The sequence below is a fragment of the Mixophyes fleayi genome, chromosome 1 (assembly GCF_038048845.1).
Source record: "Mixophyes fleayi isolate aMixFle1 chromosome 1, aMixFle1.hap1, whole genome shotgun sequence".
NCBI classification, from domain to species: Eukaryota; Metazoa; Chordata; class Amphibia; order Anura; family Limnodynastidae; genus Mixophyes; species Mixophyes fleayi.
In genome coordinates, this window is record NC_134402.1 from 327,745,553 (window position 1) to 327,803,302 (window position 57,750).

General features: G+C 40.0%; 1 protein-coding gene across 5 annotated transcripts; it reads left to right on the forward strand.

Annotated features, from left to right (window-relative positions):
- The first annotated feature begins 5,744 nt into the window (after positions 1-5,744).
- Positions 5,745-51,065, forward strand: ASPHD2 (aspartate beta-hydroxylase domain containing 2). Of its 5 annotated transcripts, none has more exons than XM_075214456.1 (5): positions 5,745-6,025; positions 7,092-7,157; positions 26,242-27,377; positions 45,481-45,594; positions 49,350-51,065. In XM_075214456.1, exons 3-5 carry the CDS (start codon positions 26,426-26,428, stop codon positions 49,457-49,459), a joined length of 1,176 nt encoding a protein of 391 aa, XP_075070557.1. In that variant the 5' UTR covers positions 5,745-6,025; positions 7,092-7,157; positions 26,242-26,425; the 3' UTR covers positions 49,460-51,065. The 5 variants fall into 5 exon arrangements, with proteins under 5 accessions (XP_075070557.1, XP_075070558.1, XP_075070560.1 ...); XM_075214457.1 differs by having other exon boundaries at positions 7,092-7,141; XM_075214459.1 differs by lacking the exon at positions 7,092-7,157 and having other exon boundaries at positions 26,242-26,644; positions 26,885-27,377.
- The last annotated feature ends 6,685 nt before the right edge of the window (positions 51,066-57,750 follow it).

Below are 57,750 nucleotides of genomic sequence, written 5' to 3' on the forward strand. Positions count from 1 at the left end.
CGACCTCTGTAGCTGCCTGTGTTTATCCAGCTGCATCTATCCATCACCGTCTCACATCAGGGGACTACCCTGAGGGCTGCGACCTGCACACTCCAGGCAGCAAAATCCATCCTGCCTTGCGGCGGTTCTTGGTGAAGACCGGGGGTCTGTTATGAAGTCTTGCACCAATCCTGATTGATACTTGATAACATCCTGCTCTACAGCTAAGCTATGGTACCCATGGCTCTATCCATCTCATCAGCGCTTGCACTCTCTCATGGGTCTATTGTGACCTTCCATAACTTTCACTTTAAGCTGCATTTCAATGTTACATAATTCTCTGAGCCTGTCAGTTTTGTGAAGCTCATAATGGCTCCTGTACTCTGCATTTTTACTATGTACTAAAATAAAGGACTTTTTCTGAAAAACAGCTTCCTTTTATTTTTGTGTATTTCTGTTACTGCTGTTTATACCTAAGTGCTTTCTTCAACGTGCACTCCTGGGCCCATAACCTATTGGCTGAAAGTTATTATCAGGGCACTTGTGCTGTTATATGTAATAGGTGTCAGCGGCGGTGATGGTAGATGTTGAACAACAAGAAGCTTTTAGACTTTGTTGGTTTCAATTTAGAACTTGTTGTAATAGATGATATATACAGTTGCTCACAGTTGATACTGACTGCAACAAACAGGCAGTATGACAAATTGATGCAGTTAATGTTCTTAGCGGTATTATAGTATATTTATACAGGTGGTAAGTTTATATTGTGGGCAATGTCAAAGAACAGGTTGCTCATATATATTTCGTGCCACCGTTCACACAGAAAGGGATGCAGCTCAAGTTATCATTTCAACTGGAATCACTAGAAGAACAGTTGAGTGCTGAACTTCATGTCTATGCATGCTCAGTAGAGCGATGCGGACGGCTGAAGGCTACCCTAATTTCTGTCTTCACTAGACTACTGGGGACACCACTACCAAGATGGGAGACGGAGCAAAGTGCTCCATACTAACAGAAAGGACATCAACATTCCATATCAGCTTACCAATTTACTAGTTTACAAATCTTGTACTGCCAACCTCGCCACCCATCGTTGCTCCAAAGCTCCTAGATTTGAGATTCCCAGGTAGGCCAGCGGATTGTTGTCAGTGACTTTTGTAAATTTCTCTGTCACAGCACAGACTATCGTCAACATCTCCAATTTGAAGGAATTGTATACATAGCTATGATGATGATGATGAACTATAGTTATCTAGGTTCCATTTGGACCATTCACTTTCTCCTTCTTGTCTTGTACTTGGGCGAGGACAGAGACTAATCAGTGGAGGCTTCTGTCGGTGTAGTGAACAAACAGTTTCTCAAAGTCCACTTAAGCCAACACTGGGGCCTTCACCGATTCCTCACTGAGTTGGTTGAGTGCTATCTCCTGTGCGGCAGCTTATGGGACAGTTCTTTGCTCCCGCCGTGGCTCCTCTGAGTATTATGTGTAGTGATCCAGCTATGATGGCAAAATTCTTGATGAAACGCTAATAGTAGCCCACTAGTACAAGGAAGCCCAGTAACTCTTTGATTGCAATAGGCGTCTTCCAGTCTTGGACTGCGGTTACCTTGCCTGCTGTAGGCCACACTCCTTCCCTTGGGATGAGGTTGCCCAAGTACTCTAAGCTGGACTTCAGGAAATGACATTTCCTCTGCTTCAGTTTCAGGACAAACAACTCTAGTCACTGTAAAATGAGATCCAGCTGCGCCAGGTGCTCTTTTAGGATGAAGGCAAACACAATGATGTTGCCAACATAAATCAAGATGGCATCAAAGTTAAGGTCACTAAAGAATCATTCCATTAGCCATTGAAATATGGCTGGTGCATTGGTGAGTCCACAGGGCATTCAAAGGAATTCAAATAGACCCATGGGTGTCATGAATGCCATCTTCTCCTGATCCTTTTTTGCAATCAGGAATTGCCAATACCAACTCGCCAAATCCAAATTGGAGAAGAGGTCAGCCCAGGTGTACCAGCAAGAGGGTACATTAGCAGTGAGAGTTACCTCGAAGGCAGCAGTTTTAGGTGCCGAAGTGGGAGCCTAGTGGTGGCAGCAGGCTCCTCCTACTGCGACAGGAGGGGTGTATTTGGGTTAAAGAAAGGTGACGGTGGTAGGGCAAGCCCAGCCGGTACCGAGAACAACAACACAGTGACATAGGTGGTCCATACTATCACAAACGCTATTAGGTATAAGGCCGTAAGCACTATGGCCAGGCCTGGATTAAGGTTTTTGCCTCCAGACAAGTGATGGGCAACCAGATGTACTTCAAGTGCAGCATGTGTGGTCCTCCAACCTTCAAAACAGATACATATTACTTTTAATTTAAAAGCAACTTTAGCAACATACATCACTCGTCCCAAAATGTACCCACATGCTCCAGAATTCCCCATCATGCCACGCTGATCAACCACTTGCTTCAAAATATCACATGTACCCCACATGTATTCCAAACCCCCCTTCCCACATGCCACTCAGATGTCTTCAAAGACCTCTGCATAGCTCCCCAGAGACCTTTGCACATCTCCCTTCTCACCTCTATAAGTTTCCCACAGATCCCTCCTCATACCTCCTCACACTTCTGCACATCTCCCCTCCTCACACTTCTGCACATCTCCCATCATCCACTTCTGCACATCATCCCTCACACCACTGCACTAACTCCTCCCCCTCATCTGATTGGCTGTGCTCAGTGACCTCCCTGCAGTGTGCAGAGGAGTTGACATGACAAGAAAGGCAGCAGCTCCCATTCACTCTTATTCTATGCAGTCAGTAAGTGATATTGGGAGCAGCAGGTGAATGCTCAGCAGGCCACCTGTTTCCCACAACTGCTGCAAACAGCCCTGAGATGTGCTAGCTAGTGGCTGAGAAAGGAGAGACAGGGAAAATGAAAGAGGGGGAGATTTGCAGAGCCAGATAAAGGGCAGACAGTACTTTTTATATTTTTCCCTAAACCCAATGCTATTTAGCGAGTGTACCCACAACATACCTCCTGTGACCTGCCTGTATTAGTCTCCATGTCTATTCTTAGCAGTCATATAGTTAAGACCCCTCCAGACAGTTCTCAGACTCAGATGTGCTGGCTCTAATGGCTGCTTGCTTGCTGGACCCTGACCCTGCAATCTGTGTGGTGGGGTAGGTAGTAACTACTTTTTATTTATTAATACTTACTATATTTGTAATAATACCAGCGCTGGAAGAACTGGATTAACATTTGCTTATTATAACACCAGGACACTAAGGCAATTAGCTGCAGTCAGATCAGGGCCTGACACATTCGCACTCTGCCGTTCCTCACACGATGACACACATTATGAGCCGCCACCTCTTCTTTACCCACTGAACTGTGCAGCAAGAGAAAGTCACTGCTATGTGCTGCACAGGTGCGCATCTGATGCAGCAGGACCAGCTGTTTACCCGCCAGAAGACCACCAGTATAACAGGTGTTCCGAGTCCGACCCCGGGTCCATGGCACCCTTGAGAGCAGAGGGCTTGGGGGCACATGCCCTATGTGCCCGCCCTTTATCTGGCTCTGGGGACAGGATTGTTGGGGAATACTGGTATAATATCCCTGGAGACAATGGTGGCATAATAGGCCACTGCCTGCCTTCCAACATTTCCACTTTGTGAATGAAAACACTACTTGTAAAGGAGGTGTGGTCGCATCCACTTGTAGGCATGGTCAACTTTGGAATGTGCCGCATTCCCTGGGAGAATGTCTAGCACTTCTGAAGTGCTAGACCGCCTTAAACACGTCTACATAGCTGTGCGGTACCTGTTCACTGCTGCTCTGCTGAGTTGTAGTGAGTGGGACACACCTCATCATCATCATCATCATCATTATTTATTTATATAGCGCCAACATATTCCGTAGCGCTTTACTATTGGGGACAAACGTAATAAACTAATAAACAAACTGGGTAAAACAGACAAAGAGGTGAGAAGGCCCTGCTCGCAAGCTTACAATCTATGGGACAATGGGAGATTGACACATGAGGTTAAGTATACATTTTGCATCTTGGCCCAGCCAGACTGCAAAGGTAAGATGACTCATAAGCTAAATGATCCTGTCACACAACAATGTTGGTCCGGGGGTAGTTGTCTTCTGTGAAATTGTGTAACAGGCTAAAGGTAGTGAGGTTATGAGGGTGGTTGAGGAATATTATAAGCTTGTCTGAATAGGTAGGTTTTCAGAGAACGCTTGAAAGTTTGTAGACCAGAGGAGAGTCTTATTGTGCGAGGGAGAGAGTTCCATAAAGTGGGTGCAACCCGAAAAAAGTCCTGTAACCGGGAATGGGAGGATGTAATGAGGGTGGATGAGAGACGCAGATCTTTTGCAGAACGGAGTTGCCGAGTTGGGAGATATTTTGAGACAATAGAGGAGATGTATGTTGGTGCAGCTTTGTTGATGGCCTTGTAGGTTAGTAAAAGTATTTTATATTGGATTCGGTAGAAGACAGGCAGCCAGTGTAGAGATATACAGAGTGATTCAACAGAGGAATAGCTATTTGCAAGGAAAATCAGTCTTGCCGAAGCATGCAAAATAGATTTTAGGGGTTTGAGTCTGTTTTTGGGAAGACCAGTAAGGAGGGAATTGCAATAGTCAATGCGGGAGATGATAAGTGCATGAATTAAGGTTTTAGCAGTGTCTTGTGTGAGATATGTGCGGATTCTGGAAATGTTCTTTAGATGTATGTAACATGATTTAGATATAGAGTCAATGTGGGGAACAAAGGATAGGCGTGAATCAAGGATTACACCTAGGCAGCGAGCTTGTGGGGTGGGATTTATGGTCATGTTATCAACAGAGATAGAAATGTCAGGTATGCTCTTGTTGGTGGGTGGGAATATTATTAACTCTGTTTTAGAAAGATTAAGTTTGAGTTGACGAGAGGACATCCAAGATGATATGGCAGTAAGACAGTCAGTTACATGGGACAACACAGATGTCGTGATATCAGGAGAGGATAGATAGATTTGGGTATCATCCGCATAGAGATGATACTGAAAGCCAAAGGAACTTATTAGATCTCAACATTCTGGCAATCAGGACAAAAGTACTGGCTTTCGGGGTGGCAGTACAGACCCCTAAAATTGTATTTGTGATGCCTTAATCAGAACTTCCTAGAAAGGGAAGAGGTTTCACTGCTTGTATATTTAATGAGTGGGATCATTGCTGGTGTAATGTATATAATATCATTGCATGCATAATGGATGAGGATTACTGTTTATGTTAGTGAATAAAGCAATAGCTGGAGTGCCTATTTGTAATTTCTACACTGTGGCCCTTTTACTGACAGTCTGCAAGTGATCCCTTAGTTATCCAAAATAGAGAGAAATTAAAATGGCTCTTCATAATTTCAGCTACAAGGTACTAGTTAGATGATCTCTGCCCAATGAAATATATTAGGATGATGGAATTTTTATTGACTCACTTAATGCTTGCATCTCATGTCATCTTCCTTACTCACAAAGATCAATAGCTATCGATCTAAAATTTAGGTTAAGGGTTATGTCTTAAAAAGTCTTGCCAAATGTACCAGCAGGTGGCGCTCTATATGGAGGTCTTGAAGAACAACCGGCTGCCAGCTCACAGCACATTCCTAATCTCTTCGTCAAGAATCATGGGTATTGTAGTTCGTATTTAGACTTCTTCAGCTAATGTTATCATTGGGGTTCAATTTTTTGATTGTCCTGTGGTTATTTAAAAATCGCTGCTTGTGTTAAGTTTGAAAAATATGACGCAGAGTATACAAAATTATTGTGCAGAACGCCGCTGCAGAGAGACCATGAGGTTAAACTACAACTCCCATGGTTCTTTGCGAGCCGAAGCCAAGGCTGGATTTAAAGGCTCTGTATGAGCCGGAGATAATGCAGCAGGTTGGTTAGGGGATTTTTACTGCAATATACGTACGTATTTAAATGAGTATGTTGAAAAAGGAATGACAGGGTGAGACATGACAAGAGTAAGAAGATCAACCCATCATCCCAAAGCAAACAGATAGAAGGTATAGTAATTGCAAGCCTTCTAGAAATAAAATGCATGATATTTGAATGCTGTCACCATGAAATCCTAATTTACTGCTTATGTGGATTTTACATGAGAATTACCCCCATCTTATTGGCTCTTTATGGATTGCATGGTGGGCCTTTTACTGACAATATAAAGGATTAGGTGACTTCTAATTCTTATTTGAGACATTTTATAATGTACCATTGTTTCCTGTTTATGGTGTTTTAGCATAGCTATCATTACTGCTGCATAGGGCTAGTTAAACTGCAACATATGTGAATGTTGTGAAATAATCTCAACAAATAATATGACCAGAATCAAATCTGAATATGTTATGTATACACACTGCAGATAATGTCACAGACATGCTAGCATAGTACATCATAAAACAATGAATGCATTATATTTTAATCTGTTTAAGGTGTAGTGCAGTGCCCATGGCTTTCTAGTCTCTTGATTGGTTTTATTAGACATGTAATTTACCATGCAATGGTAATTTCAGTGGGTGGGTGATTAAGTGTAATATGTATGCTAAACAGGTAGAGATATCTGCAGCAGTCCTTTAGCCGTAAGCTGTTTGCAGAGGTTTCGGCCAGGCTGTCCTGCTGAACAGTCCTTGTCTATTAGTGATCAGATGTATTTGGGGCCCCATGGGTGCCACATACGCCTCTTTTTGCCAGTGCTGTGACATGTTCCTATGAAGAATAGCAGAAGGCAGCTTTCATAGATGGCTATACAATGTACATTGACTCTCAAGTACACAGCCTTGATGTGACTCTTCAGACTTGCTTATTTTCATCATGAACTTATATTCTATATTGTAATGGTATTGCACCAGAGGCCTTTTACTCTGAGAATGAGGATAGAAGAATGTGTTTTTTATTAACTGTAGTGTGGTCTTGCTAAATAAATATGTAAATATATATATGTAACATTTAGAAAGCATATGCTTTCTTGGGGGCAGGGGGTCCTCCTAAGTAGTTTTTTATTTATTTTATAGTGGTTTTGTTATATTTTTATGTAATCTGCTTTTAACCTGTAACAAAAACCTTTTGCCACAGGCAGAACTTGAAGAAAACTCTGATTGGTTTTGGTTGTTGTCATGGAAACAGTAAGCCATTCACATTGTATGTCTTTAAAATTCGGCGTATCTGCATTTCAACTGTAAAATTTGCGCTAAATTCAGGCTTTTTAGGAACTAACGCAATGCATAGCTTTGCTTAATAGTACTGCTTGTTCATTGCATAATTCTTTTTCTGTTTTTTACATGAGTTACAATAAGATAGAACTTATTTGGAATGGTCGAACATTCTTTTTAATATTAAAATGAAAATTACAATTCATATCTTCAGGCTTACATATATAATGGGCCTTGTAAAGTGTCCTTGAACATTTCCAAAGTCATTCTTCATCAGTGTCCTTTATGTCTAGGTATAGCCTTGATTTTGCTGATCTGAATCTTCCGCTGTTGAGAATTGACACGTGGACTGTTTTCAAGGAATATTATACAGATAGAGTATACCCTAAGGGAATATTCTTTCTCTATCCTTCATTTATGCAGTGCCAAAACTTTCCATGGATGTAGTTAACTAAATATCATTGACATACACTAAAATTCAATGCATTTTTTTCATATTGCACCTGCCTCTTGTTTCCAATGTCATCATTTTAAGATGGATTTGGACAACTATGAAAAAATTTAATTTTTAAAAGTTTATGCAATTGTGGGTGGGTGTGTGGAGGGGGGGGGGGGGGGCATTTTAATAATGTGAAACTTGGACAGTAATTTTCTACTGTAGACCATTTTAGGCTATGGCTTAATATTACCTTTTTAGAAAGATTTCTCATGACTATTAGTGCCATTAAGAGCACAGTATGTATTGTGCCAAATTAAGTTAGGAGACTTCTGTTTGTCTTCCCTTTACAAAGTTTGCATAACATTTGCTCTAGAACACACATCTTGTACTATAGTTTATGCTACTGTTAGAGGAAACTTTAATGTTAAACAAATTCTTCTGGACAACAATATTTTTCTAATAATATTTAACATTAGTGTGTTCTAAAACTTACATTGATGGCCTTTTATTTTACATCCAGGCAAAGAATAAGATTTTGTAGTTAGATTTCACTTGGCACCAGTGACACATTATCAGTTGGCCTTCCCTAGCCAATATGAATGATATTCTAGAATTATATTGGTTGGCCTACATCATTATAAGGTAGTATCAGAAACCAGCTACAAGTTAGCTAATTGTAGTTCCTCCACACCTTCTACCAACAGCTTCATATTACGTTTGTAGACATTGCTCAATGACTGAGAGCTCAGAAGTAATTTTGTGACTTACTGGGAGGAACTGCAAGACATTACTCTATTACTCTTCAGAACTATTTTAGCATGCACGGTGGCCTAGTGGTTAGCACTTCTGCCTCACAGCACTGGGGTCATGAGTTTGATTCCCGACCATGGCCTTATCTTTGTCGAGTTTGTATGTTCTCCCTGTGTTTGCGTGGGTTTCCTCCAGGTGCTCCGGTTTCCTCCCACACTCCAAAAACATACTAGTAGGTTAATTGGCTGCTATCAAAATTGACCCTAGTCTCTGTCTGTCTCCCTGTCTGTCTGTCTATGTCTGTGTGTGTCTATATTAGGGAATTTACAAAATTGTTTATAAACCTTCATCTCTTAAAGCAAAGTTTCTGGGCAGACATTTTCTATTTGATTGCCTCTGCATTCCCTCCGAACTACTTATGTGTTCTCTGTTCCTTTTACTAAAATCCACTGGACTTAAGATTGGAAGGAAGGAAGACTATACAAGCTAGGTAACCATAGGTACTGCAGTGGGACCCACTAGGCCAGTGGACAAATGTAATTAACTTCTATTTTTTTACATGGTACCATAGTGTGCCAGTATTATTGTGTGAAGGGGATGGGGAGACCCCACCACGCTGTTATATTTCATTTGCAACCCATAGTATAGGCAAACTTCAGGTCACAGAGGTAAATCCGTTTTTAAAGTGTGTTTCATTAGGATCAGTCTTCATCCCCTTCATCGACATCATCCGTGCATATTTATGGTTATCAGTCTTCATCTCCTGCATAGCTATATGTACTAGTTTTTAAAGCATATTAAAATAGAATAAACTGTGACCAGTGAGATCATTGGAATGTTTGCAGTCACAGATTATTTCAGGATATGAATTTGTAGTGTTAGTGGGGTGCAGTGACCTTTAAACTAGTATGATTCTGCAAGGGAGTCACTCTTACACTTTCATCACATCCCTCCATTCCTGATTACAGGACTTTTTTTCAGGCTGCACCCCCTTTGTGTAATTCCCTCCCTCGCACAGTAAGACTTTCCTCTAGTCTTCAAACCTTCAAGCGTTTTCTGAAAACCCACCTCTTCAGACAAGGTTATGATATTCCTCAACCACCATCTTAATCTCCCCTATTACCACCCTCTACACAGCTAACACAAGACAGCAACCCTCGGACCAACATTGCTGTGTGACTGATCACACAGCCCACTCAATACTTTTACCTTTGCATTCTAGCTGGTCCAGTGTGCAATATGATGTAGCACATGCCCTTTTGTTTCAAACTCCCATTCTCCCATAGATTGTAAGCTTGCGAGCAGGGTTCTATTACCTCTCTGTCTGTATGTATTACCCAGTATTATTTTATTAATGTTTGTTCCCAACTGTAAAGCGCTAAGGAATTTGCTGGCGCTCTATAAATAAATGGAGAACAGGGCTGCATGTGACTGAGCAGTTGTATGAAGTGAGAAGGGGATTGGAGAAAAGTAGGAAACCACCGTCTGAGAGTTGAATACTGGAAGGAGTACGGTCCCCCAACTGCTTAGAGTAGTGATGAGAGGCTTATGTCGAAGTTTATACATCCAGCTTGCTCATTTCACAATTATGGGCCTATCTCTATAAGGACTACCTACTAAACAAGGCACTGGTCATCTATATATTACCCTGTATTTTGTGAGCTACATTAGTTAGATTGCTTTCTTATGACAATGCAGTGCATATTCACAACTAGAATAACTAATATGATGGTGATGAAGCTCTGCGGAGAGGTAAATGTTGTAACAAGTGTTTGAGCAGAGCAAGCTTGTTTTGAACATCAGGATGTCATAACTGTTTGAAAGCATTTTGTTTTATTAATCACGCAGCTTTTTAATTTACTTCCTAGGTTTTTGAGTAAACCAGCACCACTGTTTAACAGTACAGAATTCTATTTACGATCACATGATTATTAAGGCTAGCTCAAATCTTATCATTTAGGGTGAGAAGAACCAGGATCTGTACTAATATAATGATGACGTAATGTAAGCTCACTTCCCCTCATTAGTGTGGAAGGACTGATGAACAAACCTTTCACGTGGGGGAAGGGACAGCAAGAAAAGTTAATTATTTTCTTAACTATTTATGCTGCAGGGGGAAAACAAATATAAACTCTTGTTTATATGTTTGCTCAACTTTTTATGTTCTCACATGTAAGAAAGAAGGCAAGGTCACAATCTTTTGCAAAAAGTAATTATAGATAAATACTTCATGAATAAACCGTAAGGCAATGCTTCATTGCATTGCTGACTCTTTCAGATTGTGACCTCTGTGAAACCGTACATTGATGTAAGCTGTTAAGTGTATTGGAACATCTGGTTGCTAAATTCTAATTCCTGTATTATTCCTCAAACATACTCAAGTGAGCCTGCCTGCAAAGCCAGGACCTTTTATACCCGTAGATAACTGTCCTTTTTTCAGTGGTCAAAAGAAGAAGAATATCAATTCAGATAAGTATGCTGTGGTCTGGGTGTGGTTTGTCCCATCAGGGATGTGATTATTTTATTTTTTTAATTTTGTATTTTTTTTTTTTGTCCTATTTTCAATTGCTCTCTGCTGTTTAGTCTCTGTGCTATTTGAGCCCTTTAAGTGGTTCGCATTTCTTTCTATCCCATTGCCTGACATGAGCTTCTGCCCATTTATAGATCACTAAATGCTAATTAAAAATACAACTGAAAAAACCCCAAATTTTTGTTATATTAATACACTATTAATATATATTTTTTTCTATTTTTCAAAAATGCCCACACAGCCACCCTCTTGAGCCCCTGTGCAGGACTTTACCAAGGCACTCTTCTAGGGAAACATTGTTTGTTCTTGCTAACAGAGAAGTCTTCTTGGGTTGGTTAGCCATGCAAGTATGTGCTTGCTGAAAATATGAATCCTAGCCCCTGTAATGATCTCTAAAGCAGAATGGTGGGTTCTCTGGACCCCAAAGCTTCTTGTAACTCGGTCTTGTGCTGGTACAATATCAGTCTGATACTTGAAAGTCTAAGGGAACATCAGGATGAACTTTTTTAGGAGAGTATTTGAAGCTTTTAACTCTTAGATACAGTCCATCCTCCACTCTAAATCAAATTAAAACTGCTGTGGATGTTACTGGATGCAGGGCATTTTGTTAAAACGAGAAAAAACATTCTGGGCATACCATTAGCTTGTTATTGCACTGCTACATTACTGCGTTAGGCTCCTACAGTATTGTGGTCCCATGTTCCGATGGATTATAAGCTTGCGAGAAGGGCCCTCTTACGTCTCTGTATTTCTGTATTACCCAGTATAGTTTTATTACTGTCTGTTCCCAATTGTAAAGCGCTATGGAATCTGCTGGCGCTATATAAATAAATGTTGATTATGTTCCTCACTGATGTAAAACTTGAAAGGTGGTGGGTATTACACACAGAGGAGGTGGAGGGTTGGGTATTTTGGACAGGGTTTTGATCATTTCATGAGGCCAGTTGTAGCATGTTTCCCAGTTCCTTCTGGAATCCTGTACAACATACTTACTGAAATGCTCAACAGAATACAGCAGAGCAGTGTAACTTTAGTGAACAAATCGCAAGTAGAAAGTAGACTAGACCAATGCAAATGCTACAGACTGTACCAATACGTAGACTAGACCAATGCAAATGCTACAGACTGTACCAATACGTAGTGGAGTATTGAGAAAATTTCAGGCCAGACCAAAAAGGCTTAGCTAGTCCATAGAGGTACAGCGTTAGCAGGGCCAATGCTAGCATATTTGGCACCCCTTGCCATCTACAAACTAGCTCGCTCCTCTTTTATAAATTAATATTTATTCACACCTACAACCTGGGGGACATTGTGCATTCAAAGCATTTCGACGGCAGGGACTGGTCCATCTTCTCTGGGAGCATAGAGATCTGTATTACAACTAGTAGGCACCCCTACTCACACTCCTCTTGCCCATATCAGAACATTTGCAATTCTTGCTTTGAGATAAGATACGTTCATCAGTCTGGTGACAATAAGAGGCAATGGTCACTGTACATGGAGCATGGCCATATTACATAGGGCATTGATACATCTGTTACATTATCTGGAATTTGTTAGGACCCGATTGCATATTTCCACATCAGTACTATGCTGTAACATCTTTGCTCTTTTAGGTGTTTACAGTATTTTGAGTTGTTATTATTACTAGTTATTTATAAAAGGTCAGAAATCTTTTGTAACATTGCAAAACTGACCAGGACTTTTGTACCTGCATATGTTGTATATATAAATGTTACAGGGACACTGCTAATACGCACTTAAATCGGAGAGAAAGAAACAAACTGATGGCTTTTTGCTTTGTGACCTTGGTGAGAAAATGTCCTGTAATATCATTGTTCTTGATAACAAACCATTTACGTGGTTTAAATTGAGTTATATGTCTAAATTACTGTGTGCATAGATCTGCCCATTTAACTGCTGCAATTTATAAGCTTGTTCTTTTCTCTGTATTTTGCTACTTGTTCTTCTTGTGCTTTGTGGAAAGGAAAAAAACATTAATATGGTGCCAGGAACAGAGGAGGTCTGCTGCATGTTCAAGCATTAAATATTGGTAGTGCCAGCAGCTGGTCCTGAGTGGGTGTATCACAGAAACAGCCTTCTCACTGACTAGCGTATTTTGTCAATACAACAGTATTTAGCTAAAGCAAACCTTCAGACGACAACAAAACGATATTCTTTGAGTTTGGATTATATGCCCACTGTTTGCAGATAATACACTTTCTAATTGAATGTCTGTCTTATTAGAGCTGAATAAAAAGTCATGGTTATTATATATCTGGTATAGAGCAATAATTGCCAAAGGATAATACTCCTAAATAGTGCACATTTTTTGAAAAGAGAGCATGGGTCCTACAAATGCTTTGATGCAGTCTCCAACTTGCTATTTAAATTCCCAGGAGATCCTGTTTATCTTTCCCACAAAGGAAAGGGACTATTTTATTTTCATGTAACAGGAGATCAATTCCTGTCTGTCTTTTTTATTTTATTGCTAATCTGAATGTACAATCATGTGCGCTGTATAGTAAACAGTTTTTCAGTATTGTTTTCCTATAAAAAGCTTTCTTGGGAAGCCATTCATATCCCCACACGGATTGATCTGCTAAATTCATAAACTGAATGGTATCGGCCAATTGTGGCCCCATAATAAGCATAATAAAATGTCAGATTGGCAAACCAGATAATTTTTCGGCTTACCCGTAAATCCATTTGGCAGATTACCATTGTTAGCCTGTGTGTAAGGTCATATGCTAACCACACTAAAAAACTTTTGTTATCTGGGTGTACCAACAGGCCAGATTTCTTCAGTTTGGAAACCTTTGTGTATTGACAAAATTGTGAAGCGATCCAATAGGTTGATACCAGGATTAAACTGTCCCTACACACAAGAATGACTACATTTGATGAGTCCAGTTGGTCAGTGAAAAAAGAGCTTTATATGGTCCAGTTAGTGTTCAATGACCTGACCTAATAGGAGAGTGGGGTAACCGTTATGGAAATAGTTTTAAATTAGACATGTCATGGTATAAGGATCTGCCTGTAAGACATGTTTGTGAATAGGTTAGGGGTCATATATTTTGCATTAATAAAATTGTCCCCTATCATTTGTACCCAGGTGCCATTAGTATCGTGAAGAGCTGCCACGTGTGCCTTTGAATTTTTTGAATTTTTTAAATCTGCTCCTTTATGAGAAAATTCCTGCTCCTGTTACACGCTGGAAATAACCTTTCAACATATCTTCCTCCAAAGACACAGCTCCACATTAACATAATCCCCTCTGGCAGCAGATAGGTTATTTAAACATAACATCTATCCTTCTGTGGATGAATTTGATCTTCCCAATGAAATTTGCCCAGAGCTAAATCATTTTTTATCTCTCTGCTGCATTGGAATGTTGGACTGCACACAGCAGGGTTTATCTACTGAACATTTTATTTTTTTTTTCTTTCTTGTCTCTACCCCTCTTTCTCGCAGTCACTCTTTAGCAGAAAGTGTTACTTAATCCAAAGTTTCATATCTGACTGAATCCTTTGTCATTGTTAAACTCAGATAGGCTTATCCAGAGTGGGTAGTACACCGGTTAGTGTACCTTGCCTGAAATCGCTCTGGGCATGCCCGGAAATGTCACCTATTCTGATTTGTTTGATTCTGGCACTTAAGCCTGTCTGCGTCTGGAGAGGCGGTCTGAGGAAGGAAGGGGCATTCCAATATAGGCAAAGTACAAAAAGGTTGTGTTCTCGCAATTGCAAACCGTGTCTGTGTCCCGGTCTGTGTCCAGAACAGGTCACAGACACACATAAGACTGTCACGTTATCGGTGGGTGGTCAAGGGTTGATGCAAAGAGCAGATGATGATGGATAGCAGCAACAGCGAACTGCTTGTTATTGACACTGATAGATGCTTTCAGCTGCGTATATTTTGCTTTTGTGTACGTGTTCATGCCCCCCACCTATATGTGAGACTGGAAGTCAACTCACCTATGTTAGGTTATTGCACTTTTATTGACCCCCCCCCCCCCAATAGCAAATATGTATTTTGCAAACAATAAACTTGAGCATATGTGTATGTGGCACATGCCTGATGTAACCTGGGAGCCTATGCTACTGGTGCAGACCTGCGAGCTCAGGCACAAATTGATCCAAATCTGCCTTATTATTATTATTATTATTATTATTATTATTATTATTATTATTATTAATATTATTATTATTATTATTATCATTATCATTTATTTGTTAGGCGCCACAAGATTTCCGCAGCGCCGTACACAGTACAAACAGTAGACTATACAGAGTGAAACAGTACAGAACAATAAACAAAAATACCAATACTTCAGAAACTCCAGGCAGGCTGCTGCAATAAGCACGGAGCAGAAGAACAGGTGAGGAGACAGGAGGGAAGAGGGCCCTGCTCATGTGAGCTTACATCCTAAAGGAGGGTAGACAGAATCAGGCACAAGGGGAGCCAGAAGAGAGAAGGGAGAGCGAGTAGCGGAGGTGAGGGGTTAAGTAGATGGTTGGTAGGCTATGCGGAAGAGGTGAGTTTTTAGTGCACGTTTGAAGCAGCACAAAGTAGGAGAGAGACGGATGGAACGAGGGAGGTCATTCCAGTGAAGGGGGGCTGCACGGGAAAAATCTTGGATTCTGGAGTGGGAAGAAGTGATAAGAGAGGAAGAGAGGCGGCGGTCATTGGCTGAGCGCAGGGAGCGGGCCGGAGTGTGTATGGAGAGGAGGTTAGAGATGTAGGGGGAGAGAGAGCCTTGTAAGTGGTGGTGAGGAGCTTGAAGAGGATTCTGTAGGGGAAGGGTAGCAAGTGTAGGGCGAGGCAGAGAGGGGAGGCAGAGGAGGAGCGGCGTGAGAGGAAGATGAGTCTTGCAGCCGCGTTGAGTATAGAGCGGAGGGGAGAGAGGTGGGAGTGGGGGAGGCCAGTGAGGAGAAGGTTGCAATAATCCAGGCGGGAGATGATGAGTGCGTGGATGATAGTTTTGGTGGCATCCTGAGAGAGGACGGGACGGATGAGGCCTTAGCCTCACAATGCATAGTGACCCCCTTTATACCCCACTACTCAACTCCTGGAGCCGAAAGGTCACTCCACAGGCACTGTCCGTCTCCCTCTCTCTCCACGGCCCTCTTGAACTATTGGGACTTCTTACTTGTACCAAAAACTTATTTTAATCTAACATTATTTTAATCTGATGCAGACCAGCACAGATGCCCATATATTCCTCATATTTAATGTATCTTTGGTGGCGGATTGTGGAATCCATGGGCTGGGAGGACAGGGCATGTTGCCCCTGAGCTGGTTCCCATAGTGGACTGCCTTGGGCCGGGTCACTGGTCTACCTTCATTTCATTTCCTTTAAAATGTTCCTAATAGGTTGCTGAGCCGAGTCTCTGCGTGCAAATATGGATTAATAAAAGCTGAACTGCTATGTCTATAAAGAAAAAGCATGATTTACCATAACCACTTCAGTGGTGGTGAATGCTGGATTTGTCACCAAGGTATGGAGGCATCAACCTAGCAAGTATAGAAAACGTGTCCCCAATGAATAATAGATTCAGATAAGAAACTAGTCTGTGCGCCATATTATAAATATAATGTATAGTAAATGCAGCGTCTCATATTCCGCTAATGAGACAGTGCTTAATGTTTAAATTAAACTGCATGAATAGCTTCTATAATCAAGACAAAGTAACATGGCTAATTTGATAAAGTAAGTGTAGGTAGCGAGCTGCATTATCCCTTTCAGTACCAGTGAGCCTCCGATAGCTGTAACCAATCTTTACATACATTCTAAGAACGGTGCCATAAGTAATTACTGAACCCGACAGAAGGAATGTTACAGCAATGAAAACATTATTTAAAATAAACCAGTCGCCAGACATAACAATATGGTTAGTCTACATAAAAATATTCTGTAATGCTATATAAGGTGTCTATCACATTAATATGGAGTATAGTCATTCAGCATATAGTTCTAAAGTATGAAGTGTGGCACATAGTGACTTAGCATTCCTCCACATAATACCCACATATGATACTAATTAACATATATTTATAATGAACCAGTTGACTAACAGAATATATTGGGGAAAATTACAAAGATAGTTGTAAAATATAGCTCATCTGTGGTCCAAATATGTATGTGTCGCTAGAAAAGACAAATGCAATTGTAAAGTGATTACTATATCAAATGATGAAGCTACCTGCACTTAAGGATAGCGATATAGATGTATATTTATAAACCATAATCATTGGGCATGGCAGTTACTACTCCTAAAAAGTTAATTTATATGCAAGTATAGTCACCGTAGTCTATAGAGTCACATATGCATAGGTGACATAGTTGGTACAGTACATCTACAGCAGACAATTTTAGAGATCTGCGGAATCTTGGATAAGAACATGTCATCAATCCTTTATTAGGGTTTAACAATATATGTTTGAGTCTCTGGCCACCTCATCTGGCCCACTCATCATGGCAGAGTATCTTGAAGTGGTCCATAGAAAGGAAATTCTGTTTACATTTAATTGTTTTAGCAAACCCAATGGATTTATATGTATAAATTGCTTCAAAAGTGATCCATTTACTCTTCGGTGATAATAGCTTTGATCTCTCAGTTTCCAGTACGTTGTTCAACAAAGGCTACCTCCTTTGTGGCACCATAAATCAGTGACCCTGCTTGCCATCCTAAATAATTCCATTCTCGCCAGATATCGCTACTAATCCTCCTGGCTCTTAAAAATAGTTGCAGAGAAATCTGCGCTACTTCATAATGGTCCTTGTTGCTTCAAAGGAAGTGTTGGCTTAAAAATATAGATTGAAGGTGCACAAGACATTGTTGGGATGTTATTAGGCTCTAAAAATTTAATGATGGTGTCAAAATTGTCATAAACCCCTGCCATGGGGTCTCACTCCTCACAGGAACCTAGGTCAGCCAGTGCTTAAGGGACAGAATGACTGCTATCCTCATCCTGCAGAGACCTAACACAGAGAAAACCTCAGACAGGGCAGAGGCGTCCTACAGATTCCAGGGCTGCTTCTGATCCGTTGGCTAAAAAGTTGTTACACCCTAAACCTAGGGCTGCACTGTATGTTTTATGGTGATGTCTGAGGATAGTGGTCATTCTGTCTCTTAAGAATTGACTTATGTAGGTTAGGTGCCTGTGGGGGGGCAGAACCCATGGCAGGAGTTTATGACAATTTTGACACCGTCATTTAGTTTTTATAGCTTATTAACATCCAAAAGGTGTCCCGTGTTCTTTCATACTATTCTCCTGGCTCTTAAGTTGTCACCATGGTAGGCGCCTCATTTGACGAAGGGGGGGTGAAGCTTGACTGAAAATACACTGTTAACATCAGTAGGTTTAGTATACACAGGTCTTATGTTAGGTGGTCCCCTTCTTGGTAACTGTCATGTCAAGAAATTTAACATGATTATAGTAGTATACAGTGAAATTGATGGGGCAATCAAACAACACTAGAGGAGAATATAGTCTTTCATTGGACCTTTCAGTAAGAAATATTGTTCTTCAAATATAAACTTATATGGATTTGCAGGTACAACAGATGAACCCACAACTGTCCCAATGCTCTGTATTTTATTTCTCTGTCTTTAATCCTATACTGACACCATAGGATCAGCTATGTATATACCAATTAGCCACAACATTTAAACCACCTGCCTAATATTGTGTATGTCCCCCTCGTGCTGCCAAAAAAGCTCTGACCTATCAAAGAATGGACTCCATAAGACCTCTGCAGGTGTCCTGTGTTTTCTGGCACCAAGACCTTTCTATCATAGCCAGCATGAACTGTTTCAGCAATTTGTGCTACAGTAACTCTTGTGTTGGGTTAGACCAGATGACTCTTTTGATCCCCACATGCATAAATAAGCAGCAGATCCTTTAAGTACTGTAAATTGGGAGGTGGGGCCCCCTTGGCTCAGACTTGGTTTTCCAGCACATCCCAGAGATGCTCAATTGGATTGAGATCTGGGGATTTGGAAGCCAAGTCAACATACTGAACTCTTTGCCATGTTCCTCAACCTATTCCTGAACAATTTTTGCAGTGTGACAGGGTGCATTATACTGCTGAAAGAGATCATTGTCATCATGGAATACCGTATCCATGAAGGAGTGTACTTGATGTGCAGCAGTGTTTAGGTAGGTGGTACGTGTCAAAGTAACATCCACATGAATGCCAAGGTTTCCCAGCAAAACATTGCCCAGAGCATCACACTGCCTCCGCCAGCTTACCTTCTTCCCATAGTACATCCTAGGTAAACAACGCACATGCACCCGGCCATCTACATGATGTAAAAGAAAACGTGATTCAACAGACCATGCCACCTTTTTCATTGTTCCATGGTCCAGTTCTTGCACTCACGTGGGCATTGTAAGCGCTTTCGGCAGTAGACAGCAGCCAGAATGGGCGCGCTGACCGGTCTGCGGCTACACAGCCACATATGTAGCAAACTGCAATGCACTGACACCTTTCTAACGTGGTCAACATTAATTTTTCAGCAATTTGTGTTCTGTAACTCTTCTGTGGGATTGGTCCAGAGGAGCTAGCCTTTGCTCCCAACACGCATTAATGAGCCTTAGGCGCCCATGGTTATCCTTCCATGGGACCACTTTTGTTAGGCACTAATCACTGCATACCGGGTACACCCCACACAACCTGCATTTTGGAGATGCTTTGACCCAGATGTCTAGCCATCACAATTTAGCCCTTGTCAAAGTCGTTTAGATCCTTATGCTTTCCCAATTTTTCCGGCTTCTAACACATCAAATTCAAGAACTGACTATTCACTTGCCATTTTAAGGAGATAATCAATGTTATACACTTCATGTTAGTGGTTTTAATGTTGTGGTATGATCGGTGTATTTCATGCGATAGATTTGTTACAGATCGTTTATTGTTTTAATATCTACCCTTTCTACCAACTTTACTGCTAGCTTCCATCCCCATTACCAGTGCAAATGAGAGAGGAGACTAAGTGGGCATTTTAGTACTTTGAAAATAAAACTGCCCAATCCCATTTCATAGATTTTGTTACTAGAAAGCTTGGAATGTTAATTTCTTAAAATTCAGACTCCTGATGCATCTGAAATAACAGGGCTGCTGAAATATGTCAGTACCAATATCTACTTTAAAATATTTGACAAATAACGCATTGTAGAATCGCGTAGTCTAAACCATACTTAGACAACCTGTGGCTGTTGTGAAACTAAATGTCCCAGCATGCTTTTCAGTCTGCAGACCAAGGGGTAAATTTATCAAGCTGCGAGTTTCCGGCGGGTTTGAAAAGTGGAGATGTTGCCTATAGCAACCATTTATATTCTAGCTATCATTTTGTAGAGTGTACTGAATTAAATGATAACTAGAATCCGGTTGCTATAGCAACATATCCGCTTTTCAAATACGCCGGAAACTCGCAGCTTGATACATTTACCCCCAAAAGGTCAGTAAACTTTCTCACCAAAACATTGTTGGTCCATTCTAATTTCCCAGTGCACCGTTGCTGTCAGATATTGCTATTAGAGCTCCTTTAATGTCTGAACATAATATACTTTAATTAAAATGAAACCTATTAAAGCTGTAGTGCCTATAATTTTTATTCTCTGTAAACCATTATTATGCAACTTACTTTTCCTTGTGGATTACTTTAATGCTTTTGTTGTCTATCCATTTGCTCACAGCGCCTCCCACTGTATTGCTATTGTGAGGTTCTTCGTTATATTCACCATCACCACTAGCACAGTTTTATCATCCATGTAGCTGATCTGGCATTAATCGCCATAACCACTAAAACAGCAAACCTATATGCTTTCATTTATTACCTATCAACTTTTGTTAATGGGTAGAACAGACATGGAACACTTCATCTACCCAACATGACATGACCAGTGGGGATCATCACAAACCTGTTCTATTGCGCTATAGTGTAGTGCTCTATGGCTATATATTCAATGGTTGTATATACATATACAACCATTTATTTATTTTTATAACAGAATTATTTTTATTGGGGTATTAAGGGAGAGGGGTACAGAAAAGAGAGGGAGTAGGGAGGGGTACATAGTGGGGAGCAGACATAACACAAGATACGTACAATCAAAATACAGAGTGACATGACTGTTCATATATAAGGCCTATTTCAGACATATAATCAGGTTATGACCAATCTCTTACATATCTCAATTGGGAACTTAGGGATGTTATTCTGGAAGGTCAAGAGTAGCAATGGTCAACAAATCTGATGGGTGTAACAACCCTCAGTGGTGAACTAGGACATCCACTTGACTAAGGGTGAGGATGGTGCCATAGAATAGGGAACCTCGTATGTCTCCATCTCGTAACTAAAGTGAATTTTAGCAACAATTTTATGGATGGAGGCTGGGGAGAAATGCTTCCACTGTTGTGCAATGGCAGCTCTAGCTGCAATAAGGATATGGCCCCACACATACCTATGGTATTATGGTATTTTGGTATTTGTTTGGGGAATAGTTGGAGGAGAGCGACAAGTGGAGATGGAGATAGTTGCACATTGGTAACTTCTCCTACTAGTCGAAAAACTTCTGCCCAAATTGGCTGAATTACCGGACAGGACCAGTATATATGGAAGATATCTCCGACAGCCCCACAGTGGCGCCAACAAAGCTGGGAGTGGAAGTGCTGTATCTGGTGTAAGCGGGACGGGGTTACATAGGTCCTATATAGAAGCTTTATAAACATTTCTAGTACATTTAGACATTTTAGATAAATTGCCATAGATGTGATCCCATTGGGTTAAAGAGAGAGATATATCTAGATCGGATTCCCACTTAGTTTGAGAGATAAGCTTAGCCGTGACAGGCAGAGTGGTGAGATAAGTATACCATAATGTAATACCTCCTTTATTGTTACCTCTAGTCAATTTAGAGGAGCGGCGGAGGGGGGCTGAATGGGCAGGACCGACGCAGAAGGTCCGTGATCCAATGCCGCAGATATTTGTAAAAATCTGTAGAGGGAAGACCAAAGCTATTCTGCAGCTGCGCAAAGGAGCAAAGACCCTCAACGCCAAATAAATGTGCCAAAGAGCAAAAGCTCTCGGAGAGACAACCAGAGAGATCAAGGTCAGGGATAAGTGTGGAAACGCTAGAGATAAACATTACTGGTTGGGGGTACGAAATCTAAGGAAGTTCCTACTGTTCTATCCCAAACTCTGAGTGTGTTTCAGATTGAGGAGGGGGGAGGGGGTGCGGTCTCAGGAAATCTGGGAGCCAAGTCAGTTCAGCTATGGGGAAGGAAGGGTGTAGGGCAACACAATTATATTTTAAATAGAAGCATCCAACATCTTTGAAGTATTGCTGCATGGTTGTTTGATCAAAAATGCCAAAGACATCACCAGGGATAACAATTCGTTTTGGATTGGCCATCAAAACCTGGGTGATGGGTACCATTTTGTTGCCCTCGTTTTGTGGCTGTTTATCTCCTTTCTGAAGCAGGAAAGAAACCTGGCTTTGCCTTCCCTCTTCTCAAGAGAAATAACAGAATCCGAACAGTGTTTATGTTTTTTTGTTTGTTTGTTTTAACGGCCTACTGAATAATTTACAGGCAAATTATTTGCTGCCTTAGAGAAATATTGATCGCAGGTTTGGTCTGAATAAAGGGATGAGTGGATTTGTATGGAAAGGTACATAATTGTTTGTGCTTTTTAGTTTCTACTCAAAAATATATGTATTAGCAAGATAATTGAACCCGTGAGATTATACCTACATGTTAAAAGCTCAAGAAAATCTCCTAGTTGGGTAACTGCACAGGAAAACTTGCTGAAAAATCCCTATAGACTTTGTATCCAGTTACATGCTTATTATATAACATCGCTACCTGAGTCTTGCAAAGTCCAGAATAAAGATTATGGTAAACTACAAGATAACTAAAAGCAATATACTGCACATAATACAGAAATAATCTGGTTTGTACAAACCTTCATATCTAGGGGTAAATGTATCAAGGTGAGAGTTTTCTGGCGGGTTTGAGAAACCAATTAGATTCTACCTATCATTTATTTAGTACATTCTACAAAATGACAGCTAGAAACTGATTGGTTGCTATAGGTAACATCTCCACTTTTCAAACTCACCGGAAAACTCTCCGCTTGATACATTTACCCCCTAATGTTTATTTCTGTATTCCATGCGGTGGAATGCTTTTGGACATATTTTGTTCCACATTATGTAAATGCGCACAGTCTACCCATAAATATACTATACATGTTTGCTTCCATAGATATATAATTGTATTTATTGTTACTACTACTATGATGTCTGGTAGTATGAGGAGTTTCGAAGGTGATTTGCGAAGACTTTGATGCTCTAACTCTAATGCTAGTTACATGTAAAGAGATAGATAATAGGAGAGCACACAGATGTCTCTAGTCTTAATTGCCATTGCATCTGCAAACTGAGATAAATACAAAGGAGGAAATAGATCTGAGAGAGATGGACAGTTACTTTGTATCCCACTCTGTTTAGGACACTTCTGGCTTTGGCCTGGTGTAGCATTTACAGCCTGCAGATTTGCCTCCCTTGTTGGGGTGTCTGCATGTCGGCAATGCTCTCAGTCCTCTGGTGCAGTCCAGATAATGTTTTGTGGGCACACAGCATTTCTAGTTATAGTCTGGGGCTGCACAAGCAAATAATTTATTTCTAGGAATCCTCTAACATTTCTGTGATCCTACAACTTGTTGCAAGCCAGGAACATCACACGCCTGGGCTCTGACTGAGATTATGGATTGTGTGCTGTTGAGTGCCAACAGTCTACCCCAGACTTTGCTACATGCACAAATAGGAAACGCACACTTGTATACAACCAAGTGAAGTCACAGTAGAGATTTATAATTTTTAATATAAAGAGTTTTAACTCTTAATATTGACTTTACACCATGCAGCAACCCAGTCACTGCTAGATGGGCTGCATATGGATGCTCAACTTCACAATAATGCCAATATAGACCAAGTTAGTCTTTTGGCCAAGCAGGGAATTGCATGCATCACAAAATAGGATTACAGTAAATAGTCTACATTATGTGTGAAAACGTGGCAGTAAATGTACTGTTCGGTTTGACAGTGTGTTTTCACTGCAGATCTGTTTAAAAGTAAAGTGTTTTTGAGTATTTCTTCCACATTCCATCAAAAACTGATTAAGTCACACGCAAAAGTACTTGTGTATTGGTGTACTGATATAAAGAAGTAGATGTTGGTTATACCGCCTGTGACATTGCTAATCACGCCCCTTGGGTTTAAATCCACCAATCACTCCTGGTTAGAGGCTTCTGTACTGTGCTACACTCCACCATATTCAGAATCATGTAAAGTAGAAAAGCACCAGCCTGCACTTGTGCAAGGGTTGGATTGTTTACTGTCGTTTACCCACCTGATAAATGTAGAAGGTGGTCATTGTTTTGGCCCTGCTGATATTGACCCTATGGAAAAGTGACATACATAATCACATTTGGGCGTCTCACCTTGAATGCTCAGTGCAGCCATAGTGTGATCTGCTTTCAGTAGATTAAGTTGTGTTTATTACTGCAATGAAGGTCATGAAATCCTTGCATAGGTCCGTAACGAGATTAGCTTTCCTCTACCCAGGAGCAATGCTTTATCATCTAGTTTTGGTGCTTGCTGTATTACATTTTGCTCAGCCTTGTTTTTCGGATACATACAATATTCATTTAATTGCTGGTACATTTTAGAGGCAGTTAATATGTGTTGTTTGAGATATAGATGTCTGTAATGCTATAAAGGAATTGGTTGTTAATAATGCAGTGTGCAGCAATTATCAGGCATACAAATGCCTGGGAGGGTTGTAATGCATAGTTATGTGGCTTTCTTTCTTTTGTTCCTTTAGAGATATAAATCTCTAATGTAAAATTAAGCAAGCGAGCTCAGTGCATCCAACAGCTTCTTTATTGGATGTGTGACACCCCCTCAGTCTTATTATAATGGTTCTGATCAAGTTCTAAACAAAATAAACAGTTTTACTTGCTTATATAGCTTTATATTTGTATATTCTTGCACTTCCCTTCCACGTGTGACACTTTTATATATATGTATATATATATATATGTGTGTGTGTGTGTGTGTGTGTGTATATATATAAATATATGTGTGTATATATATATATATATATATATATATATATATATATATGTGTGTATATGTATATATATATATATATATATATATATATATATATATATATATATATGTGTATATATATATATATATATATATATGTGTGTATATATATATATATGTGTATGTATATTATTTATTTATTTTTATTTTTTTTACACATATAATCTCTATCTTTAAGTTTCTCACACTCGCATGCTAATTCCCTCTCTGAATGCTGTTGGCAGTGTTTGTGTCTGGAAATTAGCACTTCTGCTGGATAACACAGCATAAAATTACAGTTCCTAGGCTAATATACAAGAGCGCACAAAACTATATATCTGTTTGTACGCCTTTGTTTCCAAATCATCCATGCTTATCGTTTTTACAGAACAAAAGATTAATATATACAGATGGTTACATTCTGTTGAACATTTATGCTTATATCTAACCCAAAAATCCTAAAGTGGAAGTACTGCATGTTGTGTATTATGTGCTAATCTAGAGAAAGATGACACTTCATCTCTTTATCTACTTATTTATTATTTGAATGTGTTATTACTCTTAATGTTGAAAGCGCTTTCTTGATGGGATTGAACTGATAGAGGTGATCTTTGGAACATAAGACTTCCAACTGCCCTTGAAATACCCCGGTGAATTACATTTAATGCAAACCTAGAAATAAAATATATAAATATATAATCTCAAACTCGCCACCATGTTCAAAATTGATCAGACCAGCAAATGTTTCAAAGTCTTTACAGACAGAAACGATCGTGGGGCACATTTACAGCAACTACATTCAATGTATTTGAATAAAGTACTTTAAGCCAGTGCTTGTCTGTTCTAACTGGAACGTGGTGGTGAGTTTGCCCATATATATTATATGCACCTTTGCACGGTGACTTTATGGCTACATCCTCCCTCTGGATTGAATATCCACAAATACTGAAGAGTCTTTGTTTTTATTTATATTTTTTGTATTCCTATATATTTGTGAACTTGTTTAGTCCTTAAATCTGACATGTGATTTCGTTTTATTTAACATGAAGAGCCTATAACCACAGTTAAATGGAACAAGATGGATTCATTTAGCATGTTGACATTTCTATGTTTAGCGGGTATAGAACTTGAGGGTAACTGAAATAAAATGTCAGTTTTTTGTTTTTTTGTTTGTTTTATTCCCAACAGATCTAGACAACCTGCGGTCTTCTTCAGAATGACTTCTCCTCTGTGTATAGCAGTGAAGCCAGTAATGACACATTGCTACGTCCTGTACAAAACCAGGCCCCGGAAATCCGTATGGTCACATATGTTTCTATGCTCTTCTAGATGCCAGCGCCAAGCCCCCCCTAGCTTCTAATACACTGCTTAGATGTCTAAAGAGAACAGGCAGGAACATGTTGTCTTGTTCACCAATTCATCCATATTAACCCGCATGGTGTGGGCCCCTCCTAGAACTTCCAATCCTTGTTGCATTGCATCGTCTTACAAACCAGACAGCGGCTGGATAAAAATGTCTGCAGAGTGGTTGACTGACTGGACCTGTTTGCTGAAAGGACTTCGTGACCTGATTGCTGGCTGCATCCAAGCTGTGCGTGACTGCAATACCCTTGCACTAACCTCCGTTATCTGTCTCCTGTTGTTGTTTGCATGGTATTGTTATAGAGTTGGTAAGGATCAACCCCGTTCTCCCTTTGCCACTGTAAATTTACTCATCCAGAGTTCAGATGCCAAAGGCTTGCAGAATGGGTTTGCTTACTGCCACTCACGTGAGTGTATACGCTGTACCCATAACGATGTACTGAACCAAAAACTCTATCATAATCTGCAGGAATATGCAAAAAGGTACTCCTGGTCTGGCATGGGCAGAATTCACAAAGGCATACGGGAACAAGGTCGTTATTTAAATGACAGGCCATCAATCCAAAAGCCAGAGGTTTTCTTTCTTCCTGACTTACCCACAATGCCATATTTTACACGGGATGCTCAAAAGCATGACGTGGAACTGCTAGAACAGAACTTTGCCACCATTCTTAGTGAATTTGAAGTCCTCTACAAAGCTTTTTCAAATTGCAACTTGCCCCAAGGGTGGAAAGTAAACAGTACTCCAACTGGGGAGTGGTTCACATTTTATTTGGTCAACCAAGGTGTGTGCATTCCTGCCAATTGCAAGAAATGCCCACGGACGTATCGTTTGCTTGGAAGCCTCCGTACCTTCATTGGCAACAATGTCTTTGGGAATGCTTGCGTATCCGTGCTTACACCTGGAACAGTCATCACAGAGCACTATGGGCCCACCAACATCAGGATAAGATGCCATCTGGGTATGTATCTTCTAAAAATATCAATATATTTAAGTGTATATTGTATGTATTGTTTACGTTATTATTACTATTAGGACCATAAAGTATAATGTCTGCCTTGTTACTAATCCTGAATCTATGCTCTCCAACCAGGGGTAAATTTCTGATATTTAAGGAACTTGGTCACTTCCTAAATAATTATCTACAAAACCTGACCTTGGATTGTCTTTAGGTATTATGCAAACTGGATATTACTGACCATGAGAATCACTAGTCTTAACGCATGTAGGCATTATTTTCTAGCAAAGAACTTCTAGATTGCCTAATGTTAGGGAAACTGCATAAAATTAGAATTAATTAATTTCATTTAGAAACAACTATATGTTGACGGGATCTATAGGGAGTACTGAGGTATGCTTACACTAGCAGTGAAGGCAGAAGTGTGAGTGGAGTAGTTTATGCAATTTGGAGCATGAATACAATTTAGTAGCAGTGAGGTGGTGGTAGTTTCAAGAGAAACAACATTCTAGTTGTAGTAGGGAAACATGCAAGACAATGAGACTAGTAAGGAAAAGGTTACTATATCAATAATAAAAAAAAAGCTGATTAACTAAATCAACTATACAGTATGTTTAGAGTAGTTGTAAATGAATCATTGTGCATTGCCCTGCAGTCTGGCAGGTGACCACTGTATGATTGGTCCTCAAAATAGTGATTTATTGAATACATTATTAGTGTTCATGGAGCTGACCTCAAATGCCAGACAGGCTTATGAGTGTGTACATGGGTACCATTGGTTGTCTCTGGTTTCAGTAGCTTATTCACTTTACTGTGAGTTAGTAAATTGAACACAATACTTTGAGAGTATTTTATTGTTTGTGTAAAAAAATTTCTCATGCTTTTGTTACACACACACACACCTCTGATTCATCCATAGAAGTGTCTCTTCTAAACAGGAGAGCTGCATACTTAGGTATTACTCCTATTTTACTTCAATATAATATAGTTTTAAGAGTTTAAAGTTATGCTATGTTTCTATAAAATTTGTTATAAATGTACACATAAGCTGCATCAAACACATTGTTTAATAAAAATGATGTCACTAAAGAATTCAATTATACAATATGAGTATTGGTATTTGAAATCTAGAAACATCAATCCAGACATTTAGTGTCAAAGTATAAGGTAATGAAATAAGTACATAATAGATAACCTTTTCTGGAGACAAATGTGAACCCAGCGCATTGTGGTGGTGAGAAATTTCTAGGAAGTGAAATTTTGGTATTTGCTTTTTTTTATAGAATTACTCCATGTTCAGCCATTTTTCCATCTTTTTACATTTAGTACAGCTGGTTCACCAGACGCTCTGTTTACTTAGGAGTACAACTATAGCCAACATTGTTTATGGGATCTTCATTTGGAAAGATATTTTTAAAGTAACCCAAAATCTATTTTGCGGTTAAAAACTCATTGAAATTGATTAAGTCTGATAAAACGAACTACAAATTAACTGTTACATCTATATTTCTACATGGCTCTCGTAAAACCTTTTTTCACCTTCCCAACGGTCAGGCAGCTGGATGATTTCAAGAGCAGTGGTGGACTATATCAGTTTAAAGTGTAAAGAACAATGACACTGTTAGCCAATCTCATGCCACATTCCTAAAAATATAGCCATCTGGACTTATGGTGGAGAAAATCTTTTAGGACATTATAAAAATGAGTCGATCAATCAATGTGATAACCTTCAGGTGTATGTTTGACCCCTTCTCTACTTAAAAAAAAAAAAAAAAAAAGGCCCTGAAATTTTTTTGCAGTTTCTACTTCGCATGACATAGACTTGTTTCAGTGAATCATGCTGTCAGAGATTTAAAAAGACCTCAAACAAAAAGATTTCAGTGGAGCTTTTCAGTTTTTATGGTGCCAGGAAAGGTTATATTGCTACAGAGGTCTGTCTCAATCAGTCCACGATCAGGCAGGTATATTACAAATGGAAACATTCCACCAGAATTGGTAGACTTCCCAGTAGAGGTTATCCAGCAAAACTAACGCCAAGGACTCCAGGTGGTTACAAAGAATCTCAGAGTAACAACTACGGGCCTCTCCTGCATTGTCTAGGGGGGCTCACTATAAGGCTAACGCTGAGTAAGAATGGCATATGGGGGATACCAAAGAGGAATCCACCAATTTCCAAAAAGAACTATGTTCTCTATCTCCCATTAGACTTCTGGATAGCCCAGTGGTCTCGTAACAGTATGAGAAATATTAGACAAAACTGGAACGTCTGGATAAATGTAAACTCAGCATATCGACAGAAGAATCTCATCCCAAGTATCAGGTGTGAAACAAATGTCAACGAACCCATCTGTGAACAGTAGTTTAGCAGAATGTGTGTCCTGCATCTAGATGGTAATCCTACACACAAGTACACACAACTACACCTGCTGCAGAATGACTTTATAATGACCAAATCAGAGTCCTCAGACCCAACTAGAAATTTTGTGGCCTAATTCTAATCAATTAGTACATACAGGACAGCCTAAAAATATCCGTAATGTAGAGGCCATACTGCTTCCAAACCCATGTGTAGGATGGAAAGAACAGCTAGCTACTAAATCTAGAGGTTCAGACATTTCCCAACAAATACAGTGGGCCTTATTTATGAAGTGCATTCCTCAATGGTTGGCAGGGCCGGACTGGCCATCTGGCACTTCTGGCAAATGCTAGATGGGCCGGCCGACACTTCTTGGATTCCTGCATCTCTGCTGCGCGACGGATGAGGGCTCCTCTGCTCCCTCCCCCTTATCTTGTGCACTGTGCCCTGCAATGTGGACACAGTTTTTACACTTTTTTTTTTTTTTTTCTGACTAGGGAGGGGATCGCGGGGAGGGGTGGGTGCCGCTATTTTCGCGGGAGGGGGGGTGCGCGAATTTTCGCGGGGGTGCCGTGACTTTCGCGTGGGGTATGCGGATTTCCGCACGGGGGGGTGCCGCGATTCTCGCGGGGGGGGCAGGGTTTTCACCAGTGTGGGAGAGCCAGGGGGGAGCTGGTGCTGGAAGAGGGTGAGAGCTAGGGGGGAAGGAAGAGGGTGAGAACCATGGAGGAAGGGGTGCTGGAAGAGGGTGAGAGCAAGGGGGAAAGGAAGAGGGTGAGAACCATGGAGGAAGGGGGTGCTGGAAGGGGGTGCTGGAAGAGGGTAAGAGCAAGGGGGAAGGAAGAGGGTGAGAACCATGGAGGAAGAGGGTGAGAGCCAGTGTGAAAGGTAGAGGGTGAGAACCATGGAGGAAGGGGTGCTGGAAGAGGGTGAGAGCTAGGGGGGAAGGATGAGGGGGAGAACCATGGAGGAAGGGGGTGCTGGAAGACTGGATGAGGGTGAGAACCATGGAGGAAGGGGGTGCTGGAAGAGGGTGAGAGCTAGGGGGGGAAGGAAGAGGGGGAGAACCATGGAGGAAGGGGGTGCTGGAAGAGTGGATGAGGGTGAGAGCCAGGGTGAAAGGTAGAGGGTGAGAACCGGGGTGCTGGAAGAGGGTGAGAGCAAGGGGGGAAGGAAGAGGGTGAGAACCATGGAGGAAGGGGGTGCTGCAAGAGGGTGAGAGCAAGGGGGGAAGGAAGAAGGTGAGAACCATGGAGGAAGGGGGTGCTGGAAGGGGGTGCTGGAAGAGGGTAAGAGCAAGGGGGAAGGAAGAGGGTGAGAACCATGGAGGAAGAGGGTGAGAGCCAGTGTGAAAGGTAGAGGGTGAGAACCATGGAGGAAGGGGTGCTGGAAGAGGGTGAGAGCTAGGGGGGAAGGATGAGGGGGAGAACCATGGAGGAAGGGGGTGCTGGAAGACTGGATGAGGGTGAGAACCATGGAGGAAGGGGGTGCTGGAAGAGGGTGAGAGCTAGGGGGGAAGGAAGAGGGGGAGAACCATGGAGGAAGGGGGTGCTGGAAGAGTGGATGAGGGTGAGAGCCAGGGTGAAAGGTAGAGGGTGAGAACCATGGAGGAAGGGGTGCTGGAAGAGGGTGAGAGCAAGGGGGGAAGGAAGAGGGTGAGAACCATGGAGGAAGGGGGTGCTGAAAGAGGGTAAGAGCAAGGGGGAAGGAAGAGGGTGAGAACCATGGAGGAAGAGGGTGAGAGCAAGGGGGGAAGGAAGAGGGTGAGAACCATGGAGGAAGGGGGTGCTGGAAGAGGGTGAGAACCATGGAGGAAGGGGGTGCTGGAAGAGGGTGAGAGCAAGGGGGGAAGGAAGAGGGTGAGAACCATGGAGGAAGGGGGTGCTGGAAGAGGGTGAGAGCAAGGGGGGAAGGAAGAGGGTGAGAACCATGGAGGAAGGGGGTGCTGGAAGAGAGGGTGAGAGCCAGGGGGGAAGGAAAGAGGGTGAGAACCATGGAGGAAGGGGGTGCTGGAAGAGGGTGAGAGCCAGGGGGGAAGGGAGTGTTGGAAGAGGGATGAGAGCTAGGAGGGAAGGGGGTGCTGGAAGAGGGGTGAGAGAGCCAGGGGGGAAGGGGATGCTGGAAGAGGGGTGAGAGCTAGGAGGGAAGGGGTGCTGGAAGAGGGGTGAGAGAGCCAGGGGGGAAGGGGGTGCTGGAAGAGGGGTGAGAGAGCCAGGAGAGAAGGGGGTACTGGAATAGGGGTTAGAGAGCCAGGGGGGAAGGGGGTGCAGGGAGTAAAGTGAGAGGGACAAAGGAGAAGATGGTGCAGGGGCGTAGGTAAAAGAAAGTGTAAAGGGAGAGACATCTTAAGAATGGGAATGTCAGGCAAGCAGCCATCATAAAACACAAGTAGTAATGAAGAATAGGAATGCACAGAGGGGACAAGTGTTAAAAGAAAATAAAAAATGAAGCCTTCATACTCCATTCACTTATATTTTCCATACCCCCACTTCTAAATTTCCACTTTGACCACTGCCCTCGGTCCCTGCTCCCGACTGGCTGTGTGAGCTGACAGCTGCAGATCCCTCATTGCCCAGCGTGCCCAGTAGGAATACAGAACACAGGATGCCATAATCAGGTAAGTTCATATATTTTCTCATGTGCAATGTGTTTTTAACCATCCTTTGTTGAACTGGGGGCACTACTGTGTATCCAATGATGTTTAAAACACTATGCATTGCTCATTATTGCGTTGTAATTTTCTTGCATATTTATCTGTACAGAGACTTTTAATTAAGAGGAAAAACCACTGCTTGTCATAAATTTTATCTGTGATTATGTCAATATATCTATTTTTGTTTGCATTGTAAATGGTGTATTAAGCTGCTCCTGGGACTCACACTCTAGTATCTGATATGCTGTACCAATTTTTATTTGTGAATGAGTTTTTTGTCTGGGCAATACTGTATGGCATAATGTTATTTGGGGGCACTACTGTATGGCATAATGTTATTTGGGGGCACTATTGTGGCATAATACTGTATGGTATATGATTTGTGGGCACTACTGCATGGCTTAATATGAATTAAGGGTAATATTATGTGGCATAATATGACCTGGGGGCACTACAGTGTGGCATAATATGAACTTCTGCCAAAGGCAAGTCTCTCATTGTTGAATATGACGGGGGCCCAAAGAAGTTGCTGTACTGGGTCCCAAAATTCCTCTTTTCAGCCCTGCCTGTGAGACAAGGGGGTAGATGTCTCCAGGTAAATAATCTAAATGTTTCCTATCTAATCAAACTGATGGATCACATCCAATTATCTCTCACTCACCTCCTCTATCCCCCTTAATTAATATACTGTGTTATTTAAAATGAATAGAAAGGACGCATAACCAGTTATAGTAGTATAAAAAAATATTTTTCTCTGACGTTTTTCTGTAGTTGGAAATACTTTTAATGCTGCCGCGTGTGTTCAAATGATCATTCAATAGTTATGTTTTTTCTGATATATTTGTTAGAGTTTTATTTCATGTGGAATGATTCATGAAAATTCTGCCATTACTATTTAATTGAGGGAAAAGGATACCTGTTACCAATATGTGTGTAAGTATTCTGTTGTTGCTATTTTGTGGGAGATTTGAAAAAAGCAAAACATTGGTTTCCTACAGTGGCGCCTGTATAATTGGTGGTATTGCTGTAGTATGGGGTGGCGTGGTGGTGGCAATGTTGTAGTGTGTTTGGGGCTTAGTATTGCTAATAAGTATGATAGGGTATTGCTGTAATGTGAGGATGATGTCAGTTGCTGTAATATGGGGGTGATCCTGGAATGTGGGGGGTGATGCTGGAAGCTGTAATGTGGGGGGTGATGCCGGTTGCTGTAAAGTGGGGGGTGATGCCGGTTGCTGTAAAGTGGGGGGTGATGCTGGTTGCTGGAATGGGGGTGATGCTGGATACTGTAATGTGGGGGATGATGCTGATTGCTGTAATGTGGGGGTGTTGCTGGTTGCTGTAATGTGAGGAAGGGGGGTAATGCTGGTTGCTGTGATGTGGGTGGGTATCAATGTAGTAGGAGTGTGTGTGGGGGGTTATTTATTACTGTAATTTGAGTACTAATAATGTCATGGTATTTATTGATTTAATATGGGTGCGAACAATGTAATATTGAGGGTCATTAGGAGAAATAAATACCCCCCCCCCCCACACACACTCATGTTGTACTGCACCAGCAACGCACACTGCGCCAGCATCAGTGTGCAACAATATAGTGCATGGAGCCCACAAGAGGTGGGCCTGTGTGCTTTAAATGCCAGGGCTGATTTTTAGTCCCAGTCCGGCCCTGATGGTTGGCACACCTTCTCTTCACTCTCGGGGAAATTAGATGCAAACTATAAGAGAGCCTTGATCTACAGAGTGGGTAAACAATTGCACCATGAAACATCAAAGTCCAACCACTTTAGTACAACCCACTTCAATCAAATACATGATTTAGTTTATCTTCTAAAAATACTGTTCAGTTTTACCTCCTCTATAGCGTCAGTTAATAAAGAGATTGAGTGGGAACATCAGGATTATCCTCATTACACATGGCAGTCTGATTACTTTGCTTTGAGAGTGCCAAGAGGAGGTGTCAAGAAATGTGCTCCTCAACTGAGGGCAACATGGAGGCTCAACACAGGTTTTGTTGGAATTCTAGAATGACCCAGAGACCACTAGCTCGGAACACAAGCTCATTTTGAGGAGAGAGAACAGCCGTACACTTGTCTACACAGAAAGGAATTCCATAAATATGTGTCCTCCTAACCCAGTGGTTCCCAAACTTTTTTAAGTTCGCCGCACCCTTAGAGTCTCTCTAATTTTTTCAAGGCTCCCCTCAAAAATGGGATTGCTCTGAAATTATTTTGAAGTATTTGAGTCAAAATAACGTAATAAGTATTTAGATCAGGACAGAAATACTTAGTAAGTTGTTTGCAAAAATAATATACAGTAATCCAAGGAAAAAGAATATATATATTTTTTTTTTAATTCTATTTCTGTCAAAGAACAATTTACAGCTAATATTAGAGGAATAAGATCAAATAAAATAAAATATGTACAAAAATCATCACACTGTGCCCCTCTTCATCCACACACGGTGTCTGGCCCCTCTTCATCCACACACGGTGTCTGGCCCCTCTTCATCCACACACGGTGTCTGGCCCCTCTTCATCCACACACGGTGTCTGGCCCCTCTTCATCCACACACGGTGTCTGGCCCCTCTTCATCCACACACGGTGTCTGGCCCCTCTTCATCCACACACGGTGTCTGGCCCCTCTTCATCCACACACGGTGTCTGGCCCCTCTTCATCCACACACGCTGTCTGGCCCCTCTTCATCCACACACGCTGTCTGGCCCCTCTTCATCCACACACGGTGTCTGGCCCCTCTTCATCCACACACGGTGTCTGGCCCCTCTTCATCCACACACGGTGTCTGGCCCCTCTTCATCCACACACGGTGTCTGGCCCCTCTTCATCCACACACGCTGTCTGGCCCCTCTTCATCCACACACGGTGTCTGGCCCCTCTTCATCCACACACGGTGTCTGGCCCCTCTTACCTTCTATCTTCTTACCAATGCAGCGGCGCCCGGGACCCAGCATTCTCCTCTCTCCTGCCACTTCTCACTGAATATGTTGGGCGTGATGATGTCACGCCCACATTAAGTGAGAAGCGAGGAGGGAGGAGGATGCTGGGTTCTGGGCGCCGCTGGATTCATAAGTTTTTTTTCATTTTTTCTTTTGTCCCCTGGGCACGGCACCCCTCTGACAGCATCGCGGCACCCCTGGGAGCCGCGGCGCACACTTTATGAACCGCTGTCTTAACCTATTAGTTTCCTTTTATCAATTTCCTTTTATTAATCTCTTTAACACCTTAAAATGCTCTGAAAGTACCATTTAGGTGTAATACAGAGGCATTTTTAAAGTCCGTTTCTAGTGTGCTTTGTAAATGAGACCCTAAAATCATGAATTATTACTGGTGAATTAAGCCAGCAGCATTTGCGGACCCCTATTATTAGTGATCTGTATATTTTTTGGGGAAGGGCAATCTATACTTATGTAGCAATGTATAAGTCATCTCATTGGTAAGGATTGTAGACGTGATTTTTATATGGCAAGCTGCACTTTCAATTTGCAAGCTGCAGTGCTTGCTCTCATTTTTATTTTATTTTTTTTACTCATTGATTTATTATCACAACCAGTCAGCAAAGCCTTGCCATTGGCATGATCAATACAGTATGCTAATTGGTCATCAGTTTTCATTCTGTCACATCTGCCAGAGCACTATCAGACACAAAGACCATCAGCACATTTCATGCTGTGGCTTGTTTCCTGCAAATCACTCTTGCAGGTTTTCTATAAATTGTATTTATGTGCAGTGGAGGTGTGACTCCTCTCATATGTTGTGTACATCATTGCACAATCAATTCAGCTGTTGTTATTGTCTTTCAGATTATACTAAAACTTTTTATCAGTGAACAAGTACATTTTTATAGTGTATTTATCAATAGCAGCCTTTTTTTATTTTTATTTATTTTTGAAGAAAAGTTATCCTGTAGATTTAAGGGGTATATTTACTAAACTGCTGGTTTGAAAAGGTGGCGATGTTGCCTATAGCAACCAGATTCTAGTTCTCATTTATTTGGTACAGTCTACAAAATGACAGCTAGAATCTGGTTGCTATAGGCAACATCTCCCCTTTTCAGACTCGCAGTTTAGTAAATATACCCCACCCCCCCCCCTGTCTTTTTTTTCAGAGTCTCCAATAGAAGAGAGACTCTATTGCTGGAGTTCGAGAAAATGTTTCTTCAATATAGAAATACCAATGACCTCTTAAACCTATAGCATTTTCTAGCAAATCCTTGCAGATCCTAGACACACTAGCAGTATAATTGTTGTACAAATAGTAAAGAGGTTGTGCAAAAATGTACATTTACATACCCACTAATAGCCTCGATTTCTGGTGGCCGAAAGCAGCATAGCCTACGTAAAAATTGGTGCCTCATGGTTTATAATGGGCATGGTTTGGGTGAATTGTAGGCTGGGGCTTGACAAAATTTTACAACCTGGAATAATGACAGGTATGCAACTTTAGGTCATCCCTCAATCTAACATTTTGGTGGGTTCCTCTACCAAGCACCCTCAGCACCAGCACTAAGTGAACAAATCCTCCAATGTCTTTCAACGACATCAGATCATTTCCTCTACCAAATGTCAGAGAGGACTTACGGGTATATTTACTTTGAAAAAGTGGAGTTGTTGTCTATAGCAACCAATCATATACTAGATGTCATTAATTTAGTACATTCTACAAAATGACAGCTAGAATCTGATTGGTTGCTATAGGCAACATCTACGCTTTTTCAAACCCGCAGTTTAGTAAATATACTCCTAAGTGCTAAGTGTGTTATGTGGCCTCTTCTGTGTCCTCATTACATAATCATAGAAATTATTTGCCCACACAGAAACTTTTACAATCCCGTTCTTTGGTGCTCTGATGACCACCATCCATCATCATCTGACAGGATTTTCAGCTCCGCAAATGACATCAATCAGATGTTGCTCTTGATCTGCAATCTTTTGGGGACTCATACATGCTGAGATTTTTTGACCAGTTATTATCATTTTTCACCCACCCAATTAGCCAGAAAATGTGCTATGTGTATGGGCATTTTAAGAATTTAGTGCAAATAATGCAATAAAAGACTATTATGTTGCCCCTTTATCATGCTCAGGGGCAGATTCAATTAGCCGCAATGTGCCGCTGGCCACTGATTTCATTGGCTGGATACCAGACTGGGCACCTTGTCGGCTAATGCGGTACAGAAACTACCTCGTATCACTATGGGACACGAGGGAAAATGAGCACAGATTTTAGTATAAACTCTGCCACGATTTTGTCTCCATGGACTGTTCCGGGAGACGCGCTTCGTCCCCTCGCACAGAGTTGAATCTGCCCCTTTTATCTCCCTTGTCTTTTAACTATGTGATTCTGACTTTTTTCCCTTTTAGTAAGAATATGAAATGTCACAACACTGCTTCTGGTAAGGTAAAACCTGCTGTGAAAAGTGACATGAATGTAAACAACTGGGAACATTTGGTAGTTAAATTTGCTGCAATCAATATGACTGTATTGATATTACACAGTGTCTTCATGAAATGCTAAAGTTCACCTGCAACCAGTTAATCAATGAAAACCTTTTACCCTCTCTAGTACAAACATAATGACATCCGTGATTACTTCCTAATATATACTTCTTTCTCTGTTCATTTAGCTCTGAGATTCCTTACCTGTTTGGCAACACATACAGTGTTGGCCTACTTAAACCGCTGGACTCCCAGATAGTAGCAGAAGAGTGACTTGGAGGACCAATCAGAAGCAGCTATCTCTGTGATAACACAGAGATTGCATGTTCTGCTATGTTCTTCTGCTCATGCCCCTCCAGCATCACACAGCCCTGTTGTTGTTTTTGCATTTGTTAAATTCGTGCTGGGGCCACTCCTTATTAATATATTTATTAATGACCTTGGTGATGGTTTAGAGAGTAAAGTTTCTATTTTTGCAGATGACACTAAACTCTGTAAGGTAATAAAATCAGAGCAAGATGTAGCTTCTCTACAGAGGTACTTAAATAAACTGGAGGATTGGGCGGCCAAATAGAATATGAGGTTTAACATAGATAAATGTAAGGTTATGCATTTAGGGATCAAAAACAAGAATGCAATCTATAAATTAAATGGAATTAATTCAGGGGAATCTGTAATGGAAATGGATTTGGGAGTGGTCATAGACAGTAGACTTAGCAATAGTGCTCAATGTCAAGCAGCAGCTGCAAGGGCAAGTAAAGTATTGGCATGCATAAAAAGGGTATAGATGCAAGGGAAGACAGTGTAATTTTGCCACTGTATAAATCATTGGTGAGACCTCATCTTAAATATGCAGTACAGTTCTGGGCACCACTCTATAAAAAAAATTAATTTGGAACTAGAAAGGGTTCAGAGAAGGGCGACATAATTGATAAAGGGTATGGAGTCATTAAGCTATGAGGAAAGGTTAGCCAGTTAAGGCATGTTTACTTTAGAAAAGAGGCATCTAAGGGGAGATATGATTACTATGTACAAATACATTAATGGTCAGTACAGAGATCTTTCATGGGAACTTTTTTACCCAAAGGACTATACACAGGACACGTGGTCACCCCTTAAGGTTAGAGGAGAGGAAATTTCACAACCAGCAAAGGAAGGGGTTCTTTACTGTAAGGGCAGTCAAAATATGGAATTCATTGCCAGAGAAGGTTGTGAAGGCACATTCAATAGATATGTTTAAGAAAGGGTTAGACAAATTTTTAGCGGAAAAGTGTATCCAGGGATACGGCCGTTTAATTAAAATGAAGGATAGTACTGGATATAGGGTAAAAATAGGACTGCAATATTGGGTCTGGGGGGATTTTCACAATTGAAACAGATTGACGGTTGCTTACACTGGATCAATTTCAAATATAAGTGCAGGATCGCAGGAGATCCAAAATAGGTTGAACTTGATGGACTGGTGTCTTTTTTTTTTTTTTTTTCAACCTCATCAACTATGTTACTGAATACAGCAAATAAATACTAATTGTGCATTTAAATATGCAGAGGTTGTGTTGACTTGTATTCACTTAGAGATTCACTTAATTTATTCAATTTGTCCAAGGCTGCCCAAACTTTTACATACACCTGGACACTGCGGTCCAAAGCCAGCTACTGATTGGTAAATTTTCTCCATGAGGAAGTGAGGAATAGGGCTAGGATATTTGGATTCTGTGTTGTCCAAAGGGATAACCACTGTTAAAAATATTTTCTTGTCACTGATATGACATAAAACACACAGGGCCTCCCATAAGAATGATGGGGGCCCCTGACAAACGTTGAACCCAAGCCCAGCACTTCTTGATACTTGAATTTGAAAAAATGTTATACTTCAGTGTGTAATTTTTTTTGAAAAAAACAAAACGTATAGAACAATAATATTCTGGTTTGGGGTGGCCATAAGTGCCTTCATTCTTGCAATAATTGCCCCCGAGCCCCCAACATATGTTCCCTTGTTCTCTTTTGCCTGTCTGCCAAGTCTGTCCAGAGCTGGACATCGGAATGAAGCACAGGGTTTTCACTTGTGTACTCCAGCTTTGCCAGACAATTAAGTATTATTATGCTATGAATATGCATACTCTTCAAGTGTGTGTGTATATATATATATATATATATATATATATATATATATATATATATATATATATATATATATATATATATATATATATATATATATATGCCAAAATTATATATGGAGTATGCCCAGCTCTGGGAAAGCCTACCAATCGCAGTACTCTGCAGCGGTGTCACTCCAAGTGCGTGTTCAATGATAGAAAGTCACTGAGGCTGTTATCATCTTTTCTTCTATTCCTCCTCCCAATCTTTTATAAAGACAAAGCCATGTTTACCAGTTTTGTCAACTGATTCAGTTGTAGATTTATTACCAATGTGAAACCACTAATTACTGTGTGCTGTCACGTAAATCCTGTTACTCAACTGTCAAATTGTAGGGCCTCCCTAGTCTACAGAGCAGACCAACATTGTAATTGGATGCTTAACTGATATTGCTACATAGCCTTTATGCATTAATTATTTAAAGATTTAAAAATAAGTGGAAGTTGCTCAATCAATTTATAAGCTATAGCAGGTGCTTGGAAGGGTGGGGTTATCCTGAAAGGAACAAACACACAGAGAGATCCCCCAGCACACTGCTATAGCCAGCAACAGATCTGCCATTTCTACTGTACCTCTTTGGTACATTATCTCTCCATTTAAAAACACATATGTATGGCCCAAATATATGGGACTCTCATTGTTTAGACTTAGGACCACCCTATTAGCAAAAGCGCCTTGGCGTGGCAGGATGGCTTTAACATACATTTGCAAATGTGTGCAACTAAGACTTTTGCATTTTTATCTACAATAGAAATGGCAGATCTGTTGCTGGCTATAGCAGTGTGCTGGGGTATGTCTCTGTTTAAAGATTTGTCTGATAAAGAAAACAAAAGGGTTCATTACATTTTTAATAGAGGTTACAGGAGACTATGGGCCATGTTGTGGCTTCTGATATCCTTAACACCTAAAAATACAGGCCTCATTTAGAGTGTATGTCCAACTTTCATGCACAATATTTCACATTATTTTACTGCACATGCTCAATTAAATATTGTACAACTTTGAGGTTGACGTAAGTTGCCCCCGTGCCTAAGCCCCCCCCCCCCCTCCGCCCCGTTCCCTTTTACGTCTGGACAGTAATGCCCGCCCCTTCTCTATAAGCACTAAGACTCTTAGCCTAGACCAGTTACAGCTAATTTGAGAAGACAAACAGCCATGAGCAGCACCTGGCTTTGACCGCTGTGCTGGATAGACTGTAATGGGTAAACCCACAGAATGGCCGTATCTGTTTTATTGGCTCTCCGCTCCAGCCTATTCAGCACGGAGACAAATTCCCTAGGGAAATCGGATCCGCGAAAGGAAATCCTGCTCCTGTCCTAAGAAATGTGAAAATGGTTTTAAAAAAATAATTAAATATTTTAATGTGTGGCATTGGTCCGTGCCAGCCCTGGCACCCATAAGCTGCTTGAGTATGTTGGCACTTGTAAAACTATAAGTGCCAGCATTCCCCCGGCTGCCAGGGCATACTGCAGGTAACCAAGTAAGAGTGTAATTCTGGAGATGTATTTTAGGTATACATTCGGGAGGCAAATTGTGCTTACCTCTAAATAAGGCATTATATTTTTATAATGACCTTGTATTTTAAATCCCTGGAAATAATAAATCAGGTAAACAGATTGGTTATAGTAGAATGGAATAAAATCTAGAAAAGTTGACGTGCAATGGAGGAGGAGAAAGAATTGGAAATTTAGCAAGTCTCTTTAGTGTTGTTGGTTTTTTGTTTTTTGTTTTTTGTTTTTTCTTTCTTGCCAAATGCATTGAGCTTGCCTGATTCTGTCTAATTAATAGATGGCCCACTTTTATCACATGATTTATTTTTATGTATGTTATAATGAATTGTATAGTTTTATTATAAGAGGTTTAGAATGTTTTGAGTGTATTATGATGAGATTAGAAACATTGGAAGTAAGTAAAGGAATAGCTGCTATGAATGGTAGTTGCTGTTTTCTTCTATGTAAATTGTCCTATGGATACTCTGATGACATCCTGGAAAACTTTGTAGAAAGCCAGCGGTGAAATGTATTCAGGAGACTGATTGGATGGCACAGCAGCCCGTTCTATTCATATTTTCATAATACATCACTGCTTTCAGTTTTGATTCAAATCGTCTCCAGTGTATGGATCCCCATGATTTATGCTAGTCAGAAGGGGGTTGTTTTTATTTAAAAAAAAAGCCTGGACTACTTAAAGTTCTGACACCAGAATACACAATTTATAAAGTTATTTTGCAGAGCTTCAGTGCCACCTACCATATACATTTTATTAACATGGTTATTTCACTAGCCGGAGCCCTGTGAAGAAAGTCTGCACGGAGCAGCAGTCATGTTACAGAACCAGCAAATTAATTCCGTTCACCACTTAAAAATGGCTGCTAAGGAGGGTGTGAGTGGGAGGAGCAATCTGAATCTGCAATGCCTTTGTTCCTCCTGGTCAACCTATCCAAACCCCTGCAGAGTTTCCAAACCCCTGCAGAGTCACACATCATATTGTAGATCCCAGGGCTCTGGCCAGGGTGAGGACCATGTTATTAAAATTTTACAGGAAGTGGTAGTGCAGCTTTAATAATAATCATCTAATATATAAATGCTTAGTGGCATCTGTGTGTGGAAAAAAAAACCCAAGTTGCAGCGCCACCTGCTGGGCAGAGTTATACACTGACCTACTAAATTCTTAGTGTGTGTGGGGAGAAAAATTCAAAAAGGGCTGAAATTTGGTAGGGCTCAAACTCATTTTCGTGAGGTAATTTTACCTCATGAACACACATGTGTAGAGGCGTGCGTTAGTGTGTGTGTGTGTGTGTGTGTGTGTGTGTGTGTGTGTGTGTGTGTGTGTGTGTGTGTTGTGGAAAAAACTATTTTCTCAGAAAGGGCTCATCCAATTGACCTGAAATTTGGTATACTGACATTATTTGACAAAAAAATTAGAATAGTGAAGTCAGTTAACTTCCATCATCCTCCCTTCCCCCCGTGCGAGGGGTAGTAAAGGCTAAATTTACGAGTTGAGGGGTCAAACTTATTTTCGTGAGGTAATTTTACCTCATGAACACACATTAAAAAGGCCGCTTGCGTCGGGAACTAACGCTCTTCCCCTGAGGAGGCCTGGGCTAGGTCCAAATGCATGACAGGAAGGTTGCACCGAGGTAGCTGGATGTCTAAGACCTTAAGTAGCTTGATTTGACTAGAATGCATGAGTATCATGCACGGGTTAACTTGTATATACATATGTATGTATGGGATCACACTCGCACGCTCACACTTTCATTGCCCATTATTTAATATATACCTGTATACTTGCTTGTTAATGCAGATATCTGTTTAGCCATTCATATTGCAGCATCTCAATGCATACAAACATGCAGACATGGCCAAGAGCTTCAGTTATTGTTCAGACCAAACATCAGACTGGGCAAGAAGTGTAATCTAAGTGACTTTTACCCAGGAATGATTGTTGGTGCTAGACTGGTGATTAGAGTATCTCAAACTGCTGATCTCCTGGGATTTTCGCACAACAGTCTCTAGAGTTTACAGAGAATGGTGCACAAAACATCCAGCGAGCGGCAGTTCTGTGGGCGAAAGCACCTGGTTACTGAGAGAGGTCAGAAGAGAGTAGCCAGACAGGAAGACTGCATTATTATTATTATTATTATTATTATTATCATTTATCATTAACTTGTATCCGCTGTGCTATAAAGAAGAGCATCTCTGAACAAGCAGCACATCGAGCCTTGAAGTAGACTGGCTTCAGTAGCAGAAGACCACAATCCTGTCCGCTAAGAACGGGAAACTGAAATGCCTCCCACGTATTTTACCAGAAGTGCCCCAGACAAGCATTATTACAGCAGCGAGCCCCTTCCATATAATTAAAGCAATGCCTCATGTTTATGCCACATTCAAAACTTTTGTACTTGATTTCATAGGATCCCTGTCATAGACTTCAAACTGATGTAACGTTGCATGGTCATTTTTCCAAGGACTGCGCTTCGTCTTTGGTTGTCTGAGAATTCTCTAATGTGACTGATGTTTTCTTTAAATGACTAAAAATATAAGACCCCATTGAGTTCAAAACATTAATTTAACATGAACAACCTTAAAATTATCACAAAAAAATTAGTTTTTTTTCCTTAATGTTTTACGTCCTGTGTTTTAATGAAGTCTCTTAACTGTGGCCTGAGAAAATTCTATTTTTGTATATTTGCAAATTTTGCACTTTTTTTTTAATTTTTTTTTTTTACCTTTTTATTTATAAGATGGTACAAACAGGGTACATAAAACATACCTATACAATATATACCATAACATATCTTCAACTTATTTTAAATGGTGTTTGTAAATATAAAGGAGAGGAGAGAAAGGGAAGTTAAATGGAAAGGTGCAGGGTACGCTGTTAATATTTGTTGAGGGTAGATTAATAAATGAATTGCAGATCGTAGGTATTCGGGATTCTTAGTTAAGAAGTGTTTCCTTTTATTTCTCTCTTTCATTGTCATAACCTGTGATCGGGATCAGCTCAGAAGGGAGGCAGGAACTGAGATTACGATGGATCAGCTTTTTTCATAGTTCAGGGGGTAGGGACCGTCCTAGGGGGCCTTACTCAGGAGCTACTTTGTGTGAAGAACCATGGGGCCCATATCTGATCAAATTTAAGTGGTTTATTGTGTAAAAGAATGTTATTTTTTTTACATGCATGCAATATGTCAGACATAAGAACTTGCAGATGAGATTAAAAATCTTCATTTTAGATTTGAGACCCTCTCTTAGTACTTAATGGGGTAGATTCAATTTACCCCATTGTTCTTTAGAACAACTCGGTCCATGCACTATTACGTAATAGCTGTGAATTTCTACCGTTAGTACAGTAATTTCTCTGCTGATTATTGCTCGCAGCTTACAGAGCCAGAAGCAAAAATCCACAATGAAATTACCATAGTAACGGTAATAGTGTGTGGGCCGGTTTGTTCTTAAGGACAATGCGGGGCATTAAATCTGCCCCAATGTGTGCTAATTGCCTATAATAATAAGAAAAAAAAATTGTCTGTCTGTCAACAGATGGGGGGGAAAGGAAGCCCAATCCGATCAGTGTTTCTACTGGAAACTGTTCTAATATACATATTAAATCAAAATTGTGTTTAAAAGATAATTCTAACACTTACCTTGTTTCTACTTGTGTTCTAATTATGAATGATTCCTCTTGTATATTAGAAGATATGTGAAGGCTACAGTTGTAAACTTGCCACCTACAAGCATGGAGAGAATGTCCTCCTTCTGTTGATTGTTGCTGTTCTTTATAGCACAGAATCCTTATGATTTATAAATAAAAACAGACACAGGTCTTCCTTACTAGTGTTAAGTAAATAATGAATTTGCAATGCCCAGTTTTTCATAGAGCAGCATTACTGTTGCAGTTTGAAGCTTGTTATTATAACACGTCATTCAGAGAATATCTACCTAAGGTTGTAAATATGTTACACTGTGTTTCATTTCAAGGTCTCAGAATCCCAGCTAACTGTGAGCTTGTGGTAGGCGGAGAACCACAGTGTTGGGCAGAAGGACATTGCCTTTTGTTTGATGACTCCTTCCTGCACACTGCATTTCATGAAGGTAGGATCTCAGTTTTATATATTGTACATCATAGTAGCCATTTAGTAGTTGGTATTTTCCAGCGGTGCAGAAACAACTGTGGTTTTGGTGAGTACACTTGAATATCCACAAGGCAAAGATGTGAAGAAACCCTAAAGGTTTTATATACTATGCATATCTATAACAATTGGCAAGACTATTGCTACAGCTTCTTTTTCAGTAGATATTATCATCATCATCGTCATCATCATCGTCATCGTCACCATTTATTTATATAGCGCCACTAATTCCGCAACGCTGTACAGAGAACTCGCTTACATCAGTCCCTGCCTCATCGGGGCTTACAGTCTAAATTCCCTAACACACACACAGACACACAGACTAGGGTAAATTTGTTAGCAGAGAATTAGCCTACCAGTATGTTTTTGGAGTGCGGGAGGAAACCGGAGCACCCGGAGGTAACCCACACAAACACGGGGAGAATATACAAACTCCTCACAGATAAGGCCATGGTCGGGAATTGAACTCATGACCCCAGTGCTGTAAGGCAGAAGTGCTAGCCACTTAGCCACCGTGCTCTGTTGTTTTTGTAATAATTCCTACATGTGATTGTAAGTTCTGACGAGCAAGCCCTGCCACCCTCCGTTTTATGTCTTGACTTCTTTTGTCAACCTTTTACTTACCTGTTCTCCTTTTATGTGTGATTTGTACCTTGTATGATTTATCATACTAACCAGTGCTGCCTTACAAATGATGATGATCTGATGGACTTGCCTGAGTTATTGATATGCTAGTCATTGATCATCTAAGCAGTACTTGATACGCTTAATTAAGGGACCCTTATTTGATGTTTGCTGTCCATTAGTGATTATTTAGAGATACAATGAAAAAGTTAGATCTGATCACTTTTCTTTGCGTTCCTGTTGCTTTTTCCTTTTTTCCTTTTCCTTTTATTGTTGCGTTGTAATAACTATGCCTTCACCTTGGTTTTCATGAAATACTCAGCAAAGCGGATTCTTGTAGAGCAGTGTATCTCCAACTTTTTCAGCATTGCTCCCAATTTAAATTTTATATTTTGAATATATTTCTCTGTGAGAGTATGTGGGGTGATTACTAGCCAGGTCATATGGATTAATTCCTCCTTACATTTATAGAGCGGCACCATGATCAAAATTGTGCCTAATTTTATGTTTACAAATAATTCTACAAAAGGTAGATTGTTAAAGTCCAACTCCACCTTTAGAGGAGCAGTTGTTAATTATATATGCCTCAAACCCTTCTATATTCCTTGAGCTCACACTGTTATCTGAAGCCTAGACGGCTCATTTCGCAGGTCTCTATGTTGGAGTACTAAAGTCACTCTACGTTAGAGCTTTGTGGATTGCAGTTAGTTTGTTGCTTTATTTTTTTAAATACTTATTATCTACATACATTTTTCTCAGTCGGGCTTAGCATAAGCCCGACTGAGAAAAATCTATGGAGGTGATAATACATATTTTAAAAAAATAAAATAAAGCAAGAAACTAACCACAATACACAGAGCTCTAACGTAGAGTGACTTTAGTACTATAGAATAAGCATTATTCTATACCTTTTCCCTGTGCTGGAATAACATATTCTCGCCATTTAGTACAGAGCATGGTTTATGGGCTCTGAGTTGGCGAGTGCAGCCATATCCCCAAGTATCTTATTGCAGTGTACCTGCACACCCAAAGACTACACATTACATAGTAAGGTTGAAAAAGACACCGGTCCACGTTCAGTCTTGCAGAAATTGTAATTGTGTTAATCCAGCACAAAGCAGCATAAACCAGTGTGATGTTGCCAATTCAGGTTCACAGGGGAGATAATCTTTTCCTGATCCCTGAAATGACAGTCTCTAAATACAGCTGCATATACCATTTATTATAGAAATCAAATTCAATATATTATTTTTAATCAGGTTAGTGAATTCCACATGTGAAACCACCCATCCAGTAATGATCCTTACTGTTTGATGGGGAAACTATCTTTCTTCCATTTACAATTGATAACCCCATGTCCTCTGTATGGTCTTTCATTAGACATCTTTGCTATTGACCTTGAATTTATTTATACATATCAATTGGGTCACGTATAACTGGCCTTTTATTTGCAGTAAATAAACTTGGTTCCTCTAACCTATCTATAATTTTAGGTTTTCCATTCCCTTTATTATTATTTCCCGCATCTGAACCCTTTTTAGTTTTCCTACATTCTTTTTCCAGCGAGCGGTCCAAAACTGTATACCATGTTTAAGGTGTGGGATAGTTAAGGACAATGGTTATACTGATAATATCGCTTGCATTTATCCCCTTTACGCTAAGCCCTGTTAGTGTCCGGGGGTTCATTAAGAACACCACCCCAGGGGGTGTATGTGGTAGGATTGGGGGACATAAAAAAGACTATAATAACCAAGCAGAACTGCAGAGATGTTGAGTGCATTTACAGGCATGTTGGGATTGATATGTTGACAGTGTCTCTGTTCCATAAGTGAAACGCAGGGAGCCATAACACCTATGTCTAGAGAGTGCAAAGGACAAGGTGAATGATAAGTGACCAGATAGTGAGCTGCTACAGTACATGGGACAAGGATGGAGTGACAGCTCTTTGGTGGTCCATTAATGGACTGTTGAATTTTATTGCAACTAACAAGCAGAAGGTGTTCAATAAAGAGTGGATTATATCAAGAAATGGTCGGACACCCATGACTATGCTAACTATACTGTGAACTGTATTGATGCACTTATAATGTTCCACTATCCACTCGGCTCTCAAACTTGCATGTGCAAGGGCTCCTTTCCCCCTTTCCACCCACAGAATCCAGGGAAGCGTCTGAGCTAGCCCAAAGGTACCCTGAGCAGAAGGTAGGTGCATCGTTACAGATTGGGCAAGCAGCTTGAGCCTCAAATCCTAGTTGTATCCCTTTGTCTCGTAGCCACTGTTAAAAGAGGGGGCTGCATATATCAGGATATTATTTATAATTGTTGCCTGACTGCTACACAGCCTTCTGTCAATTAGTATCTCCATAATTCTGAATTATATTCCAATTAATGGTATAGGTATTACAAAGGCCCCTAGGTGCTTAATCTTGTACTAATGTACATTAAACTTAATTTTACCACCCAATTTGCCACCTTCTAGAAATTATTTATTATAGCAAGTTACTATCCGTTCCTTTGTTGTTAACTTGCTGTATATGCCATCTACAAGGTCATTGATAAAAAGTTTGGAAAGGATGGAGCCCAACACTGATCCCTGTGGTATATCTTTACTAACTTTGGTCCAGTCTGATTATGGTCCATTTATAACTACACTTTGTTTTCTATCCTTCAACCACTTCTTTCCCCATGTACTAGACTGTTCTATGGAACAGTATTAAACCTCTGCTGTAGAAGTTTATGCGTTGTACTGTATTTTTTATTGTCCTAAAAGTTAATTGCTCCTTGTATGTGTAATGGCGTCTTTAAGTAAAAGATGGCTAAATTAATTTATAACCAGTCATATTTAAAATGTATTATTAAACATTATGTATGAGATAATCATTCCCTACTGTTAGCTGTAAGGTTATTAGAGGCCATATGAAAGTTTTTTGCTCTGGCAGCTATTTTGAAAGAGATATTATCTTTGGTGACTAGTGATGTCAAAAATTGACAGTTCTTTCACAGCTGTTTTATACAAGTGTTCGTACCACTAGTTTTATCTAGGCATTAACCCCTCCGTATATATGTAATAATACGCCTTTATCAATGTCCTAGGTTCAGCCGAGGAAGGACCTCGAGTGATCTTCATGGTTGATCTGTGGCACCCCAATGTGGCAGCAGCTGAACGCCAAGCTCTGGATTCTATATTTGCACCTGGACGCTGAGTCGATAACGCCACTCTCTTGCAACCAAACATCTGTGCTCATGGGGGATATTGCCTCAAAGAAAAGCTTGTCTCTAACAAAAACCCATTCTGTGTATATGAACTACATCTTATGTTATCTATTTACCATTGGCTTCTCCATAGATTTATATTGTAGAAATTTATGTGATGAGGAAGCGTATGCATCGGCCATCGTGCAATTCTCTGGCATGAACGAGCAACGAACTCTATTTCACAGAGGAGAGCACTTGATATGGTCGCTAAAGACTCCTGGCGCCATATGTAATAAACAGCACAAACCAACCTTCAGCTTAAATGCTTATTGTTCAATGAGGCAGAAGCTGGGAGAGAAGCTATAGGCGCATATAGTAACATAGAAGCATTCAGGGAATGGCTGGGAAGACTCCACCATGCTTATTTTTGTTCTCCCCTTACTAAAGATTAGCAAGGACTATTTTATCTCACATTGCAGCTAATACCATATTTTTCATTCTCTACTAGAATGCAGCATTACTATAGTATGTTTCATGTTGCTATATTGTATACTTATACAACTCTGAAATACAAGTTTGGGGGATGACATAAAGCAATGTATTCCTGAGGTGAACAAGACATTTCTCCTTCAGGTTTCTGTCAGAACTGATCAACCATGTAGGATGCACCTTCTAGCCCACACAGACAAGTTCGGGTGGTTACAACCTCATTAATCACGTGGGAGAGGTCTCCCTCAGCTCAGCCATGACTAGACAAAACGAATAAGGTCTTTTATAAACAAGCTGCAGTACTGCATTATATGACAATTGTATACAATATAAAGATCTTTAACGTTTAAGTCATAAAATTAAAAATCAAATAAATAAGTGGACTTTCTTCGCTGGTCCAAGTTTCTAAAGACTTCTTTTTTTTTTTTTTTTTTTTTTAATTGCCAAATAGGAAAAATTATTAAAATGTCTTTAGATTTCTCTTAAGATGTTTAATGCCCTTGTGGGCATTGGAAGGGCTTGGTCAAGGTTATTTTTAGGGAATTTCAGAGATCTTCTATCTTTATCTGACCAAAGGGTTCTAGTTTTTCATTTGATAAATGGAACATTTCCAGTTTGTCTGTCCGGTGTCCTGGCTCTGGATTTAAGGACCTCTGTTTATGGCCGTGGTTAAAGCAGCCATTTTGTCTTTTAATGTGGATTTTTTTTTGTCTTGTACTTTCACAGTGCAACAGACTCCATTTTGTTCCGTAATAAAGAAAAAATAGAAGAGAATAAAAGCCTTTCTTTGCTATTTCCTTTTTAAAAAAAGAACCTCTAAACAGAGTATAAGAAATAGGTATGTTTTTCCTTGTGTGAAGCATGTGACTTCAGCCGGGGGAAGAAGAATTAGCCAATCGGTGCATTTCAGTTCTCAATGTGTCATGATATTGGTAATACATAAGATGTATGTTTTTATAAGTGCTGTAGATTTCAAGAAGAGGCAGACTGCTGGCTCTTTGAGTTTTGCATGTACAGAACCAATACAGAAATCTTAAACACGATGATTAAAAATATGGCTTCTGCTCTAATTATTGATTTATTTTTTACAAGTACTAGATACAATTAAAACATATTTAAATTTGAGTCCCTTTTCATTTTTTGTGATAACCTTCCTTTTAATGGGTATCCAGTATGTAATATGCACAAATGTATATGTAAAAGTTTCCATACTCTGAGAAAAGATTGTCATCATTATCTACTTTGCATTAACTATTGTCATCTGTTATCAGACATTTAAGCTCTAGAACAGGCCTGTTAAACTTCCATTACTGTTGGGATGATGGGAGCTGGATATGAACAAGATATAGGTTGATAGTATTGACTTGTCTATAAATCACCCTAGTCTCCCTTCCTGTAATTGGAACTAAAATCTGTTTTACATTCACTGGTGTATTAAGGGGAGTCCAGGTCCCTACCAAGCCAATAAATAGTTTCCAAACTACGCTGAAAAATGTAGAAAAAAAAATAGTTCCATATGCACCTACAGAGCAGCAATGTAGTTCTTATCCATTAAAGAATATACAACGTCCAATGCAGACAAGGGTGCCCATCACCTTTTAAATGAAAAACCGACACTCCCACATGATCTGAACTGTGCTCAGGTCATAAAATCAATGGGGTCATATATTTTAGGTACTTATCAGAATTATGGGTAAGCAAGCTTTTTGATTGAGTGAGGAAAAATGGTCTATCCTGAGAAAAACAGGTCTGCGTTCATATATACCAAGAAACCCTTGGCTTTCCCTTCCCCTGATATCTAAATTGTGAGCCTATAGCTGTTTCTGTGCTACAGCTGCCCTTATCCGTCTATTTTCTATGACAAAACTAGTAATGGGCTGTTATTTTACAATCTGATTACTAGTTTCGTTGCTACTATCGCATCAAGGTTCACGTTTTATAAAAAAAACAAAAAAAAAACTTCCTCCTTGTAGGTATATTTAAAAAACACATATAGAGGGCAGCACAGAAATTTCCCAGTAGTGGGGTACAATTAATGTGTGGGGTGTACAATTACTAACATGGTGTGTATTCACTCACAATGCCTAAGGAAGGGCTGAGTCATAATAATCAGGGCCGTAACTAGGGCTGTGCGATAGGGGCGACTGCCCAGGGCGCAGCGCTGAAGGGGGCGCAATTTAGGAATGTTTTAGGTTCATTTGATTAAAATTGAGAGCTAGGGGGACGGCATTTGTCTTTCTCGCCCCAGGCGCTAGAATTCTAAGTTACGACTCTGATAATACTTTGGGCTCCGTCCTTTCCTAGAACCAGATGTATTAGACCTAAACCTAACCTTTTGACTGGGACTAAAACTCTGTCACATCAACACCTCCACATAGCACCTCTGTTTTAGGAGTCTAATAAACATAAGCCTAAATGATGCCCTGAAGGAAAAATACACTAAAAGTTGATTTGTAGGAGATTATTCACAGCAACATCTCCATTATGTGTAAATGTTAAAAAAACATTTAAAAACTGAAGATATTTGTTGTGTAAAGTAGTACAGATTTCTTTGCACACCAGATTTCCTGCACTGATTTGGTTTATTTCACATTGTGTCTTCAAACAAAACGTTTTGTAAAAATTCTTAACTTTTTAATGACATAACTAAAACTAGCAAATTTAGGCAAAGTGTTAAGATAAGTAGCACTTAGGGGCATATTTACTAAACTGCAGGTTTGAAAAAGTGGAGATGTTGCCTATAGCAACCAATCAGATTCTAGCTGTCATTTTGTAGAATGCACTAAATAAATGAAAGCTTGAATCTGGTTTCTATAGGCAACCTCTCCACTTTTTCAAACCTGCAGTTTAGTTAATTTACCCCCCCAAAATGTTTCATTAAATAAGTCTTAATAGTATGTTGGTAGATTAAATGTATGTTCGGCACTGTAGGGGAGTTTACAAATAATTTTGTTTAGGTGTTATTTCAGTTTAGCTTACGAAATACATATATTTGGTGCAATTCTTATAAAATTACCTCCACCCTAATTTCACACAAACTTTTTTAATATCCTGTACAATATAGTTTTTCACTGTTTTAACTTGGGGAAGAATAATTTGAAATGCATACTATTAATGAAAAAATGTTTATTAAGAAATAAAAAAAATAAACATGAGATAAACAAACAATTAAGAAATGTAAAAAAAAAAGATTGCACATAAATATTTGCTTTACAATTTAAGAACAAAGTGCCCAACTTTACATACTTTTATCCTGAAACTATTAACATTTGTACAATTTGAACTACGCCATCTTTATAAATACATCCGTAATGAGCATAATTTAATTTTACATGGAGAATGCCTGGTGAGACAGGATTTGTCACAAGTAACACAAAACACCAATTGTTCTACTACCAGCAGACCAAAGTGTGAAAGGAACTGTAGTGTCAATGCAATGGAGTCTAGAGAGGTGCTGGCATAGACCAATATAATGCAAATGTCAATGATTGATTATTAACGGCCGGATAACAGTATTGCACTGCCCTTAGTATGAAAGTGAATGGGACTTTCATTAGTCATGCTTCAAGGATTAAATTGGGATGTGTCAAAGTGATAAATGGCATACAGCATCAGAAAGAATCCCATTAAAGTATGTCACACATGGTAACATTTCTTGTACAGTCTTGTCTTACCGCTGTCTGTGTGTCATCCCTTTTAGATTACACTCAATGACTAAGCTCTAATACAAGATGATTACATGCTTTCACTTGATTTCAATACCGTACACACTCAAACGTGGCCTCTTGTTTCAGAAAAAGGAAAGTGCCAGAACAAGAGATATGAGAACAATAGGGTTGATAATAGTGTGTAAATAAAACACTTAACCAAAGGACAAAGTGTATAGTTCTAACGAAAAAGCCTAGTCATTTTACATTCTCTAAATAAATTCTAGGGGGTATATTTACTGAACTACCGGTTTGGAAAAGTGGAGATGTTGCCTATAGCAACCAATCAGATTCTAGCTGTCGTCTTGTAGAATATACTAAATAAATAACTAGAATCTGATTGGTTGCTATAGGCAACATCTCCACTTTTTCAAACCTGCAGGTTAGTAAATACACCCCTAGATGTGTTAAAGTGATCTGATATCACTTAAAAATACTTCAGTTCCTTATGTCATGATTGTGTATATACAGCATATGTCAGTTGTGACCATGTTATAGTATCTGAAGTTTTATAGTCCATATAAAATGCTTGAGTCCTGCAGTACTAAAAATGACCAGTGGATGGCACTGCTGCCTTCTGTACATCCTCACTTGTTACTCCAGTCCAATTCTTGCTAGTATTGAAATGCTATGAAAGGAGCATGAAGCAGAGACACCCTATGCTGGTCACAGGGTACATGAAGTTTATTTTGGATGCAGTGTAATGTCAGGCTTAACTCTGTCACTTCTTTGTCCACCGTTTCCTCCATCTCTTTCTCATTTAAGGCTTGCAAGAGGAACATCACATCCAGTGCCAAGTCAACGATATGGCCACTCCTTATCTGCGTAAAACTATAAAATAAAACCAGAGTTAAATATGCCTCTTAAAGACAAAAACTCAACTATACAAAGTGTAAGGAACCTTGTAGCACTTTATTTGCACAATAAGTGTTAGTGTGCGCTCAACCTAACATTTGTTAATAGTAATAGGACTTAACGAGAACACCAACCTGTTCTAAATAGCTGAAAAATGATTGTGCACTAACTTTATATAGAAATTATTATTGCATTTGGATAATCCGAACATTGGTTTAGCCCACAAATTGTCTGGCTAAACTGTGTGAATGTGGCAGGTCTACTTAAGTTATGCCCCATTCACAACATTGTATTAGAAAACAATATTCAATGTCTCTGCTTGGGTACCTACACATATATGTAACCATATAATCAGTAATAGGGTTACTATTGTCAAAGAAACTACATTTAAGAATGGGATATGTGAATATGGTCAGATTTTGTGTGACTTTGACATTTATAGCTTATTTAACATGGTCCAAATTATTGTACACAAATAATATGTAATGGGGAAAATTAGATACCTTGAGTGTGTGATTCCATTGATGTTTAGTACAGGAATTACTGTCAATTGGTCGTCAGCTGAAACCTCCAAATGTAATTCAGCGCGATGAATGGAAAGACTGAAGATATCCAAGTCAATGTAGAAGTTGATCTCTTTTCCTCCTGCACTCAATTTAAAATCTCTTATTAATTAGCTGTCTTCATTAAACAGTCACACATCTTTCATATTGTTGTATTATATCCTACTGCAGGAAGAGCGCTAGGCTCAGGAGCTCAAACAGTTAACAGTTTCTTTATTGCAGATAATCACATTTATTAAGCCAATGTTAAGCCAATTGATTGAACAGAAAGAAAACTTATGTTTGCCATTCTCTGAAATTATTCAAAGCTACGTTGACTTACACGTGGCTTAAACCATCTCAGAAACACACCTGGGTAACTAACAGGTGAGGATGGAACATTAAAATATATATATTATAATCTAAACTGTAATGCTTTGGTTACTGGTAAAAAGGGTTAAAGTGAAGAACATACTATATCTAATGGACTGTTCATAGATTATAAATAAATTAAATTATACATTAAAATGCTAATTAGTAATACCAATATATTAATATAAAATTAGATTACATGACTGATAAATATTGAACAATGAGTAAAGCTAGGTACACACTACAGAATTTTCCAGCAACTTTTTATGCCGAGCGATTTTACATGCAACCGATGGTCCGATCGCTCGGTCCATGGACTGCATACACACTAGCCTTGTTTAGGACGAGAAAGGGAAGAGCGGACGTCCCGTTAGCGACTTTTTACAGCCATGTTGTCGTGAGCAATGACTGTAATTTCGTACTCACTGTTGTGGATCGGTCGGAAGTTTATACACACTACACAGCGGAAACGAGATTGGAACGAAAATATTAAACGGTACGACCAACCAAATGAAGCGATAATCGTCCATTTGGGCAGACTTTCGACCATCGTGTCACTGCACACACTGACCCGACTTTTGAACGAGCGGTCGTATGTCGGCAGTTTGAGCCGATTATTGGGCGAAAACAGTGTAGTGTGTACCCAGCTTTAGATAAAGGAAATGTAATGCTAAAATGTATAAACTAATGGATTTAGGAAACTAATTATATTTAATGACAGTTTAAAGTAAGTTTAGTTTACTTAAAATGAAAGCTTACTATGTATAGAAGCATACAATATAGATACTAAATCCTACACATGCAGGGCTTGCGTCATTAAGGAGAGCAAAGCATAAAAAGAGAGTAACATTGCACCTGAGCAAAACCGTTTCCCCCTCCAATGAGGGAGAGGTAAATTTAAAATGTGCTGGCAGATTTATAGTTGGTGTAGGACATGTCCTAGATCAACTTTTCAACAAGTTTCAGTGTAAAAATAAAGCTATCAAGGATTTGTGTGCTACATGAAAAAACAGCCAGTATTTAACTTATGTGCACAATAATAAACTAATTTGCATCCCTTGTATTGTAACATGGTTTGTCCTGGGGAGAACATTTATTCTTTTTTGCATTACTTTCCTTAATGACTCAGGCCTGCAGTGTTTGACATTATACCTGTATAAATACATGTAGGATGTTTAGTAGTTTTATAAGTTTAGTTTACTCGTGCAAACTTGAAGGCAAGAAAATGCCCACCAACATAAATGTATTGCAAATTGCGAAAGAATATCAAGAACCCTTACCCTTGTCTAAGGTTCCTTGGAGTCCTTTAATCCTCCTGCAACTGAATCCAAGCTTGCAGCATCTGTAGATCCTGTTCATGTACCGGAAGAGGTTCTGTTGAGGGAATGTTGGCTTGAGGGGCTCAGTGAAGACTCTGAACTTGTACACAGAGCTGAGGTCTTGATTATTCATAGAATCTTGCCAATGCGTCCACGATTGGTTCATGTGGTTGCATTGTGACCTATGGTATCTGAGAATATCCTGTCCCTTGGACCATCTGTCAGTCCTGAGCATTTCAATGATCCTTTCCATCTTTTCTCTGCTATGGCTTTCTGATCTCTGTTTCTTGATATAGTTATTAGGCTCCACTGCTCTTTCCACCATGTTCTGCTCTGACATGAGCCCATGGGTTATCCTTGGGTTCATGGGCAATGTCCAGGAAGCCTGGAGAAGGATACAGAACCACAGCAAAACTGTACACATCTCTCTCACTTTGAAAATAACTTCCCAATGCTTTGCCAGCTGGGTTTAAATACACCAGCTCACATTTCCCCATCAAAAGCCTCTTTCTCCGGACGTGTCATGAGGCATTGAATGGAAAATGGCCTTTCATATAGGATGATGGTGTCAAATCTCTGAACAATGTGTTTCTCATGCTGAGATAATGACTTGTTTGCACAGCTACCATTATGTTAATGAGAGTCCTAAGCTTTTTACTCAAGTTAAAATACACTGCATCGGAAAGACAGGGACATACGTTTTGTGACACTACAGTAAGATACTACATGCAGGAGAACATCAAATAACATTTTGTGTGTAGCCCCATGTTTAAGACAATAAATACAAGGCCATTTTTAAGATTACCAAATACTTATTTATTCATAGAAAAGGGAAATGGTGTTAATAATTATGCTAATCTTACGCAGGACAATTCTACATGGAAATTAAGAAACTGGCACACGTTAAATTATTCAACACCAAGAACAGTGTTTTGATTTTTTTAATAAGGGTAGTGATGGGATTTGGAAGAGTGATATACCTGGAAGTTTTCGCTCCTGACGGTTTTAATATTGA

Coding starts and splice junctions, on each gene's coding strand:
- ASPHD2 (XM_075214456.1), top strand. CDS start 26,426: ATGTCTAAAGAGAACAGGCAGGAACATGTTGTCTTGTTCACCAATTCA. Junction 27,378..45,480: donor CAGGATAAGATGCCATCTGG/GTATGTATCTTC, acceptor TTTCATTTCAAG/GTCTCAGAATCCCAGCTAAC. Junction 45,595..49,349: donor GCACACTGCATTTCATGAAG/GTAGGATCTCAG, acceptor TCAATGTCCTAG/GTTCAGCCGAGGAAGGACCT.